This window comes from Thunnus maccoyii, chromosome 1, assembly GCF_910596095.1.
Source record: "Thunnus maccoyii chromosome 1, fThuMac1.1, whole genome shotgun sequence".
NCBI lineage: Eukaryota > Metazoa > Chordata > Actinopteri > Scombriformes > Scombridae > Thunnus > Thunnus maccoyii.
In genome coordinates, this window is record NC_056533.1 from 30,390,328 (window position 1) to 30,451,275 (window position 60,948).

The 60,948-nt window shown below is 38.2% G+C and overlaps 2 protein-coding genes and 1 long non-coding RNA gene across 8 annotated transcripts; all 3 read right to left on the minus strand.

The window, feature by feature from the left end:
* Positions 1–11,567: 11,567 nt before the first annotated feature.
* Positions 11,568–27,465, minus strand: LOC121899447. Of its 2 annotated transcripts, none has more exons than XR_006096704.1 (3): positions 27,271–27,465; positions 26,662–26,761; positions 11,568–12,638 (listed from the first exon to the last, which is right to left on the minus strand). It is a non-coding gene; the product is annotated as an uncharacterized LOC121899447 (long non-coding RNA). The 2 variants fall into 2 exon arrangements; XR_006096702.1 differs by lacking the exon at positions 27,271–27,465 and adding an exon at positions 27,091–27,263.
* A 3,993-nt stretch (positions 27,466–31,458) lies between these two features.
* Positions 31,459–46,105, minus strand: LOC121896107 (kinesin-like protein KIF23). Of its 5 annotated transcripts, XM_042409772.1 has the most exons (24): positions 46,001–46,105; positions 44,238–44,304; positions 43,814–43,942; positions 43,409–43,514; positions 43,051–43,187; positions 42,841–42,953; positions 42,555–42,725; positions 42,165–42,206; positions 41,602–41,714; positions 41,121–41,242; positions 40,861–40,963; positions 40,633–40,712; positions 40,346–40,465; positions 39,928–40,087; positions 39,609–39,770; positions 38,707–38,873; positions 38,433–38,606; positions 37,009–37,212; positions 36,427–36,777; positions 33,523–33,756; positions 33,222–33,310; positions 32,443–32,503; positions 32,249–32,289; positions 31,459–32,118 (listed from the first exon to the last, which is right to left on the minus strand). In XM_042409772.1, exons 1-24 carry the CDS (start codon positions 46,012–46,014, stop codon positions 32,103–32,105), a joined length of 2,976 nt encoding a protein of 991 aa, XP_042265706.1. In that variant the 5' UTR covers positions 46,015–46,105; the 3' UTR covers positions 31,459–32,102. The 5 variants fall into 5 exon arrangements, with proteins under 5 accessions (XP_042265706.1, XP_042265715.1, XP_042265724.1 ...); XM_042409781.1 differs by lacking the exon at positions 42,165–42,206; XM_042409790.1 differs by lacking the exon at positions 33,523–33,756.
* A 1,248-nt stretch (positions 46,106–47,353) lies between these two features.
* paqr5b (progestin and adipoQ receptor family member Vb) lies at positions 47,354–60,278 on the minus strand. The gene is made up of 8 exons (XM_042409818.1): positions 59,994–60,278; positions 58,929–59,056; positions 54,235–54,440; positions 53,587–53,713; positions 51,918–51,962; positions 51,235–51,331; positions 49,698–49,842; positions 47,354–48,373 (listed from the first exon to the last, which is right to left on the minus strand). The coding sequence occupies exons 1-8, from the start codon at positions 60,045–60,047 to the stop codon at positions 48,093–48,095; spliced, it is 1,083 nt and encodes a 360-aa protein (XP_042265752.1). The 5' UTR covers positions 60,048–60,278; the 3' UTR covers positions 47,354–48,092.
* Between the last annotated feature and the right edge of the window lie 670 nt (positions 60,279–60,948).

The window sequence follows — 60,948 nt, forward strand, 5'->3', positions numbered from 1 at the left end:
ACAAAGATTGTAACTTTGGAAGATACCCACTTGATTTGTCAATGCTACTGAAGTCTCAGATTTGCTTCAGATAAACTTTGGAATGGATTTTTGCTCAGAATGAGGACTGTGGGTTTCGTACCCAATTACTTACATTGGAAGCACAATAGGTGGGAATCTCTCAATGGCCAGTATGATCACATCAAGCAAAAACTGTTTCAATGTGCATATGGGAAACCTGACATTAGTTTTAAGACAGGAAGATATTGAACCTATCATTTAAAACTTTTGATCGATGCCAAGTCAAGTTTACATACTGTATATAGTGAACTTTACTTGGACTAGCTATGCTGTTAAATTGGCAGTCCTTCCCATTTTCCATGTAGTCATTTCCACCAACATTTGTGAGCTGGCTACAATAATTCATCTTTTGGATGTTTTACACTGTGGGTAGTGACATTAAGTAAGGCCACAGGTGTTTTTGTGTCTCTTGTCCATTGCCACTCTGATACTGTAAAGTTATACGAGGTAAATAAGCACTGGAATCTTACTCAGGTCGGTGAAGTTGAAGACAGCAGATTATATAGATTTATCAATAGAAGTATTTGCACAGCTGCAGTTTGGTTGGGTGATCAATCACTGACATAATTGCCGAGGAAATGCAATGTTCGCATGCAGACACATACTGTGTTTCTTTCTCCTCATACTACAGTAAGTGACACTGACAGTTAATAAGGGCAAAGGTGCAGAGGGCCTTTGTTTGCAGCTGCTTCCAAGAGGTGAGTTAAACATTAAAGATGTACTGCACACAAAAAAGTCTTTGAGCTGTAATCTAAATTGTATGACTGTAGTGTAATGAAACACATCAATGCAGGTGTTAATATTGACATTGGAACCAATTTTTTTTTTTAAAAATTGGCATTTCACTGTTTGAAAATGGCTCAACTTGTCACCTGCTGTTAAAAATCAGCCCTGAAAAAGCAAGGCCAATGCTGACGTAGAGTTGACCATTTGGGAATTCTCTATGTCATGAAATTTATATAAATGGTAGAATGATAACGCCCACCTCCCTGAACACCATGCTCATTTTCAAATATACGCTGATCAAGAGAGACAGTTTTAACTTCAGGAGCTAATGGCAGCTACAGCGGTGCTGGCCTGTTGGAGGGGGTCTCTCCGTCTGCGACTGTCCACGTGAGGAAGAGCTGCTGGCAGCCACAAAAACAACAGAAATCCTCCTCCCATCTCACCCTGCAACTCTTTAACTGTCCAGCTGTCTGTTCCTGTGGTTATCAGCTGGTAAAATCTTGTTTTAAAACGTTAAATCATGGTGTAACTGGATCTATGCCGAAACTGTCTGTCCTGTCTGTCAGCTGAACCTGTCTGCTGTGGAGCAGCTCCGCCGAAACTGAACCTGTCCTCTGCAGAGCAGAGCTGCGGTCGGACAGATTCAGTAAGCTCCGGTTACACCGCAATTTAACATTTTAAAACAACATTTTACCAGCTGATAACTGCAGGAACAGACAGCTGGAGAGTTAAAGAGCAGCAGGGCGAGATGTGAGGAAGATTTCTGTTGTTTTTGTGGCTGCCAGCTCTGACTTCTGGCTCGTTTAAATGTCGTTGCACTGTTTGTCTTCTCATTATTATTACTAGTGCAGTGCCTGTTAAAGACGTGTCTGTTCGGAACGGGCCAATTGCTAGGCCTCCAGTGTTGCTGCTTCAACACGTAGAAATATTAATACTGTTGATGTGAGGTGAATGAGTATATACACCAACAACAGGAAAGAAATTAACATTCTATTATACACAGACTTTCAGTACTGTAATAGTGAATCTTTTCCCATTTCAAGTATCGTATTGAGCTCTTCGATTGTTTATTTTCTGTGGCTTCAGTGCAGATCATTTGTGTGGGTATACTTGCTCAAAAGATTTGTGCTTATATGAGACATATTGGTTTTGAGCTGCCTGTGGGAAGTAGCCTAAGAGTCTATCCATTCTTGATTAAGAGCAGTGTTTTTGCTGTCTACTTTTGTTTTTTTAGAGCACATGTGAAAAAACTTTTCTCAAGCTGAGCTGATGCTAAAAGGTGACGTGAAAACACTGAAGACCGCTGATTGGTCAGTCAATTATCTTATTCACGGGCTTTTGTTTCAGAGAAAGGTTTCCACTTCTCCCTCTCCTCGCTCCACCATCGCTCTCTCTCTCTTTATATCTTTTCAATTCAATGGGCTTTTATTGGCATGAAAGTTTCAAGAACTATGTTAATATTTATATTAATCATATATATACAGTATATCATATGCATGTATGTGTGTGTGTGTGTTTGTAGGTCATTCATTGTCCCTCAAGTTGTAGCATGTTGATGCATATTGGGCAGCAAGATATGCCCTGTCTCCTTCTCCTATTATTAGTATTTGTAATTTTGAGGGGTCATTAAGCTCTTTGAAATCTGAAATAACAATGTTCAAATTGTTAAAGTAAATGTTCCTTATTTCATTGAATGTTTTACATTGTAGGAGGAAGCAGTAGTCTAGTAGTCTCTCTCTCGCTCTTTCCTTAACTGCCACGCTTGAAACACAGCATTCACACATGAGGAAAAAATGACAGATTTGTCCTGTTGTTCTTTGTATTTACTGCTACATTTGTTGGATGCAATAAATGAATGAAAAGGAGAAATGCAGAGGAGGAAAATGAAACAGAAACTAAGCATCTGTCTCCACAGTAGATCACCTGTTGAGTGTTTGATGATTGTTTATTTGTGCTTTAGAACATAACCACCATGAAACAATCAGAATATAATGTATTCCTGTCATTCACTGGCTTTCTCTCTCTCAGAGAAAGCTTTCCACCACTGTCTCTCTGTTGCTCGCTCGTGTTCTTGGCTCACTCGCCCCCTCTCTCTCTTTTTCTTGTCTTTTTTAAAATGAGTCGGGAAGCCAACAACAAAGCCTAACTTTTAACTTTTAAGTATCAAACAAAGAGAAGTGTCCTCCCCTGTCTCTCTCATGGGAGGGTTGTACAGCTCCGCCTGTGCTCGTGACATGCACTCGCAGAGCCCAGAAGCCACTCCCTGCTGCTACAGAGCGGAGCAGCTTGCTTGTTTATTCAAAGTTTATTAATATTGAACATGTCCAAATCGCATCAAATTCAACACTGCACTTCCTTGGGTCCCCCGCAATGCACCCGCCAAGTGTGAAATAGATTGGAGATACGCAAAGGACAAATATACATACAGACAGACTTTTTCCAATTCATTCTCTATGGTAGTTCTCATCACTACAGGTGTAATCCCATCTCTGACCACATTGTGGCACTGTCCGTATTTCCGCTCATTAACTCCACAGGCAGAAGAAGAAGCAAATCAACGTTGTAGAAGCAACGTTGTTTATTAGGTATTTTTATATATTTCTGAATGTCCCTGAGACATCAAGCACTAAGTCTTGCACGTACATGCCGAGTTTCATTCACAGTAATGTTACACAGTTCAATAGTAGAGCTTAAGTCTCTTAAATGTTTTCAATTCATTAATACTATGGATGTAATCCCACCTCTGACCACATTGTGGGTTGCAGTGGTAGAGTGGCGGTGTCTGTATTTATGTTCGTTGACTCCATAGAGTCAAAGTTATTTATGAGGTATTTTTTATCTATTTCTCGAGAACCGCTCATCCCAACAACTTCACACATTGACACTGCACTTCCTCATTTCCCCAGCAATCCACCTGCCGGGTATGAAGTAGATCAGATGAATGGTTCTCAAGATATGCAAGGAACTAAATTGCATACATACATACGTACATACATACATACATACATACATACATACATACATACATACATACATACAGACAGACAGACAGACAGACAGATATTCCTTGCTTTATATAGAGAGATTATATGTCACTAAGCAACCCCTGCCCTCCTGCCTCACACAGCCATGCTCCCCCTCCCCTCTCCTCTCCACAGCCCCTCCTACCCCTCTCAGCCCCTTGCCCACATTTTGGCATTTTTCAAAATTATGCAGTGGGTAGAATTAGGCTCAGACCTAGGGGTGCAGTTACACTTTAATATGTCAGCCATATACACCTATATGCCATTTATTTGTTCTGGATATGTTCTGGCAGTGTTACCTTGGCTAAATAACTTTCCTGTTGTGAGACATAGCTGCCTCAAAGACAGGTAGTGGGGTTTAAGCAACACAAAGGTATCCAAAAGAATATACTGGAGAGGAAAGCAAACTACTGGAGTCTAATCTCTGAAGATTTCTGTCATTAAATACAAAGAAACTATGAGATGATAAACTAAATTAGACGTTTCTGTGAAAATCCACCATACATTTCTAATCTCTGAGAACTCCTGACCACATAAGAGGTTGTGTCATCATGACATCCAGTTAACTAGCTAGCTGGCTTCAGTTTATCTTAGAAACTGCTAGGTTTATGCAACAACAATAGGACTATATAGCTATAAGATATACAGCTATAAATATAGCTGTAAAAATATCTACAGCTATATTTGGGTTCCACCACCATAGCTAAATGGCTATTTTAGACCTTGCCATGCCTTTTGATAGTGTCTTTATAAGCTTGTAGCTATGTGTTAATAAACAAATGAATTATAATGGTAGCTTTTTTCAGCAAAAAAGGTTTGCAATGTAATAGGGGTAATTATCTATTTTCAAAACCAATTTGGTAATAAATCCTACCAAAGTTCAAGCAACAGCAAAAGCAAACAAAAACTTGACACTGTCACCAGTTTGTCACCAGTACTTGACTAATTTCTTCTGAATGTTAGATAGTCAAAGCCCTCTGAGTATTCTGACCTTGTACACATCAGCTTTGCTTTTATTAGGTATATAAAACCAAGGATCATGATTTTCCTTAGTAAAATGATAAATAAGTGACTTATTCTGTGATTACACAGATGCTGGCACATTTATAAGCCTTTTCACAAACATGAGCCATATCAAGGGCTCTGAAATGCAAACACAGAGTACATTAGGCTAAGTTATTTTTAGCGGCTACAACTATGCTTATTGCAGATAAGAAAACGGTTGAAATATCAGTATGGTCTAATGAAGGTAATCTAATTCAGTGTGTTGAAGTGGTGTCAAAATTCATTACATCACTCCAGTAAAAGTAATTTGTATGAGTATGACAATACGGCTAAAATTTTCATTTACAATTTCATTGAACTTTTCAAAGTAAAATAACCCAGAAAAGATTTAACTTTGAGCAGGACTTAGCCAGATTAAATCCAAATTTTGGCGATGGGTTGAATTTCATAGTCCACAAAAAGACAGATTAATTTGAAAACAACCTTCTATCCACACTAAACCAAAGGTTTTTCACATTCCACATGACAACATTATGTCACCTCTAACTTTTTAATGTCCATATAGCCAATACAGGTGTCATTATCCAGCGTTTTTGCAAGTACATTGTTTGTGGACCTTTGTGAGTGTGTCTGCCTGTGTCTTGTATGTTTAAACATTCTTACTATAATTTATTAGATCAAATATGTGGTATAATTACACCACGGAATTATCACTGCTATTAAAAATGATTAAAATACAACAGCCATTCTGTCAACTTTGGCAAACAAAAACTAGTGGCTGGCTGCCAGCCTGGCATCCATTCCTACAGGCTACTTTTAGGCCCTGGAACATTTAGCACAAAGTCTTTTTCTCAATTTCAAGAAAAAACAGAAACACATTAAGTAATCTCACTGCATTGCTTCCTTCCACTGGACACCTTTTGCCTGGATTTGTGTCTCAGTCCTTTTCTAATATAAGAAGACTGCATAAGAGTGGCAGAATTCATGATAAGTCTTGGTCATAAGTTGAACCATGGTTGAGAGTGCTGGGTAATACAATAGTAGAAATGTTACAATCAGGCACTGTGAAAGCAGTGATGCAGATGACTAATTTGCATTAATAATGTCAGTAGGTGTAAAAATAAGGAAAGCAATTATAAATAATTTTCAGGGGGTGAATGGACTCCACAGCAGTGTAGTTAAGACCTTACAACCTAAAAGTAAAAGGACGCTGGGAGTTTAAAACACAAATGAAGTGAGAAAGTGATAGAGAACCATTCATACTAGACCTTAATCAGTGTAGGTGGACAGAGATCAGTCTCAACACTGTCATCACAAAGACAACCACAGCCTGTAAAAAGTCAGCCTGGGATTCACAGCACCTTAGCAAAACCACACCACTGACAGCTGCAGAAACTGAAGGCTGTGCCAGGAACACAAGGAAAATATCCAACCCACTTTGGCTGTGAGTGTTTATCCCTCAACAATGCCTTCCAATATTTTCTGTGGATGCAAAAACCCAGAGCTTTCATTGTTCTTGGCAGGGACCTTCATGTCCTGGTTGGTGTTGACGAGGAACCGGCTTAACGGCAATCACTTGCAAATGTATTTATCTTTTATAGCTCATGATTGCAACTGTTTTCTGCCAAGGCTGAAGCCAGAGTGTGAGTTAAAGCCTTTACTTGAAATTCCTGTAAGACAATTAATTTTACTCCAATCTCTTATCTTTTTATGTTTTAATATGGCTGGAAAAGGGCAACAAGCCAAGTAACCCAGTGCCTTACTATTTTAACTAGCTATTTTAACAGTTGGTGTAAGTTTGAGCCAGGGAGTCATTACCCAAAGACAGAGCAATAGGATAACAAATGAGGCCTCCAAGTGAAACAAAGCCAGATTAGCACATTTCTTTTCTCTGAATGTAAATACAGAAAGCATCTTTTTGTGAGGATAAAGGATAAGGCATCCTGTAATCTATTTATAGTATTTGTTTGTATTATATTTGCGCTGTGCCAGATAGTGTAACCCTGCTTGGCGGTAGCATTCTTGAATGGGATTTTGTGTAATCAAATTCAAAGTTATGGATGTGACTGTGCCACAAGCAGCTGCCTTTTAGAACAGCCTCTATTTCATATTACCAATATGGTTGTGTATAAACCAAGGCACATTCAGTAGTTTGGGGATTATGGCTACAGCAAGGTTATACATAAATCTGATGAAGGAAAATAGTCTCAGCTCTCAGCTTCAGCTGCAAGTTGAAAAAGGTGAAGGAGGAAATACTTAAGATTTTGAAAAACATTTATTGGCATTTAAACACCTTTAAGTCAAGACTAATAGACAAGGATCTTATACCGTATCCAGGCCAACAAGAATCTTTCTCTCTATGCTAAAGGACAATGTTGTAGTTGCTGGAGCTCATCTGCATCTCAGTGTCTCACCATTCCAACACATTAGCTCCAATGTATCCCTGACATATTGAGATGTAGTGCAAGAACTGTACTCTCGGCACCAGGCGATGTGCAGCTAATGCACTTTGCTAATGTATTATTTAGAAAGTGGCCCCGCTAATTGAGTTTTAATGTCAGTGGCCGCTCTCCCACATGTGTTTGACCGCGCACAGAGGAAAGTTTAGATGTTGATAGATTACAGTTGGCCACTGGTGGCAGCTCCAAAGGTCATGGGCAATGTTGGGGCAACCACCACAACCTCAGCTGTTTTAAAGGAAATCTGCCTGCCTTCTTCACACATATGAATATTTTACTCACGTTTTAGACTGCAGACATGATCAAACAAGCTCTCTATTTGATAAAACATGTGGTATATGAAAAGAGCCTTACCCTATGTATGTTTAACTTATTAAACACTAGGTTGCTTTAGAGATAATGAAGGCATATATTCAACCATTCAAGGCATATATGAGGAAATCATTAAGAGCATTTCTGATGTAATGTTCAACAAATACTAATGAAAATGACAAAAATATTCATGACTTCTCTGTAGGGGTAAAAGGAAACTGAACTGAATCTAAGTTGAGAAATAGTACAAGGTTTGCAAGTTGGAATATGCTCCCTGAATAAACAAGGATAAATTTGCATTTTAAACAGCAACACATTATGTGCTGCAGCTTTGTGGAAATCATTAGTTACACACTTCCTTGCAATTATTTTGCTAGTTCACCCCACACGTTGTCTATGATAGGAAGGCACAGAGAAAGGCTCTAGTCTTTATGAGAATCACTCACCCAGAGCACAAGATAAAGCAGAGCAATAACTTATTTCAAAAAATCCCAACCGGCTAATTAACATTGTGAATTCAACCAGAAAGTCAGTATTCCTCTGACGAGTTTAATTGCATTGATGTGTGAGCCACAATTTAATGGCTCAAATAGAGAGCTGCTTTGGCTCCCATAAATGACAGTATTTCCTCACTGTAACAGGATTTTTTTTTTGTACCATAATCAAGTTTAGCTTTACCTGAGCTCATTTGATGATTTAATAGACTTAAATGAGTTTTCCTCCCAAGGTTAATTATGAAGCACACAATTAAATTTGCTACTGTGCTGATTGCTTATTTATAAAATGTCTTCAGTTCTGCTTGGAGATAAAGTGATTATTGGATTGGACTGAATACCAGCCAAATCATGTTGTGTGCTTAAGCTCGCTGATGAGTTCCAAGGGTCACTGAAAATGAAGATCCTCCTAGGCTGTAACAACCGATGCATGCAGAACACAGAACTTCTGGCCCAGCCTCTACAACATAACGAGTTGTAATGTCACTGTTTAAATTGTGTATATATACGTATGAATTTGGATTTCTTCATATGCAGAAGTAGTAGCACAGGGCTCTAATAAGAGGGGTCTTTCGAAAACCGAAAACACAAGAGCAAAATTGTGAAGAAAAGATTACCCAGTGAGTTTGGCTGCTCTAATATAAGCCGCAGTTATTAGCATGAGCAGCACATCCACTGTGTAGTGTTTACCTACTGTGTTGTCCTGGATGCTACCAGAGTTGCTGTTAGAAGTTCTATCCTGGTCTTTATTGGATCTAAGTTTACATTCCAGAAACCTCAGCCAATGTTATGCAAGATAGCACATTTGCCACACGCATTATTTTGTCCTCATCCCAACAGCCTTTTCTCTTCTAACTTTATATGTGAAAACCCTGTATAAAAAAATCAAGTATGTAAGCTAAGCAGCCAAACGGGGTTATGTTAGAGGGAAAATAAGTCTGCTCATATATTTTTCTTTATCATATTCATACTAGGGCTAACTAGCTCTGCACTGCAACAATGCCATTTCTGTATCTCCAGAATTTTTGCCTGGTGCTTCTCCACGCATCTTCATCTTCTTTTGGTTTACTATGTATATAGCCATCAAGTGCATATTTAAGACCACTTTTACAAGAATCTGCCTCCTGAATAGAGGGCATGTCTGTCGAGTTTAGTTGATCCTCAAGGTGTTCCTTCCACCTCCTGACAATGTCCACAGTCAAGGTCAGCAATTCTCCACCCCTGCTGAAAACAGCCTGGGCTTAGCCCTGCTTCCCCTTCCTGAGTTGCCTGACGGTTTGCGAGAACTTCTTTGAGGCCAACCGAAAGTCAATCTTCTCCATGGCCTCCCAGAACTCCTACCACACCCAGGTATTTGCTTCAGCAACTACCTGAGCTGCTGCCCTTTTGGCCCTTCGGTACCCATCTGTTGCTTCAGGAGACCCCTGGGCCAGCCAGACCCTAAAAGGCCTCCTTCTAGCTTGATGGCCTCATTCTCTACTGGTGTCCACCAGCGGGTTCTCGGGTTGCTGCCCTGAAAGGCACCAATAACCTTCCAGCCACAACTCTAAGCAACCGCCTCTGCAACTGAGGTCTTGAACATAGCCCTCTCGGATTCCATGTCCCCTGCTTCCCCCTGGGACGCAGCCAACTACAAAGTCGACCATCAATCTTTGGCCTAAGGTGTTCTGGTAACAGGCACACTTATGAATAACTTTATGCTTGAACATGGTGTTTGTTATGGCCGATCCATGGCTAGCATAGAAGTCCAGTAACAATATACCACTCGGGTTCAGATCAGGCAGGCCGTTCCTCCCAATCACCCCCCCCCCCCCCGGTTTCGCTGTCATTGCCCACGTGTCTTCCTCCCAGCAACAGATAGTCGCAAGGAGGTGACCCTCTCGTTTCACAGGGAGAACTGCAACACTGCTACACTCAGCTGGGGACTCATGAGTATCCCCACACCTGCCCGGCACCTCTCCCCCTGGGCAACTCCATAAATGAGGAGAGTCCAGCCCCTCTCCAGGAGTTTGGTTCAAGAGCCGGTGCTATATGTAGAGGCGAGCCCAACTATATCTAGTGGGTACCACTCCACCTTTCGCACTAGCTCTGGCTCCTTCCCCACCAGGTAGGTGATGTTCAACTTCCCTAGAACCAGTTTACAATGCCTGGGATTAGCACATCCAGGTCCCCGCCCCTTCCTGCTGCCCATTTGGCAATGCACACGATCCCAGTCTTTATTCCTGCAAGTGGTGGGCCCACAGGGTGGCGACTCCATGTTATTTCTTCAGGCTGTGCCCAACTGGGCCCCATGCTTAAAGGCTCAGCCACCAGGTGCTCACCGGCGACCTCCCCTTCCAGGCCTGGCTCCAAGAGGGTGCCCTGTCTCCCTCTTCTAGGCGACATTCCCACATGCCTGAACTGCCAATTCATTGAGGTCTATGAATAGTTCTCGGTCTGGTCCCTCACCATAGAAGCTCCTCGGTGGCAAGGAGCCGGGTGTGGACAAGATTCACCCTGAGATGCTGATGGCTCTGGATATTGTTGGGCTGTCATGCCTCTTCAGTGTTGCATGGAGATCGGGGATGGTGCCTGTGGACTGGCAGACTGGGGGGGTGGTTCTCATTTTCAAAAAAGGTGTTTCAAGAATAAAACATGAGACGCTACTTTTGCTAAGAAAGAAAGTTAGAAAAGAAGCTATGATGAGCCCTGTTAACCCAACGCCTCCTTCATAAAAAAGCAGAATATTTACAATCGACCAGTCTGATGTGTGTAGAAGTGTGTGTGGTTATACTTTAGCAGCCTAGTGGCATCAGGTGATTTCATGAAGGCAAACACAGTGAACATCCATGCGTAAACGGCACTGCACTCTGGTGTGGCACTTCTCAGAGGCTGTGGATTTATCAACATTTCAGTCCTGCTGCCTTTAGATACTGCACAGATTTAATGAACTGAAGGAGAAGCTTTTCATACAGTATAAAGCAGCTGTGTACAGCAGATACTGTAAGAGTCACCCACATTCATTTATAGATCAGTGAAGACTGAGTTACTGACTTTCCTGCTTTAACCACATTAAATGATATTTTCTGTGCCAATTTTGGTTGGAGAGTGTTTAAATAAACTATTTATATTTTAAACATTAATCCATTGTTGCAGCACACCTGCAGCAAGTATGAAGTTTGAAACACAGGCGCCTTATACTGGAGCCTATGTTGATGCTCACAAAAACAAAAAATTTTATGAGGATGATGTATGACTGCAGCTAGGGCTGGGCAATATGACAAATATCTCATATCCTGATATGGGACATTTAATATCCCGATAAATACCATGATATAGCACATTTTCTGTAAATTCAATGAATACATATTTTATATAAAATGACCACATGGAAAGGTCTATTTCCTATTACATTATATTACATTACTTTATTATCATTATTATTATTATTATTGTTATTATATACTCAACAAATAAAAGGTACTTACTCATATTTGATTACTTTCTCCTTTTATTTAAAACCTTTCTGCAAATTTTGCAAACTTTCTGCAAACTTTCAATTAAGCAAGTAACAAAATACAAAATGTTAATGTATAAAATAAAAAAAGGTAAATGGGAAACACTTTTCAACTGTAGTTGCATACAAAATAAATATAGGCCTAAAATGGGAACATGGTCAAAAATATCAAAACCAAACATAATATTCTATACAAATAGAACTGTTTGAATTGCAGAAGCAAACAAAAATAAATACAGGCTTAATATTGGTATATAAAATACCAAATATAAACATTTCAAGTTTAAACTATAGCAGCAAAATAAGGCTCACAAGATGTAAAATACAACAAGTGAACAAAACATTCCCTCAAGTTTGAATTATAGCATTATATGAAAACAACCAAAGTGGTAGAAGAACAGATATTTGGCAGCAATGCTTCAAAATGTTTGCCTTGTGTTGCTCAATCTCAGGGGGTTAGTTCTACAGGTTGAGAGCCAGGAATACAAGCTGGTCAACTCCTTCTGGTTTAAGTAATGACCTCTTAAATATCACAGTGTTCCCACTTGTACTGAACACCCGCTCTGATGGTGCGCTTGTGGCAGGGATGCACAAGTATTGCTTTGCTAGCTTGGCCACTAGTGGGAAATGTGCCTCATGCTGCCCCCACCATTCCAGTGGGTTTGTCTCTGGAGCAGCCTCCATGGTTTGGAGACAGAGGTTGAGCTCCTTTTCATTGGACTCTCTGCTTGACTGAGGGGCCATTTGGCCTTGCTTTGCTGCTTTTTTAAAGTAGCTGCTCAAACTCTTCTTTTGCCTCTTAGCAGGAACCTCTGACTCATCTGTAGTGGCTGAAGCTAATGGAAGGGGGGCCTGCTGCCACTGCCTGCTCAGACACCAGGCTCTTCAGTTCTGCAGTAGCTCTTGCCTTCATGTAGTCCACCCTCTAATCGTTAATATACCTAGGGTCAACAAGAGCAGCCATGTCAAGCACCTCCTCGGTGGTCTGGTCATTTAAGTAGTTCAGAATGCCCTCTTTGATAGTCGTGGTGAGGTGAGTGTCGTCATGCTGAAGCTTGAGTACCTGGTTATTAAAAAGACGGAGGACCGGTTTCAAGCAGGAAACACTTGTGTACTGCTCCCCAGACAAGGCACATGATATATATCGTCATTTCACACAGCCCTAATTGCAACGTTCTACTATAGTCATACATAATCGTTCCATTTTAACAACAGATTAAATTTTTGAACTTTGAGCTTAAAATTAAGTTGTTTGTCAAAAAATATTTGGTGAACAGTGTGGTTAATCAACATTGTCAGGAAATGACTGAAAATATGAAATATCTTAACAATGGCAAAATACACTGGACGGGGGATTTAATGGTAGGATCAATCCTCTGTGATAATTTTATGTCAGTGTCACCAAAGGGTAAAGCTGTGGTTGATTACATTGTAGCCCCATTTGAATGTCTACAAAATTGCTTAGAATTGAAGGTATTGCTTGTTTCGCAGGTGGTAGAGGATAAAGCTTTATAAAAGTTGATCGGAGATCATTTACAAGCATAACCAAAATACTAAAAAAAACTGAATGGGAAGGAACTTTTTCTGGTCTCTTCTCAAGACATTATGAAAACTTTGACGATGAATTTTATGAACATATATGTCGTTTGAAGAGAGAACATGTAAAGCACTACCCTCATAGTGATAATTTTTTAAATAGAGACCTAGGTAGAGAAGAAGTCCAAAAAGCAATTGAGACCACTAAGGTTAAAAAAGCTCTTGGTATAGATGAGTTGCCTAATGAAGAGTTGAAATCTCCCAAAATGCTTGATTCATTCTATTGTTTGCTGAAAACAGTATTGTGCCCTCTATTTGGTTTAGATCAATTATAACTACTATTCCAAAATCCCCAAACAATGACCCGGAGGTGCCATTAAATTATCAGGGCATTATTCTAGTGAGCACTGTATACAAATTCTACTCTTCCATATTAAATAATAGATTAGTACAGTTTTTAGAGCAAAACAGTCTACTAGAGGATAGACTAGAGTGGTTTTCGAAAGGGAAGAGCCTGTATAGATCTACATCTACAGTGGTTAGAAACAGATTAAAATACAATAAGCCCACATTTACTTGTTTTATTGATTTTCAAAAGGTGTTTGGTTTTGTCAATCATCACCAAATAGGGGTTCAGTGAAAATTCTATCAAGCTGTTAACTCTTTATATAGGGCACCCGTTGCCTGTGTAAGGCTGGAGATATACCTGCTTTTTAACCACACATTCACGTAGGAACCAGTCTAAAAGTGAATGAATATCATAAAGAATTTACTTGCCATCTTGCCATCTGGTGTTAAATAAAGTGATGTTCTATCAGCAACATTTGTGTAATGTGTGTATGTCCTGCTTTAGATTATGTGTCGGGAATATGGGGTTATAAAAGGTTTCAGAAAAAAGTACATGTCCATAATCCAATCGATTCTTTTTGGGACTTAAGGCACATAAATATGCGTCTGTTTTGGCAGTTAATGGAGAAATGGTGTGGGACTCCTGTGAAGTAAGATGAAAGGCCAGCATGGTGAGCCTGTGTCTGGGCTGCTGGGTTTACCACCCAACAGGGTTGCTAGTGAAATATTTTATTGGGATTTGTCAGTGTGAGGTGAATGGGCATCTGAAATATTTGATTTACTAGAAGAGTGTGGACTTGAAGAAAATTATTTCCAAAAAGTAAATGTGGAGGTGGAGGAGTTTAAATACCAAGTCTGGACTAAATGCACACAATCATGAGCAGAAGAGATCTGACAAAAGCCAAAATTGAGAACTTATTGTTTATTTAAGAAAGATTACAAATGTAAAAAATATGTTAAGTATAATTTGTCTAAAAGGCATTTACACACCGGGAACGTGACGAATAAAGACACAAAAATGTGAAATACTCGCCTGCAAATATTTCGCATCAAAACTACTCATCTAGGCAGCGATACAAATTTGCGACAGAAACACAAATTTGCAAAAGAATTTGGAACAGCTCCTCCTTCAGAAAAAATGATGGATTCAACATCATCCTGTGATGATGATCTCCAACTTGCATTCAGCGTCTCTGTCCACAGAACTACCCGTTTGTCAGCAGCATCTCCTGTGGAGCAGAGGGAACAGTGGCCAAACTGCCTTCACCAAGCTGACTGACAATAGAAACTTTACTGAACCAAAATAGTTTTCATGTGGGCTCCACGGGAAGAAATCGACAGTGTGTGTATTTATTGACTCATTGATTTTATTTCCCAACCCAACATAGCAAGTGAGGGGAATCTGCCTGTAGTGAAACAGGCAAGCTCACAGACAGACTGGGAGCCTTGATCAATCAATGTAGATACTGTTAATAAGTTCAAAACACATAATGTTACACAGTGGGATAATTTTGCAATATAAACAGCTGTCTATGCAGATTATGCTTCATTCATTCAACGCGACAGAAATAGACTTGGAGCATTAAAAAACGCAGGGGGTCTCCATGTTCTTTGTCATACAATACAGGGTGATGAGAAACACAAACAATCTACAGGTCCACCATTGTCATTAGGAGTTGTGACATGATGTCCTTCCGCATAATGTGATTGGTTGATGCCTTTATTCACTGTGTGAAAGTCGTGTTTTTGCTGTATAATATTCACATTCCTTGTGAAAGTACTCATGACAAAAGCAGCCGTTCGAAAAATATATTTACGTGCCAATTAATTCCATGAAAAAAATGCCCCCTGTGTGTAAAGGCCTTAAAAATCAGATCACTCTGTGCACAGTTAAGATGCGGTATTTTAACACTACATATTGAAACTGGAAGATAGAGGTGTGATGGAAGATGAAAGAATTTGTGAATATTGTGAGCTGAATGAGGTGGAGAACGAAATTCTTGTCATTCTATATTGTCCTTTATATCATGATTTACTACAAATATTGTTTAAAAAGGTTCATGTCCCTGATTTAGATTTGATAGGTTTGAGAATTAATAATATTTTTGCATTTTCTGAATAGCTTTCTAAAGTATGGGATAGGAGTACGAAAGTAACATATAATAAATTCCTTAGTATTCTATATGGATTTCAGACTATTGGTTTATGAATTGGATCGAACATACAGTGTTCGGCACTAATGGATGTAGATGTAGATTTTATCTTCTTTGGATTTGTGTAGTGTGTCTTGTGCTTAGGGGGCTGTGTTTGTGTGTTTGTTGTTTTTCCATTGTGGGATATCTCCTGGAGTGTTATTTGTAGGAGGTTTATGTTTATGTTTGGATGATACTTATGTATTGTGCTGTTAGATGATCATGGGTTAACATGCTGGAATGTTTGATTTGTTGTTAGTTTATGTGTCTTAATAATTCCATGAGGGATAAATAAAACTATTCATTCTATTCATTCATGCAGCTCACTTTAGTTTAATGAGCTGGTTTGCTAAAGCTGTTAAAAAGTGCTAGACAGTTGTCATTTCAGCTGACAAAGTCAACAGTCGCTGGCTAGAAATGAGAAGTCTGACTGTCTATCTCTGGCTGAAATCATCAGACCCATTGTTTCAAAAATCACTGAGAATTCTGAGTATTAAATCTGCCGCTGTTGTCATTTTAAAGTAACTGCATTTGTGCCGTGCAAGAACAGAAAGCTTGACAGATGTAGAAACAGTAAATAAGGGGGCAGGGCTTAGTGAACTGTCAATTAGATGATTTTAAAGAATAAACCAAAATTTAAAAAAAGAAACAAGCCAAATTAGCCAAATATGAACCAACAAGACCTATGATGCAAAAGCGCCAATGATTTCACATTTGTGTGACAGATTGTATAAATTAGATTTGATCTTCCCACTCATCCTCTCTATCCCTTTTTACCAAGAAAGACCTTCTCTTTCAAAGAGCTCCATCTATTGCTCTGTGACAGCCTTTTTTAAATCTTGGAGTTTTATAACACTTCTAACATTGTTAAGCACTGCTCAGAAAGGCCACCATGGTGCAGAGAACAAGTGATTATATTACGGCGTAGCTCATCAAACACTACATGGTCAAAAAGCAGAGCACTTGATATCTCAGACAAGTGAGTTTAATGGCTGCCAGTGCTTGACCTTCTCCACAGGGCCTCCATGTTAGTCACTCTCCAGCAATTTCAAATTGAAACAGAGCCACAGCACCTACCAAATATGTGCAGAGCAACGGAGGCAAGAGGGGAGAAAGCAAGTAATAGAAAGGAAACAACGTGGCATGAGATATCATCCTCTCCCTTAGGGTCCATTTCTTTAGTCTATCGCTAGTATAGTTGACTGACTCGGATCTGGGAGTCCCAACAGGGTGATGGTGTGACAGTGTCTCTGAGCATTTCACAGTGCAGTGTGTTTTTAGGTACAAGGAGCAACTGCAGACCACCCCACTCAGGGATTGTCTGAGGGCTCCATCAACCGTAGCGAGCCCCTGCACTGAGGCTTTTCACTATCAGGAGAATGGGTGTTGCTAGAAATTGGGCTTTGATGTTCACAGTGACAGCGCATCAGAGCAAAGCAGCAGGTGAAAATAATCTATCTTCCACTATGTGATTTATGGATGTAATTCCTCTGATTCGACACCAGTTACAGTAGCATCCTTGAAGCAATCTGTGAAGGATAATAGACTTTAGAGGAGGACCAGACAAATGAAAATGTTCAAGTGTGCACGTCATGGGCTTTTTTTTTTTTTTTTACAGTTAAGCATGAACCTTTAGCACAGCATTGCAAAGCAAATGATCCATAATGTTTGAGCCCTAATGAGATTGGAAAAAATCTAAACCAAATGCTGTTTAACCATACAGATTATCAATCAAGTCATCTCATCATAGGTTCAGATCCATTAAAACTGAACTACCATTCCCTTGTCATCATCACAGTAGTCCCCCCACCCTGAACGACCTACGATTACCCTCATCCTCCTTATGGCCACCCTGACGTTCATAAGTGAATCTATTGACAATTACAATTATGGAGAGTGATTGAGCTCATCCCTGAAGTTCCAGCGCCTGCTCCTGAAACATGCAGCAGGTTCTGTAAATGGAACAATTAAGATAATTGACTGTACAAGCCCCATTAACAAAGCCTGCTTGCAGCTCGGAGCAGCGATTAGATTAATTCTCATAATGGAGAAGCCCTTGTTCCTCCATTGTTCTCCATTTGCCATTTTCATTGCCTCCTCATTCCAGGTGCCAGTCATGTCCTGTGAGTAGGGTTCCATGTTGGACTAGGATCACAATGATTTATTAGACATTGAAAGCGAAGGACGGTAGAGTCAATGCAAAGGTGACCGGGAGAGACACACAGAAGATACTTATTGTCACATTTGAGAGTCTTGACTAAACAAATGAATTTTTCATTACTAGACAAGCAACTGCATGATTCCGGGTTGGCTTTTTTACCCCCACAGTTTAAATAGTACCATTAAAGATTTGGCGAAGATTTTAAAGTCCAAACAAGTTATCAAAATAAGTATTTCTACACGTAATCACATGTTCCAAGGTCAGCAACCATGCCAAACAGGCATAATAAGACTTACTGGACACAAAAAAATCTCTTCCGACAAATGCCTGTTTACTCACTTCTTCTCACTTCTGAGAAGGGAAACAAGCACTTTTCACACACCCTGCTGACATGGAGGTGGTGGGAATGTCAAGTTCCTGTTTGGCAAGGACACAGACATTCGTAAATAGGTTTCTGTTCCTCCTGTTGCCATATTGAGAAATACATTTCAGTTGAGTTGGGAACATGCATCCATTATCTAAAGTTCTATTAAGTTTAATGCAGTTATCCTGCCTAAAAAGAATAAAAATATTTATGTGCATTTCTGCATTAGCTGCTGACTTCAAGGCCTCAGTAGTTCAATGACCTGATGTAATAAGAGCCCTATGATATAATAATGATTATAATAAGATAATTAACTACCTATGAGGTTGGTTTACCAGCTATGGAAAAAAAATATTTCCAAGGTGTCACTTAACTATTTGCTACACTTCTGTTGACTCAAACAACACCAATTCTCCTAACCTTACATTAAAATTAAAACTAATGCTGTGTCTAGGCAGATTTTATGACTGGTGACTGTTTTTTAGCTGAACTAATTCATACAAATTCATAAAAGGATTCAGTATCAGTTAAAAGAGTGAATCAACAGTAATGTAATAATATAAAATGGCAAGACTGTATTGATAAGGTCCAACACATTTAAAGCGCTGTCCTTCACAAGCATAAGATAAATAATGTATCAATGAACCGATGTGGTGAATGTGGTAAGTCTGACTCATTTCATGTCTTTTATGTCCATCCTATTATTATTAACTAAGTAATATGAACTGTATGTGTGTGTTTCACTGGGAGGGGAACTAATTCTATCATGCTAGTTCCAAGATCTTTCTTTTTGTTCAGAGTGAGACCGAGGGAAAGTGTTAAGTTACAAACACTACACACACTCTCTCTCTATGGGTCTATGTGTGTTAGGCCACCCAGAATATCTGCATGGTAGTCAGTCAGTTCAGTCCTACACCTCTCTATACCCCTGCTTCTCAGGGTCTGGCATGAGTCCCTCTTATGTGGATGGAGCATGGAGGTTAGGACCAAAGTTTCTGCTATTAAATTTTCCTTTTCTTCAGATGTTATTCTACAGAACACCAGGCTCTCTTTTCTGTGGTCAGTGCCTGTCCAATTCATTCAAGAATGATATGCAGCCCTCAGCTGCTTACTCCTAGCCGCACTCCAACAGCTCAGGGCCAAGCTGAACAGGTTGCACTGCCAAAGGCAAGAATGCTAGCAAAGTGGCTGCACTTATTGGACACCGGTTCAGTGAAAATAATGATAAAAAAGCCATATAAGACACAATACCACAGTAGCAAATTATAAAACATATTACTTGGCAGAGAGACAAGTACAGATTTTTTTTTTCTTTCTAAGGAAACAAGAGTACACAGCTGCTTCAGGTTTGTCCTATTTCTGCCCATCTGCAGTAAGAGCCCCTTCATGATGTCTGTAACAGAAGACAAACCAAATACCTTCTGAGTCAACACAACCCTGATCCCTCCTGCAGTTGGAAAACAAATAAACATGGGCTCACGCTAGGCAGCCCTGGCGAATCCACTCAGGAATTTCAAATACTCCTGAATTTATTTTCCATGAGGTCTTTGGAGCAATCTTTGCAATCAAAGAGGTCAATTTTGCTTGGAAAGAGAAAAATATTAGGTAAATATTTTCAGGGAAGCTGGTCATATTTGAAATGGGATGGCTTTCCTCTTCACCCCCTGCCCTCCGTTTTCCAAACACATGCGGTATACACATGCACACCTCCGTTCTGAACACACACACACAAAAACACACACAAAGTTGTGCTGGAGACATAGATACACAAATGTCTTTTCTTCAGTCTGTTTTTTTTTTTTTAACTGATCAGTGCTGCTCCCCTGCCGCCAGACCGACTAACATGCTTGTTTATTTTTCCCATGCCCACTTTAAATTCCAACATTTCACCCTTGCTGAAAAGCCCTGTGTGTGCTTGGCCAGCAGGACAAAAAAGGTAGGAAAATATCAATAAGTCGCCATTTACATCAGAACAAAAACAAACAAGCACAGGAGAAAGGAGCTGCTAAGGAGGTCCAAGGCTTTTTTTTGCACCAGAAATCCTTCTCATGTGGCTTCAGGCAGCCTGCCAGCCAAATCTAATATGGATTTATATACAAAGAAAGTGCTTAGTTTAACATAATGAATATTTAATCATGCATGGACCCTGTAAAGCAATTTTGCAGAAATAATTGAAAGCAGACTTTGTCTCGAGGCTTGAAAAAAAAAAAAAAAAAAGCAACAGCTAAACTGTTGACCCAAAGGAGCCCAAAAATCTCACGCTGGATTAAATGTTTACACTGCTGGCATACACTCTGATAAATGAGGTTAGGAATCTAGGGTGGAATCAACGGGTGTTAAATCTGCTGATTCTGTCAGGGTGAGAGAACACACAGATGCCTAGCTGTACACATAACACCTGCACCTTGTTGGGCAGCTTCATCCCACATCCTCGGCTGTATTTTTAACACTTTGACTATTTTACACTGGAACGGTTTGCATATCCACTCATTCAGTGCACCACGGTTTAGAATGGGGGAAAAGACTGTGAATGCAAAACCACCTGCATGAAATTCAAATGAACTGATTTATGTAAGGTTCATTAAACATGACGAAACACATTCTGATTTTTGTGCTTTTTATATATATTGCTACAACTAGTTTTTACTTTCTATCCAGCTATTGAAAACATCTAGCTGATACTTCTGATGTGAGCAACAAGACGTTGACAAGAGAATTTACTGTGACCAAAGAAAAAGAGCTTCAGATGATGTACTACTTTTTTTTTCCAACACTGCCTTAACGGCCTTATTTCAATACAGTACACAATCAGTCGTAGCCTGCCGCTCAACCCTTGGTCCACCAAACAAGAGAAATTAACAATTTTCTGTGGGAAGGAGCAGAGCCAAAGTACAGATGCACACAAGATAAATTATATGAGCAATACTACATCATATGAAATACTTTCCACAAGCCTGACTTGAGCTATTCACTACTTTGTAAATTATTAGCTCTCATAATAGCATTACCAAAGAGACTGTGACGATAACGCTGCACGGCCTCAGGTCACAGAAAAATACAAGAAATAGCTAAACTTGTATAAAAAAAAAAAAAGAAGGGGGAGGGGGGGCAACATAAGCGGATTTGAGGGAAAGTGTTCACTTATGCAAAATAAAACAGGTTATCAGGTCTATTTGGTGATTCCCTGGCACCCTTAATAAATCAGCTTAGGGTGCGGCCTAATGGCTTCATTCGCCCCACAAATCTCTGCACTGCAATAACATGCGCCAGCGAGCACAGATTAATTTAATAACTCTTTAATATTCTCCATGAAAAAGAACAGGAGACCAGCGAGTCCAGAGCATATGGGGTGGGTGGTGAAGGGGGCTATCTGTGGAATAGGATATTGCTGCAGCAACAGATTGAATATTACGTAATGATGTAATTTATATTCCATTCGAAGTGCTAGCTTCCCAGACTGGGGACTCAAACAGAGCTGGGGATTTGTCTGTGATAGAGAGTAATGGGGAGAGAAAAAGTTGAGGGTACAGACAGAATGAATAAGGACAAAGGTGAGTGAAGAGTTACTGGGCAAAGATTGTCTGTCTCACTAGATCTGAACGTGTCTGACTTGAGATGTGTCTTGGGCATACACACGTTGTATGACCAGCAACCTAGCTTTATAAAATTACACCTCAATATAAAAGACACACATACAAATTTCACTAGTAGTGCAAATGGTTCACTACTTTATATACTGAATTTCTGGTAATCCTTTCTGGAAAACATCATTTTAGTTATCTCTAGAAGTTATCCTTATTGGCTCCCATGTATCTCCAAATTCGGTGATTTAAAAAATGTCACATCAACTAAACAACTAAGTGTTCCTATACAGTAGTGGTTCCCCACATTTTTTGCTTGTGACCCCTTTATATGAAGCAACATCTGCTTGCAAACCCCTTGTTATAGGATGTCTATAAGCTGTGAGCAGTTAAAGCAGAGAGAGATTTCCCCTCTCAAATTGTTTCATTTTAATTATGTTTTATGGGTCTAAAAGGGCAAAATGCATCATCACAAAGCTGAAAATATGGCTGTTTTCTCTGCTCATGACAAGCTGGTCTTAATACATCATTTTTTTACAGTAAAGCAACAATTACACTGATATGTTTCCAGGGAAAGATAATAGACCACTGTAGCCAGCCCGAGAGAAAAATTATGTCTGTTTCCTATTTTGTGCTAAGGATGACAAATATCTTGTAATCAGGAAAACAAGGCATATCAAAATGACACATCTGCATTGGAAACAAGTGTTGAACAAATCAGATGGCAAAGTGGTGCAAGGGGTGGAGGAGAAGCTTGGAGAGAATAAACAGAGCTTGCAGACGTTGTAATGAGAATTTGCTCCATTTGGCAGTAGCCTGCAGCAAAGGTCTCCCATCTGTTTCCTATTGGAAAGGGAGTCATCAGTTTGGTGGGGTAAGGATGAAAAGAGAAATGAAAGAATCAATGGATCACAGTGACATCTTATGGCAGCAGGTGATATCACAGGGGAGAGTGTGGATGGATGGATGCATGGAGAGCTTTTAACGCATGTTTAAAAGAATCAACCAATCGGTGATAAAGGAAAACATTAAATCATGAATCCAACTAATTTGCATTATTGTTTGTTTGGTTTTTTTGGTGTTGTGTTAATTTGAAATGCCAATTAAAATATCCTGCAGTTCAATTTAAGGATTTTCTCCCTCACTTTACTTAAAGTTGATAAAAGAAAAGAAAACAAGCGTATGGTAACAGAGATCTTGGCACTGAAGTACAATCTGTTTGAGAATGAGATATCCAACCGTCCTTGTTTCTCTGGAAAACATACCAGCATGAGATTAAAGGTGCTGACAACATATTTCAACAGGGGAACTTTGCCCTTCTCACAACCTCTTCCTGCCCTATCTTATTTACTCATATCTCTCATGGTCACTCCTTGTCTTCAGGCAGAATGTGAGAGACAGCGCTCTCATAGAAAAGCTGCCTCAGCTGTCTTTAACATCTCCCGACACAACCTTCAGGCTGACCTCAACCTAAAAACTCATTTAAAATTAAAAAGGGAACACAAAAACAAACAAAAAACAAAGACAAACAATTCTGAATGACAAAGGTAAAACATTGTGAAATGTTTATAATTTTGAAAGATCCATACTTGGATGAAAAACTTGGATGTAAATTAATTTGAAAAAAAAAACACAGGTCTCATTAAAATGAGAAAATTAAAATTCCCCCTGGTTTTAGTTGACACACAACTCCATTGGAGTACTCGACGATATCTTATTTTGGCTTTAGTTTGTAATATTTCAATGAGTCCTCCATTTTATGACAAAGAATAGTCTCAGCTTTGCCCTTGTGTTCGCCTTCTCAAAAGAACATGGGAGTTGGCTGACAGTGACAAAAGATTTGTTTGCGTATCAAGTGACGGTCGTTTGTGCAGGAAGATTAAACACTAAGGTCAATGTTGAACCTGTAAAAGCACTCGACAAAGAATGGCGTTACAGTTGTTATTAATGTGTGTGTTTAAACTAGGTACATACACACTCATGTTGTGTGTGTGTGTGTATGTGAGAGTGTGTGTATTAAGGGGGTGTGAGAGGCTTTTAGCAAGATCAACAGGCAAAGCGGGTAAACAAGCTCAACAGTGGCTATCACCTGTGGAGGATGTTATAGCTTTACCTAGCACACAAGCTCTGCCTTTAACTTTCAAACTGTGAAAGCAAGATATTAGGGGATTTTCACAGGCCACATAAAGCCTTATCTCAGTCACAACCACACACACACACACACACACACAGATATTCTCGGCCACAAGCTTGAGTGTACACATTTTTACGTACAAATTGAATCTGCTATAAAACCTGTATGTTGGTCAGGTATAACACTAAAAAACCTCTGCCTACGTAGAAAAATAAAGGCATTTTTTAATGTCCCAATGGAAACCGGCTGCACTCAGTTTTTGTGTGCAACAGTGACAAATACAGAAACAGTATACACATTTGTAGACATATATTCTTGTGTACTGATGCTTCCAATTTAACAGTTTTACAACAGATCCCGTCTCAAGCCTACTGGACACTAAGCTGGATTTGATGCTCCTGTAGCTCCTGTAACCTACGTCAGTAAATACTTGACAAAAAAAAAAAAAAAAAAAAAATCAACTAGATCTCCCCTGAACCCTATGTTGACACATCCAGGCTCATGTTTTTTTTTTTCAACAAAACACCGTAGAAACACCTACTTAATAACTATTACTGATTGTTACTTGTCATTTTGCAACCCTGTCACCTAACAAATACATTTACATTATTCTACCAATTTGCAAAAGCAAATACATTTTGAAAGAAAAGCCCAGATTACATTTTTTATCAACAGACAACATTCATTTTCTTTTCCTACAATATTTACTTATGGCAACTAAAGCATGATTTAAGTTTTTGTCATGCGCATGTGCATTTTGCTGTCATTCCTCAAAACTTTTCCTTTCTTTCTGCAATGAATTCGTTTAACCCCATCTCTGCTGAGTGCAACAGTATTTGCATTTGCTTCACATTTGTGTTACAATCACAAATGTGATAAAACTGCGTTGACGTTAACTCAATGCGATAAAGTCTAAGGCAATATAGGTATGGACACTGAGGTGCAACCTGAAAATTAAATAGGAAACAAGGGAGCCCTGTACAACGTCAAACCACCATTGTTTACTCTAAACCCACATACACTCACACACACAAATGGCTGAATAAACACTGTTTGTTGACTCAGGAGGAGAAACAAGAGGTAGGTGGAAAGAAGGGGGCCTGATGTGGAAGAGGGCTGTCATATATTCTCTAAGACAATGGTAGCACAGAGTGTAATTTAGAAAAACTAGGGGGGTTAAATCAATACATTTAGCTGCAAACCAAATTATAACTCTGGTTCAAAAATGGTCTTTGTTAATAATACATACACACACACACACATAACAGCAACTGATACCATTGTCTAAATACAGTGGCCACTGTATAAAGCCAAAGATAAAAGAAAAATGTCCTGGTCTGAATAACCCTTATCAGTACAAAACAATAGAGTACCTATCAGCCACAGCTACCTACTTGAACCTCACCTTCATGTTCATGTGAGATGAAGCTAAAGCACAATACAGAATGATTGACAAGTCAGGTTTCAAAGGAAAAAAATTTTCACTCCCTAAGTGAGCATTCAGATCAAAAACTCTGCATTAGACGACACAACAGGCTCCATTGTCGTGTTGGCACATAGCTACAGGTACTAGTGGATCCAGAAAGTTCAGTTCTGCTATGACATCTGTGAGTTTGCAGTTTTCCTGGAAACAAAAATACTCAACAGTGGTTTGTAATATTATGAGGAAGAATTTTACCACGGAAAACTGATCACATTGACAATCATTTTGCAATCATCTCTGTTGCAATGATTGCAAGGTAAACAGCCAAAAACGTTAATCTCCCAGGAATGTGCTTTTGTATGAATTTTGATTGGCCATTGCAGTAACACTGTGTTGCAGCAGAAGGTGAGCCAGGTTCAAGTTTGAACTTTTGAATCATACTTCCAACGTGCTTACCAAGCATGACCACCAAAGCATGTCAATTCAAACCCGCAGCTCCATCAGGAAAACAAAGAATGTATGTTCCTTGTCTGGGAGCTGCTTAATATTCAGTGTATAAACTACTGACAGAAAATACATTCATAGCTCTAACATATAAAGAAAAGTCACATATTACAGGAAAATTAAGTTGTTTAGAGAGATCCCATAGTAGTCAAGAGTTTCCTGATTCATGACCCAAACCCAAACAATGATCTGCCACTGAGCAGGGCCAGCAGTTTAATGTACATGAACGTTTAGCCACCTGGTTCAAGGACAGTCTCTAAAAATGTAGTAAAAATGTCTAAGCAATAATATGCCACTATTGTTGAGTCTTAAAAAAAAAAGTACATATTCTTTACACATTTTGTAAATAAATTACAATATGAACAGATATTTTGTTGACCACTGTTGACTGATTCATTTTTGTATTTTTTTTCTACATTTTTCCCATCTTTTTGGTTTATGGCTTTGGTTTCTTTTATCTTCAAAGTATGTCATAACTGTGGTGAGTTTCCTGATGATAGAGCGATAAATATTTTTGAGTCCCATGATACTTTTTTGAGGTGGAGAGCTAATTTCTCTTTTCAAATGCAGTCTTGGAAGGCCTCCACCCATCACTTAAAAATCTGTTGTTGTTTTTTTAACATGAGTAGGATTTAGACTTACTACATTCCTACAACTAAAAACAACTAGTTGAACAAGTCATAACTAGGCTTTACATTATACCATGGAAACGTAAAATTGGTGTATCCGATTAGCTGTGTCCCATTAAACCGGTGTAACAAAAGTAAACTACTGTTTCTTATTCAGAAAATAAAATCTATGTTACAAATAGCCCAGTTTTCCAGAATAACATTTTGTTCTCACCTTGACTGCTGACTTCAGTAGGCTAACATCTTCAGATAGCGAGTGGGGGCAGCAGCTTCAGGTCGTTTCTAAGGGCCACTGGTTTCAAAACATACTCGGTCTGAAAATGACAAGATTATCGCTTATGAATTTATGAAATATTATATTCCCCCTGCCATAGCTGCATAGCTGTGTGACCTCAGCAGTCTGTGATTCACAAAGTGACTCATGTACAAACTGCTGAGGTCAAAATAACCTCAGCCTGCAGAGTTCAGGTCCTACTAACTAGCCAGTTATGACCCAATATATGTAAGACACAGCAAGCAACTAGTCAGACAGCACATGAATGAGCTGACGTTAACCAAAAACCTACCAAAGTACACCAGTTTTAACTTTAATGCTTAGCTAACGTTACATTGAAGTAGCCAACCGTTACTTTAGCAAACTCACTTTTTCTCTGACAGATGGACATTTGTCCTTTTCGTTTTTTGTTTTTGTCCCGCACTTTTTACTTTTCTTTCTCTATTCCAAACTTTTTTTTCCCTTTCAGTTACCTAACATGACATAGTTTTGGTCAGTCGAAAATACATCCAATATCCAGCAGTTAACAGAAATTAGCCGTTATCTTACCTGTAATCAAAGTAGTGCAGGTGCGGACCGTGTGGACTAAACCATTTGCGTCATAACAGTGGGGGAGCGGGAACCCTGGTTACCATAGTTACAGAACCTCCTCAGTAAATGTATAATTTGTAAATTAAAGAAACGTTTACATACTATACAAAGTGATTTTTCTCCCTTTTTAGGGCTTTGTCAGGGAAAAATTATAGGTGCAAAGTCATTTATGCTTCTGACTGGCTTCTCCACAGCCATAGTGGCCAAGGCCCGTGGCCATCCGCCATACACCCTGCCAAACCGATGGCGTGGACAAAAGATTAATACCGACCAAAGTTGAAATGTGCAAGTTTATTCTTGACTTTGGAAAGTAACAAAAAACAAAACAAAACTTAAAGTCCCCCTCCACTCAAAAATTTGTTTTTCTTCTTGTCCCTACAGTCGAGTCTTTGAGCTTCACTGTGCAGAATGGTGTACGTGTTTGACACTAGAAGCTGTTTTCACATTCATCTTCTGAAAGTGGAAAGTTTCTCTGTGATCACTGAAAATCTAATTTTAAGGATGTGCCTACAAGCATGATTTGTGACTTCACAAATAGTTTGGAAGCCAATTCTGGTCCAATATTCAACTTACATAACTGTAATTTTGGAAACTTGAAGCCTCCAGTGCACATACACTGAAAATGGACTTTTCAGTGAAGTAGGAGACATCTTGCATCCAGCAGTTAAACTTCTGAAATGAAATATATTTACATATTTATAGGTTTTTAAATTTTGAATGAGGAGTTGATGTAATTTTAAGGATTTTAACAAGATAATTGAACTTTGTTTGTGGAAAAAAGCCATATCACACACAAATTATTATTCAAAGTAGAGCATTTTATATGCATCTTAAAACATGTCTGGGGGGGCTCTTTAAAAAAGTCCACTTACTGAATTACACCAGAGCTTTCTAGACAACTAGACCTGGTGAAGAAGACTGCAAAAAGAGCTGTTTTTTTGTCAAAGTTAAAATATTTTATATATATAAACTGATGATGACCATCCATGAGACGTCAGCGTTTCTGTGTGGAGAAACATTGAGGATATAAAAATAAAACTTTGAAACTGGAATTTACAGTGGGGAAAAATTGCAGTTATGTCCACTGGTGTGACAGAAAGTCTAGTTGAATTAAGCCTCCCATACCATAACCATTACTGAACAGTATGTTTGCTTTTCCCCGTTTTCTTTACTTGTACATCAACCATCCATATCTCTGTGTGAGTAAAAGCCTCAAACCTCAAATACAGTGTTTTGTAATCTCTCACTTTCACACTCAGCGGTACACAAAAAGGTGACCGATCTAATATAATGTTCCAAAGCAAACACAGGGCCCACAACAGATAAAAGGAACCATGTTTAAGCAGCCATTAGTGAGTGTTTGTGTTAAAGAAGCCATTTAGTAAAGCAGTGCTGTCATGTGGTATTTGCCCCTACACTGCCTAAAGGCTGGCTAGTTAAACAGGCAAGAAAGGAAGGGTCAATATTTTCACAGACAGGGTTGGAGACAAGGGTTAAGATCCGCTGATAGCCATTTCCCACATTCTTACCACTTTTAGCTGGTGCTCAAACTGGTAGGGCCAAATCACAGGATGGATATCCTGTGGACGCCACAAATTAGCACAGGAAAGGCAGTGCATTAGCCTCGTCACCATTTTTTTTTTTTTTTTTTTTTTATAAATTGCAGCACATTAACATATTGTGAGCCAAGGACTAACAGAGCAATTTATTAAACACTTGTCTATAGCTTTATTTGTCTAAATTTAACATATTGTCAACCATCGATTGAAGATATTAGTATATAGTATTTAATTTTTAGGTATTATTTAGTTTTACTTAGTTATGTAAACTTATTTTTGATTAAAAAGTGGGCCATATTGAAGGCACTTCAATATCATGATATAAAGTAAAATACAAAGAATAGATGCATTTATTTTTAGCCATGTTGGCAGCAAGGCGACACAGAGGGCACTGTCAGTTTGTCAGTCCACCACTTTAGTCCAGATGGAAACAGCTCAACAACTATTTGATGGATTGCTGTAAAATTTGGTACAGACACTCTTGGTTCCCAGAGGATGAATTCCAATGACTTTGGAGATCCCCTGATTTTTCCTTTAGCACAATCAGCAGATTGACATTTGGGGCTTTTAGTGAATTAGTGAATGTCTTGACAACTATTGGATGGATTCCCATCGTGTTCATGTTTCCCACAACTTTGATTATCCTTTTCATCCAACGTTATCATAGGTCATTTAAATTTGTCCAGTTGTTTGATTTGTGACTTAATACCTCCAAAGCTAATCGCATTCCCATCAGCCTTTTGTTTAGTGCTTATTAGCAAATGTTAGCATGGCAACGCTAAACATGTTTGCTAAACATCACCAAGTTAGCATAGTCATTGTGAACATGTTTGCATGCAGATATAAGCACCACTGTACAGTTTTACAGACCCACTAGCATGGCTGTAGAATCTTTGTCTTATTTGATTATATGTTTGTTTTGAACACATTTGGTTATTTAACCTAGATGAAAATATACAACATCAATAATATGTCACCAAACAGAAAATCATAGTCTTGTTACAACACCTTGCGAAATTTTCCTCATATAGAAAGTGGCCCTTGGTTAGCGTGAAGACCTATCAAAGTCTTATGACAGGTGTGTATGGGCAAAAAATCAACTAAAACTTATTCAACAAGAAAACACCAGGTGTTAATAATGTGAAATCTGAGATTTTAGGCCATAACCCTCGAAACAAAAAAGTTGTCCAAGTGAGTGGGCAGCATGTATGACTTCATGTTCGGAAGTCTCTAAATAGAGAAAAATTAACAACTCATATTTGATCAATCAGTTCCAGTAACCAAATTGCCTTCCATAGAAAGTTTGTCAAGTGCACATTGCCCATTACCACGGATAATATTCAGCTTCATTTGCTGTGAAGTGAAAATGCTGCAATTTCCGTCTTAAAGAGACATTAATGACAGCTCATCATCCAGGCAGAGAAGTAGTTCAGTAAATCAGTGACCTCAACATCTTGGCTGTCAGGTATTCACTGTGAAATGATACCAATGATGCAGCACGATATTCTGGGAAGTACAAGCTGTCTACAGTCCGTGGCAGTGACTAAATAGAGTGCAATTCACTTTCTTGAACGAGTCACTTTCCTTGTAATTGGTTGCAATATTAGGTCATTTCAGGTATGGAAAGTAACTTGTAGAGAGTAAAGTGAGTTATAGGGTTAGCAGTGTTTCTTTAATTAATAATAATAATAAATATCAAAGCAGATTGAGCTTCAGGAAGTTGTAAACCCAAGTCTTAGATATTTCAAGCAGATCAGAGGCACTTCAATGATGAACGGCCAGAAATATGTGCTTTCTGAAGGCATTTAGTTCCACCTGCTGTTCACATAGCAAACTACAGGTTTTCTCTCCCATCTGCTGAATGTGTGCATGGCAATCACTGTTGTTTGATCAGACTGTTTCAGCAGAGTGGATTTCAAATAATATTCCTGTTAATACACTTATCCTTCCTGTAGCACAATAACATACATAAAAGCTTCAGAAAGCTTGACCTATTGGCTACATAAAGCGAGGCTTCTGCTTAGCAACCAGTCAGTGGCAAGAAGTATTTAATTTATCTGTCATGTCTAACAGAAAGGTCAGATAGAAGTTTGTAAAACATGTATTGCTCTCATGTGTAATCAGGGTTAACAGGCATAGATTTAGTTTTCAAACTAAAGCATGAACAAAGTATGAATTACATGTTATTGAATGGTCTTTGTACAGCTTAACAGTGGGTCATCAAAGTCAATTAAAGGCATTAATGTACTATGACTGCAATTTTTTAAAATCTATCCAGTATTTTTAGAATTGGGATTCAATAATGCCAGCCATTTTACTGTCCACTTGTTTTTCATTTAGTCAAAGTAAAACTCATAATATCAAAACAAAATTAAAAATTAAGACATTTGTTTATTTAGCCTGTCGTGTGAAAAAACATTCTTATGCAAATACTGAATTTACAGCTTTTCAAAAGGTAAAAAAATCAACAATCATTACTTGGTAAAAGGCTTGTTTTTGCATATTTTAATATTTTTTAAAGTTCCCAAAGTTTCATCATGGCAGCCCTTCTGTCTTGATTTGTGGATTAAGAAAACATCATGACAAGTTTTTGTGTTCAAATAAATTTAATGCCATCGAGTGTGGTACCAAGAGTACCAGGAGTAGTGTGTTACACATCTGAGTTGTTCATCTGAGCTTCATAATACTTATTTGCAGTTAGTCAGAAAAGTGATTTAAGCAAAACCTACTTAGCAGCTCTATATTTACAGTCGATTCTTGACACATTGTATTTCTAAAAAAAAAACAAAAGAAAAGGCAGGAAATAGCACTATTCATTTAAAAAAATATAACATTTTCTAAAGCTCTAATATTCTAATCTTTGGGTGGTGGTAAAAAGTTTAAGTAATAAAACATTGTCTTTTATCATGACATTTTTACATTTGGGTATTTATTATGTCCATGCCTTTAAGAGGTTATCATTGTATTCAAAAAAAGGAATAAAGCGGACTAATTCAGCACATTGTAAGTGAAATATTCTACATTTCTTAAATCGATGTAATTCTGGCGATGATTAAATTATTAAAGCACTCTAAAAATTTGTAATAAGATCAAACATAATACAAAAAAAAGCTTTGTTTCTCAAAAAGATGCATAGTGTACTTGGTGTTCCCTTCACTGCTCCGATAGACAGCAGACAAAATCCTGCATGTTTTCAATCAGGAAAAAAAGTTCCTTCATATGTACAGCAACTCAAGGCTTTCTGCGTCTGGAAGAAAGAAAAAAGTACAAAACATTAAAAGGCCTAATTTTAAATCCAAGTTAACAGCATATAACATGGCAACAGTGCATACACACACAAAACAACCACACACACACTCATGTTTTTATTTACTTACTTCTGATACCCAACAGCCAAACTTGTGCTTGCCATCGGAGCCTATTGGGAGGAAAAGTGTTATCAGTTTTCTTAAAAAATAAAATAAAAATCAGTGGCTAAAGGCAATAATTAGCAATGCCTAGACATGTAAGCACAGGCATAATTTAAACAGTAATTTAATTTTTTTTTTTAGTTAAGTGATTGAGAGCTCACCCTGTTTTCTGTGTCGTCCATTTGAGCGGGTCCCTCTGCGGATCCTGATCTCCTCTTGCGACTGAAACAAAAAGAGTCTGTCAGTTCTGTGGACGAAATGTAACAAAACGCCTACAAATAGTAATCGCCACCACTTGATCTTGAATTTTATTTCACAAATTGGACTCACAATAGATATAATTAGGATTTGTTAGTATTGATTATATAAAAAATAATGGCTAGATGAATTACATGAATCTCTGTGCATTAACATGTACTTTTAACCTATTCAATATCACAAACTTTTAACTTCAAGTTATGAGCATAGGACCGAGTTGTTAACTAGGTTGATTTAATCAACAAAATAACCAGCTACAATTAATTCTATTACAGGTTTGTTGTAAATCCACCCGTTTTTGAGGAGAGAGACAGACACTCTTTCAGTCAGTATATTTCAGTGAGGAGATATTCTGTGGGTTGTTAATGGCTTTAACCTGCAAATTGTTCGTGCTGCAAGAGCAAAACGTATGTGGCCCCTAAACGAATTTTACATTTTTCTTTACATGTTTGGACCTGAAGTCATGGAATTGTTTCAGCCAGAATACACATATCAATCATGATGCTGTCAATTTTTTAAAAAAGGCAGCTGAACATTGTGTACATTAAATGAAACATTTAAGTAACAGTAATAAACTTAAGTTTTATTATTCTGTAAGAAGTTTGCATATAAACACACACTGACAGCAGTACTAGCAATATATTCCTGCGGGTATGTATTATAGTAAACATACACACAGTACCTTGGTGCAGTTGGGCACTCTTGTTTTAGTGTCTCGATGTCTGTAAACTGCACAGCTTGTCCTCCACCTCTGGTTTTAAAGACATTGCCCTGAGGAAGTAAAACAAAAACAACAAACTCACATGGATTCAAAGGAGAATCCACAAAGAAACATGTAGCAAAAACAAGTAGGAGTGTCCCATTGATTGTCTGAAACACGACCCCAATGTGAAATCAAATAAAATGTGATTAAGTCCTAGTCAAATTCATGCAACAAATAAAACAATCAGGAGGTGTCAAATTAAGTACTTGAGTCATTTTACCTTGATCAACTTGGTCTCGATCTCCCCATCAGAGGCAAGCTCTTGATGTCTAAGCACATACTTGTGGCATTTAGACAGAGCTTTCTCGTTCGGGGTCGACACCTTGATTGCATTGGGTATGATTGGCTGCATGACAGTGTCTAGGTCCAAATTAGAAGATGGTTTGTGGTCTACCCATTTCTCCCCACCCGCAGATTGTGAGCGCCTGTGCGTTGGACGAACTGGCGGAGCCGTCTGATGATCCCAGTGTGAGAAAGACAAACCAGGAAGTTAATTACAAGTGACACCAACAGAGACCATTTAAAGATTGTCGCGGTTTGTAGTGAAGGTTTTCGCTTGCGTTGAAAATTAATGTACAACTGGAAGTCATAGAGGGGCAGGGGCATGTCCACTGGATAGACATTTTATAACACATTAATTTTTACATTTCAGGGAGAGAACTACTTCAAGGTATTGTGGCACCTCCACATTTAAAGATTATCAGAACTGGTGACAATTATATTTCGGCTGATTGTCTAACCGATTAGTCAACTAATCGTTGCAACTCTACTTCCAGTCATACATTTTTTTTTCAAAACAGCGCCTATAAAAACACCCACGGCAAGGAAAGCAGCCCAGCAGAATTGATGAAAATTAACATGCAAAGCAGCAGAAATGTGGAAATGTGTCTAGGAATATGAGACTACATGCAAAAAGAAAGCACAGGTGTTTAGTGATGCAGCAATTAACCGATTTCACGATTGACCGCACTTTAAAACATCTTGGTTTTGTAACTATAAAAGGCTACAGCGAGTGCTTCTCTCTAAACAGGGACATTATGGTAAATTATTTACGATGAACAAAAGTTGTACTGTGAGGAAAATTAAACAAAACTAGACAACTGTGTTAAAAAAACATCCATAGGTGTAAGCAGCAGACTGCAGGTGGAACCTGGTTTACCAGCTTAAAATGCAACAAGTTCAGGTACTCAAGTTACACGTTGTCACGAGAGCGACTCCCCTTATTTATGCTAAATTAGCTGAAGGAGGTAACACATGTTGACAATGGCTGAGGGACCCAACATTGAAACGTATCCACCAAAAAAATGCCTTAAATCATCTGTGGGAGTATTTGGGATAAATAAGGAATGGCCAGGGGGTTATTCAAGACAGATCTCCAGTTTGTAAACTTGCCAAAGAAAAGTTGCTGCCAAAGGATCCAGCATGTTGAACTTAATGAAACATCTTCAAGATCACCACCCAGCTATACATGCTCCAGTGAAGGTAATACACCAAGTAATAACTAAGCTAAAAAATCATGACTTTAGTGGCAAGTTACTTAATGAAACATTGATTTGGTAAGGAATTAAATATAAAAGTGTCACTTACAATCAACAAAGTAGCCATGAGTTGGGCTTTCAGTACGATTTAAATAAAGCAGGAAAAGGAGCATTACACCATTTATAATTTAACGCTAAACAAAACGGCATGTAATGCCCTTGAGGGCTTCAGTGCGACCATTTACATCCTGTTGTTTCCTCCCATCTGTGTTGAGTAAATGCTAGGTATGGTAGGTGGATAAGAATAACTTAACATTAGGAACTTGAAGACTTTTATCACTATAGGGGATCTAATTCATTTAATTTCAGTGATTAATAACACCTGCATAAGAGATGTTCTCAATTTCTTTTTTTCCCCATTTTAACTAAAAAAAACACCAAAAAACAACAACAAAGACAATAGACAGGATTTTCTCAGGCCACATGTAAAATTAGATTACTTATTAAATTAGATTAAATTATATTAAGATTATTAAAAATGAACTAAAAACTCAGCATGGATCACAACTGATGATAATAACGATTCAGTTTATTACCTACATTAGTAATATTTTCCCTTAAGGATCAATAAATTTAATCTTAATCTTATATTAATAATAAGCAACTATTAAAAATAAATGCCAACAAAGAAATGTTGTGGGGAAAATATACAATAAAACCTCTAATTAAAAATGTTCATGTGATTTCATCCATCAGTAGTGTTGTGAAATAAACTAATACATAATAATTGTAAAAGTGTGATTTTTCCTCAGACTATAATCGTACCATCAAAGTCGATAATTGTTGCATCCCTAGTTTAGATTAGATGAAAGATGTTTTCTAAAGCACAAGGTGACTGATACTGGTTTTAACATTGGTTTTAAAACGACAACAGTGAAGTGTTAGACATAACAAAATCATCTGTGTTCACAAGTACCAAATCAATCTATGTAATGTCTGGGAAACTTTACACAGACTAACCAAGCCTTTCACTTCGACTAATATGTTACAGTACAAGTACATTTGTGGTTTTTGCTCATCCATTTCCATCCATTTTGTTGCCCAATTTTTATGGTCACCCAGATTTAAGAAACAAAAAATGCCTTTTTTGCCTTTAGTCTACATCAGTCAACACTGTAGCAAAACAAAAACAGATATTTAAGTGCATTTTGATTTCTAATGAAGGATCCTTGATGAAAAAAATTAGGTCAGTTTGTGCATTTTTTAAGTGGTGCAGCTATAAGTCTGTAGAATCTGTAACACTACTGTGCAGAGGAGAAAAATCTATTCTAAAGGTTCAGAAAGCAGGCAACAGAAAGGACTACAAGCATGATACAACTTCTTCTAATGACACTACTTGAAAGGCTCACAATGCAAGTCTAGAGGATTTAAGCACAACAGATCAGTCTGCCTTAAAGTCTGGATAAGAAAAACAGCAGTTTACACTAATGCTGGGCCTCTTCTTAATGCATTTCTACTCAAGCAGATACTTACTCAGAACATTATGGGTGCAGTTCTACCAAGGCAAAGCTTAAACTACAGGAGGTCAGAACAAAACTAGACAGACTCTTAAGGACATCTAGGTTCTAACACACACACACACTAACCCTTGTGCCTGCCTCTAGGTCTAGCCCATAGACAAGAGTTGTAGCAGGGGCCTCAGTGTCTGGGGCCCAGCGCTGGCCTCTCCTACGACCCACGCTGCTGGTGCTGTGGCATGGGGCGGGAGTCCGGCTCCTGTACTGAGGGGTCCCAAACTGCCTACCCTGGCTGCTGGAGTCTACGGGGAACCTTTGCTCCCAGTCTGAGATGCAGGAAGCTACTGAAGGATAAGCTGAAGAGGAGGTGGTGGTGGAAAAGGAGGAGGACGAAGAGGGGGGGGAGGAGGAGGTGGGGTATGGGTCCTGAACTGCCCTAACATTGGCTCGATTTTGGCTGGAAGGAGTTTGGCTGAAGTCCTGAAAAGTGATGAGGGGATGAGGCCAAAGCATTGTGGATGTTAAGGGAGTCTCCAGATTGACACAAATACACAAAAAAGAAGCTGGTGTACACAGTAAGCACAGTAATCTTCGAATTTCTGTTGAAGATTATCACAAAATTAGTAGCATGCAAAGTTTTTCAAGGTAAATTCAGTTTCAAAAGAGAGTGATAACTGATGGAAAAGGTAGTAAACCAAGTAAATGACTCACAGGAAGTGGCGATGGTGAGGCAGACCTCTTCTTGCCAATGTTGTGGTCTCTCTCCCTTGAGGGTCTCTCAGGCTTCTCTGGACGCTCAGCGGGACGGCTGCCGCTGCTGCTCTCTGTCACTATGGCTTTGAGCTGCTTCAACTTTTCATCCTTCACCCACAACTTGTTCTGCATCTCGAGCTGCTTGGCATTAACTCGCCTCTCCTAATTAGAAAACACCAGTGAGATAAGTTGAATTTTACTAAAACTTTGTGACATCATGGCAACTTTAAATTTTAGTCTCTGTTTTATTAACACAAAAACACATTTTGTTCTGTAATACAGTGAAGAATACTGAACAATTGACTGAGATAGATATAACTAAAAACAAACAGTTTGCTCTTATTTAACAAACACGTAATTACCACCCGTTGTTTTGAGTACCCTGTGCTTCATAATACAACAACACCATCCATTGAAAGTACCCTGATGTTTTTCTTACCTTTAGTAGCACTACGGAGCAGGGGTTTTTTTTAGTGTTTTTTTTTAAGAGTGGGTCCCCGTTTTGTTTGTCTATACAGTCCTGCCACTGGTTTTTATATTTTAAAAATTTTCAAACAATCTTCAGGTGGCTATAATGTATCAAAAAATGCAGCAATGCACCACTAAAGGCAGGGAAGAAGAAGACAACTGCAAGCAACATGGATGTAAAGAATGAAGAATTCAAATTTCTAATAAAAAAATAAAAAATAAAAAAAGATCAGTCTCCAAGTACAACACCTCTGTAAGTTTTGATGAGTAACACTTAATGTAAATATAACTTTTGGAAGAAAACAAACAAACAAAAAAAAACAAACACACACACAGACCATTAGCTACTTTTTACAAGCCACACGGGCTGTGTGGCTGCTCTATCCTGTTAAAATGGGCATAAATGAAAAGCAAGAGGTTCGGTGACGACACTTGTGTACTAGAATATGAAGTGAACTAGGGTTGGGCGCTATGGACAAAATCAAGTATCACAATATTTTTGACCAAATACCTCAATATCGATATCGCAGCAATGTGGTAGGGATGACTATGGTTGCTTTCATAAAATATTTACACAATGAGATTTTTGATAAATAATCATCAGTAATGTGGATGTGATGACTAAGTGGGTAAAGGCAAAAAAAATAGAACAGCTAGAACAGTCTGGTAAGTTCAGAAAATTACATCACTTTCCTGTAATGCAGCCTTTAAAACCAGGAAAAGACACTTATGCCATATCACGATATAACGATATCCAAGACAAATCTAGTCTCATATCATAGTAGATATAATATCGATATATTGCCCAGCCCTAGCACGAACATTCATACACACCTCCAAAGATAAAAAAACTATTGACATATACAGACTACACATTCCCAAACAACACGGCTATTATTAATAATTCCACTTACACACTCCTTCTCCCACTTGAGCTTGGTGTCCGTGACCATGCCCTGCATTCGCTGCTCCATTCGCCTCCTCTCTGACAGCTCCATTTGTAGCCTTTGCGCCCGGGTGTCCAGCTCCTGCTGAAGCGAGCGTTTGTCCTGCTCATACATGTCAGTTGTTTTTTGCAGGATATCAACCTGAAGAGGTGGAAGAATTTTGTAAAGTTTCCATGTAAACTGATATAACATGATGAGATCATTAGTTGAAAATGGTTTATATACAAGCTTCTCTACAAACCTTGTATTCCAGCGTTTTGTGTTTTTTCTCTAATCGATCGATCTCCGCCCGCTGGCTGATGATAACTTTGTCCTTCTCGCTCAGTTTGCTTTGCTGATCATGGATGAAAGTCTCCTTTGCACCGAGCTGACCGTCAAACTGCTGGAGCATGGACTTCATTGTACTGGCTGCAGAAGAATATACATATATGCACAGTGATTAACCATTTGGCTTGAAAACGTTTCTCAAATGCAAGTTCAAAGTTACGATTTGACTGAACCTTTAGTACTCACCTAACTGCTTTTACCTCTTTACCTTTTAAGGTTTCTACTCTTAAACATTTGCATTTGGATGCTTCATGTCGTTTTTCTTTTTTAATGTTTAATGTACTATATAAAGCACCATGAATTGCCCTTTAGTATGAAATGTACTATACAAATAAATATGCCATGCCCCTAATTTTTGGCATTAAATTGTGTTACCATGAACACTTAAATCATCTTATATTCCTCCCTGAATCATGAACTTTTAAAAATTGGACCTACAATCTTTTAAAAGAATTAAAGTATTATTAACATCTCTTTGATAACCAAGCATGCACCTGTCCAGAGAAATTCTGTAAATCGATGTAATAATTACATCATTTAATTTCAGATAAAGACTGAATATCCAAACCTACTTTTAGGAATAGGTGAAATATCCCAACTGAGTGTCTGACCTATAACGATTCTCTAGGAAGTCATCAACCACTTTGAATGACTGCAGCAGTCACAACCACGACAAACTAGAGGTTAATAAATATGTAGCCTTCTAGAAAACTTACTCATGCATCACTGCTGCACTGAAAACTGTATAAAATCAGCAATGAAGTAGGCTCTCTATATACAAGACCGTCATTTGTTGCATAGAAAATGGGTCTGTACCAGATTTGTTGAACTGCTCAGACATCATCTGACGGATACGATGCCTCCTTTCCAGAACCTCAATCAGGCGGGGCAGCGTCTGATCATCAGCTGGATCCATCAACTCACATGGAGGCAGAGCTGGAAGGCTTTCAATGAGCGGATCCAGCAGAATTGGATCATCTATTGTAGGAATCAGAGTAAGTCGTGGAACAGTTTGTGTAAAATCAAAAACAAAGTAAATAAAACAGTTGCACTTACAAAATGCTTATCTGACATGTAAAAATACAGGATGACAGGAGCACAATTAGCTAGTAGTACAGATTTGAAGGTGACTTACCAGCATTGCTGGGGCCTCCTCGCTCCTCCAGGCGACGTGATAACTCATCTCTGAATGCCTGGTTTCTGTGTCTGCGTCCTGGAGCAAGGCCACAGATTGGCCGGTCGACTGGCCGCGCCACCTCCACCTCCTGTGTCATCTCTGCGAACCGCATCACCAGCTGCAACACAAAACAACAAAACACTATTTAATACTTAAAGTTACATTCTGTAATTTTTCATAGCTCCCAACAGCACTGAAACTTATTGTGCACTACAACACAATAATTTAGTGTGTCTTCAACAAATAATGACAAATACTGTGATATCTTATCAAATATTTATTGTGGTTTAACGTTGGCAGTTGCAAGGCCGGTTCATTTTCTTCCGGGAAAGCAAATGAGATTAAAGAGACAAGATAATAAAATTCAATGTCTTACCATCGTTTCTTCATAATCATCAGCCTTTGGGTTGACACACACAATCATCCTGACTTTTCCTTCTCCATCAAAGTAGTTTTTAAATAGATGTGTCACTTTAGAGTCCCTATATGGCACCATCTGGAAGAGGACAAAGGCTCAGTGAAACTGCACATACTGGAAAATAACCACTGATAAATATTATGGACTCAAAGAGTAATAATATTACTCTGCATAGACATAAAACAGATAAACAGTTAAAAAAAAAGACTGATGATACAGTGACATACAGACAACAAAATACCAACCTTATTGGTTCCACACATCTGGTTCTCACGCAGGACTTCCATACATGTTCGCAGTGTCATCAAGGACTGATTTATATTACCTGTCAAGAAGATGCAAATGAGACATTACTAGACACATTTGGTGTATGAACAAACATTATATAGTACAATGAACTAAAATAATCTATAGACACAGAAAAGACCTCTGGTTGACTATAGAAAGAGACCAACAGTAAGAAAAAAACTGACCCGCTTCACGGAGACGGCTGCCTTCTGCTCTGGTTCTGCTGGTGCGCTCGCTGCCTGCCAGGTCAACCAAACACAGCTGGCTCACATTCACCTGGTTTTTGTCCTTAAGGACAAAACAGACTGTTAGCATCACTAAGCACTGGCTGGACAATTAAGTTGACTGACTTGTCTCTTTGAAAGCAAACCGATTACAAGTACTTACGTATATAAATTAGAAAAATGTAATATATGCAATATGTAACTTTGGAGCTGCATGTCACCTGTAGAATGTGGTCCCCATCAGCATCAAGAGGTGCCTGGACCAGCTTCACAGTGAACACACTGTGTGAGCGACTGGATTCACGGTTGAGTTGAGTGTTGGCGATCCTTCTTTTCTTTTGTCCTGGAAACAGTATTAATACAATGTGTGACAATAATAACAGTAGTAAGAATACGGGTCAAATAATTTCTTTATTAAGTCAAAAGATGTATTGCTTTGTCCGGTTATCCCTGGTGATTTGTCTGCTGATAAAAGCCAAACCGGAAGCTATATCTCAAAAGTGCCCTACTGCATATTAGCAGTGTCCACTCTCAATGGATGTTTTTAACTAAGAAAAGTCATGGCTGCCTCCTAATACATAAGTTTAATAAAACTCACATGGTTCTGCATGTTAGAGGAACACACACAATAACATAAAATATGATAAAATAAAAATATAACAAAATGTAACTATAAGACAGAAAGTTATTATTACCACTCACCCTTCCAAAAGACTTCAAAAGCCTCCTCTGTAGATTTTACCTCAACTTCTGTGCAGCCAGCCACATACATGTTATGATTCTGATCTTCACGCAGAATCTTGGACTGAGGTGGTCTGAAAGATGTTTGTGTAATTAATAATCAACATATTCAAACAATCTTACATAATTATGCGTCTCTTTAGTGAAACAAGCAGAAAAGCTAAACTTATAACTACTTAATGTTAGTTAGAATCAACATTACAATCATACACAATGTAGGGAGACATATGAACACTTCATTCAGGTTACAGACACATGCACACTGCGTTTACACACAAGCTCGAGCCATTCAGGGACATATTGCACATCTCAACGCTTACAGTAAAAGCAGGGAGCAAATCCTAAAAGACAGCAGCCACCAGAATAACACAAAGCTAATAAGCTACAGTATGTCACAGATTCTATTCACGGGGCTTTGGATTAATGGGATGGAAGTCGACTGATGACGTATGCGACATTTCAGCTACAGCCAAGTTACAACTATAAATAAAACAGTACTGTATGTATGTTTATGGGCCACATACGTGAACTCAGTGTTCCGTACAGGCGTGCCTCCACCAAGCCACCTAGCAAAGACAGGATTTTTAAAAGTGCATCTTGTCAACACAAAACTACAAAAAAAAATCTGTCTGAAAGTACTTATTCATACACAGAACACAGTCACTACTGTGGTTGCAGACTATGTGAAAACAACAGAATTGAGTGGTTGCACAACCACAAGATAATGATCTGTAGTGAACATTAGTAGGGTGTAACTTTGTGGGTGCAGTCGAGTAGCGATCCAGCTCAATTTGTGTAGAGTCTCTGTGTCATACAAGAAGCAAAACCAAAAATATGGATACAATTAGGCTTTGTACAGCCAATCCTTCAATATGATATGTGTCAAAACACTCATGTGAAATCTTGTCTCTTACTTTGGTCTGATGGGGTCAAACGGAGCATCTTCGAGGAGATCGTAGATGTAGTTGTTATAGACCTCGATGTAGGACACAAAAACGCTGTAACAACAGTCATCATCCACATTCTCAGATTTGCATGCCTCTTCTGGGCTGATCATGTCCACAAACTCCGGGTCAGCCTTCTGCCTAAAAAACAAGATCAAAGAAAAGCAACAACTTCACATTCAGCCCCTTCAAATTTTAACAATACGTGTTAACAACAAAAGCAGTGCAGAAAGTAATATGGGAAATAAATAACTACCTGGAGGAGGGTGTTTTGGGCACTAACGGTTGACTGTCTCGCTTCTGTCTCTCCAGGAGAGCATCAACTTGACTCTGGATCTCCATCCCATTTTTGTCATCTGGTTTAAACACCTGAGGGAGATTTAAAACGTTTAAAGTCAGAGTCACACCCCTCCCCAAACACTCAACCCTTTTACTAGGATCTAACATTAATAAATAAAAGTCTTACAAATCTTTTGGCCTGGAAAGGGCCGACACTGTTGAAGAGCATGTCTAGGGAACGAGGGAGGAGTCCTCCATCTCCAGGCGAGCCGGTCATGGTGTAAGTCTTACCACTTCCAGTAACGCCATATGTAAACAGCAGACCTATGAACACAGAATATTACATTTACATTAACACAAAGGACGAAAGATTAATCTGATGATTATGTTTCCATTTAATTTGTCAAGTTTATTAAATTTCCGATAATAGAGAAACCAGATCCCACCAGATTGCTGTTTTGTCTAACCGACAATCCAAACTATTCAAATGTGTAGTCATTTCAGCACTAGAGGATAAAGAGGATAAAAATCTTTAGCTCACTTACCATTTTTACAATGAATGAGGTCCTCTACTAGAGGCTTGGCAACATCCTCAAACAGCTCCATTTGAGTGGTATTAATACCAAATACTTTTTTAAAAGAGTACTGCATCTAATGGGATAAAGAAAAAAAGATTATACAAAAAATGAATTAATATGTGTTTCTATTAAAATTGATATATCCATTTTCATGTTTCATTTTCAAACCTCTTAGTGTCACAAAGATACTCAGGTCTCTCCTGTATAAAACTATAACCTGACCACTTGTGTGGATTTTATCATTCTGAATTTCTGTGTGATTTACAGTCATTTAACTAGATAAACTAAGTACAGAGCAGATGTTTGTTGAACTGAACTACATCACAGATGGTCAGCTTGCCTTTCATGCTCAGATAACCTGCACACACTCACCTCTTTGTATTCTCCATTGCGGTTGGCTTTAAGGCCATCAGGAGCATGCAGCTGAATAGTCGAGCTGCTGATCATCTCAATACAACATTCCTCATCTTCTGTGCCAAGTGGACGTATACGGCAGTATACCTGCATGAAGAGAATTAAACACAGTTTGAACGCAGGCCACTTCTGATTTCTTGATGATTTCTACATTCAATGACATCTCCTTGAACTTCATATCTTAAAGACTCATATAAACATTTGAAGTCTTCTTATCCATATTGTGTGTTTGAACTAATCAGCAGCTTAGTATAATGTAAATTTTGTTTTAGGGTGAATTTTCCCTTGAATGGCTCAGTCAGGAGAACAAGCTGCACTTTTGCTGTGACGTCTTTTTATTTCAGCGTGATGATTAACTTAGTGAAGAGTTGTGTTCACTTACTCCAACTGGATCTTTCTCTATGTTGGATGCCTTCTTTGGGCCAGGCTTCCGAGGAGTCTTGCCTTTCCTGAGAGTGACAAGGAAATACAAAAACATATTGTACATTTTATTGTTAGACACGTCACTAGTAAATCCTTCCAATAAGTCACCTAGGTTACTGTGACTTACACTATGGGGCCAAAAGTATGTTGACACCCACACATTATATTTGTGTGACTGCTGACCATTTCATTCCAAAACCATAGGCAACAACATGCTGTTACAGCACCACTCTTCTGGGAGCGCTTTGCACAAGATTTTAAAACATATCTGCCAAAAATTGAGCCACCACGCGTTTGTTTAGGGGGTCAGGGCTCTGTGCAGGCTGGTCAACTTCTCCCACAGTAAATTTATAGAAACGTTTCTTTATGGATCTGGCTTTGTGCACTAAGGCATTGTCATGCTGAAACAGGAAAGGGTCTTCCTCAAACTCTTGGAAGCACACTATTGTCTTAAATATAATTGAATGCTTAAATAACTAAGGGGCCAAGCCCAAATTATGATAAAACATTGTCACAAAAGTGCATAGGTTCACAATTTTTCAAGTCTGTCTTAAAACAACAGTCATATGAACAGAGGTTTTCCTCGCTGTAGTCATTCATCCTCTTCATACATTAAAAGATCCCCTTCAAATGTGCTTTCAATGTAAGTGATGGAGGCCAAAAATCCAGTGTGTCCACACAGTCATTCTATGCAAAAATGCATTTAAAACTTTATCTGAAGCTTATATGAAGCTTCATCAGTCTGAGTTAGTCATATCAAATGGATATCTGCCACATTTACAGTCTTTTTAGCATCATATTCCCTCTTTATGTTTCCCTGTTGAGCTGTGGTGGAAGTATAGTAAGAAAAAGAGGGACTTTGGCACTAAAAAGACTGTAATGTCGAAAGATATCTTCTTGATTTGACTAATTTGGACAAATGAAGTTTTATATTAGCTTCAGATAAACATTTCTGCCCAGAAGGAGGACTGTGACTTTGGCCCCCCATCACTTAGGCTTACACTGTAAGTGTATTATGAAGGGATCTTCTAATGGCCAGTATGAACAGGAGGAATGATTACATCAGGAAAAACGTATTTCAATGTTCATTTGGGCGCCTGACTGTTGTTTTAAGACAGACTTGAAAAATTGTGAACCCGTCCTTTACACATCATTGTATGCTTTAAGTTGGTATTAAGCTTTTTTCTTAAATAACAATGATAAACAGCCAATTCACAAAAGTATAGAAAAGTATGTAGACGGGGTTGACCACATACTTTTGTACGTTTGGTGTAACATTTTGTGAGTTTAGACCAATATATGCCCACTCGTCCCCGTCGCTTAACGTTAGCTACCACTCTAATTACTTTCTAACGTAAGCAGGTAACTGTTAGCCTATTCACAGGTGACTGTCAACAGAAAGCTGCGATTGACGTTAAATACGCGTTAAGATAACCTAAATTACATTATGTTTTAACAGAGAATCAGTGTTAGCGTAGCTGTAACGTTAATATAAAAGCCAATGATACCTGCAGACACCAGTGTTGCCCACTTGGCATCCAGACAACTCAATTAGCCTTAGCTAAACTGTGTAGCTTCCTGGTTATCTCGACTATTTAAGTTATCTTTATCTGAAGAACAAACGCCGGTGGAAAGATACTTAAAATGAAACATTTTAACACACTGCCTAGTCGCAAGTTGTTAGCTGTTTATCGAGTTTAATGTAAATACGGAAATACATACCCTGGTCTGTACATTGTTTGTGTTGTTAGACTCCTCTCCCCCTCACACAAGAGCGCCTCTTCTCGATTTGAAAAATTCCCTCTTGTGAAACGTTGTTTCGACGGTCTGATATTTCGACCAATCACAGTCCAGACACAGCCTGCAGTAGCGGAAGTCCCGCCTCCACCGCTTTTAACCCTTTGTGTGCTGGTTCCGGGTCAGATCAAATACTGAACAGCAGAGGTCAGCAATTCATTTCAACCGTGAGCCATTTCTTTTTTAATTTCGTTAGAAATACAAGAAGATAACTCTAAATTGGATTAACAGCTATATATTTTAAATCTTTTAATTTTATTGGCTGAATTTAATATTCTTAAAAGCAAATTTACAGGTAAAAAGCCTGACTTCTTGGTTTTCACAAAGGAGATCAACAGTCAAACAGTACATTGACTCAATTCGATTTTCCTCTAATCCAAAGGCTGTAAAAATTATAAATGTCTGTTTTTAGTTTAAACTCTTTATATGAACTGTAACTCCCTGTAGCTCAGAGTTTGTTTGTTCTTGTCTATTTTTTACTTTTCTTCTGCAAACCCTAGGATGAATATTTTGATATTCTGTAAGATCATTTTGTGGAAGACAAAATTGTGATTTATGTCAGTGAAGAAAAAGAAAAAAAGAGCGAGTTTTTAAAGGTTTTTTTTTCTTTGTTTTGTTTTTTTACGGGGAGGCCGTTAACCAATGCAATGTGAACTCATGCCTATATGTTTGTATGTTGTATTTGTAACACTGTTGAGGACTGCATCTAACTGTAAATTAATTTTCTTAGTGATATTTCAGCTGATTTAATTGTCAAATTAGGAAAACAGTGAAGAGTCTAATTATCTTTTTTTTTAAATAATGAATTACTTGACTCACTTGATTTTTACCTCCCCTTTCTCTTCTCCCACATATTGATTTATTTCCTCTGAATGTAAATAATTCCCTGCATTTGTGCTCTTCTATTGTATTCAATAGAAGAAAAAAAGAATTGATAGTATCTCTAACAAGATGAAACTGAAATAACTTTGCTTGACTGTTTTAATCTACACACAGTGAGCTACAATTTTACCCAGTTTGGGTCAATATAGCACCAACACAGTACTGGGTTAATGTTACCAGTAGCAATCTATTATTTTGACCCAGTGTTACACACAACAAGCTTGAGCTAAAAACTGGTACAAACGTAAGATGGTGCTATTGACCCAAACTGGGTCATTTTACTGGATAATTTACCTACATCACTCCTCTTTAGAATCAAAATTATACACAGGCAGGTTTGGTTAATAGTTTATTTGAAAAATTCATAATAAATAAAAATTGTGCATAAATATCAAAGACACATGTGACAGTGTCATACAGGCCGACTGGGACAAAAACAGCGATCATCTGAGGGAAATAAATTACTCAGAAAATGTTTACTCTTATAATATATTACATTATCAAAATAACATTTTTATTAAGCTGCTACTCAAACTCAAGAGCAAAACATTTTTCCTCCCTTATCATAACTGTCTCTTGTGTTTTGACATGTTATACGTGCGTATAATCACGCTGGTTTTAATTCTTCATCAACACGACAGTACAATCCAACAGGCTGTTCACAAGCACTCGCACTATAAATATAAATACATTGTTTTACTTCCCCGCAGCTCTACAAACTCTTCATACCCCACATGTGTGGAAATCAGAGAAATTAGAACAAAAAAAAAAATCTCTATAAATATTTTTGCAATGTAGCTAACCTGCTACATTTGTAGCTTTTGTAGGAACAAGTTTCCTAAGAAACATTTAGATTCATTACATATTATGGTAATAAATATTTTGTTAAATTTCCATTGTATGTTTGTACAACCTATGCCCTGATTATCAGTTTACCGTCACATCTAACAGTAGTCATCACAGTGATGTCTGAAGGCCAAATATCACTATGAGTTTAGTGCAGACTGCAAGTTAGGATCCACTTAAACATTATATCAGCTCTTCTTAGCTCACAAAATAATTTATATCACCCATAATGCATTTTTTACACTCGTCTGTGCTCCTTTTGACCAGCTTGGATCCCTAAGCTGTGATTTTAGCAGCGGGCGCAGGCCTTGGATGATGCTGTCCTTGGATGTTTACAATGTTTCTTCTCTTGGCAGACTGGAGCAGAGAGGAGAGGTAGACTGAAGACGATGATGATAATCAAATTCAGCACCACGCAAAGCAGCGCTGCACCCACTGAATTGGCGAAGGTGATGGGTATGGAGTGTTTGAGGAGCCAGGGGCGTCGCGTCACCATGTCCTGCTCAATGGCCTTCATCTGGAAGTGGGTGCCGAGGACGCCGCACACATGGAAGAGTTGATGACTGTGACCTGCAGAGGGAGTAGTCGAGTCATGTCTGAGCTCAGGCAGTACAGTGATATGTCTCAGTAGAGAGAATAGTAAATTCACTGCTGAGGAAATGATTCACATTGCCAACTGTTTTTAACAAAATGCAAAACTCTTGGTGGTTAAGCTTTAGCATCATTTCACAATTTTTAACGCAAATGAGAATAGATTTGTTTTTTATGTGTTAACCTGAACTCAGTGTTTCCTGCTGGTTGAGAATGAAATTTATTTGTGGACGACTAAGATCTAAACAAAAACAGTTCCTTTCAATTGTTAAAAAATGTAGTCACACATTTTTATGTGAGTATCTTTCAGCTGTTTGACTTGTTCTGTTCAAAACCTAAAAGGTTTTCATTCCTTGCATGTCATAAGATTAGTGCTGCTCTATAATAGCTTAGTCTCTCTCTAACATACTATTCTCTGTCCGATGCTTTTCTTTGCTCTTCATTCTGTTCTTACATTTGTCATTGATTAGTTAAAGTCTGGGTAGTTTGTTGTCTCTGTAGAGTCCTTTGAGACATGCTCAAAGTGCTGTATAAAGAAATAAGAGCTGCCACTACGGCTTATTTTCACACTCAATTAGTCTGTTGATTATTTTTCGGCTAAATCATTTAGTCTATAAAATGTTCAAAAAAAAAAAAGAAAAGAAAGAAAGAGAAAAAGTCCATAACAAATTCCAGACCCCAGTTGATGTTGTTAAATTGTTTTTTTTTACTCCAGCCAACAGTCCAAAACTTAAAGGTGATCACTTTACAATAATATAAAACAGAAAAAAACAGGAACTTATCTCATTTGAGAAACTGAAATCTACAAATCTTTGGAATTTTTACTTGATAAATAACTTAAAATGATAAATTGACTATCAAAATTGTTGACAATTAATTTTCTTTCAGTTGATTAACTGACTAATGTGAATTTGAAATCATTATCACATAATAATTTACTTAATGTACAGGCTAGAACCCATTTAAAGAGATTAAGTGCTTTACACAATTAGAAAAGAGAACAACTACTTAAAAATGCAAACGTTGAGAAAATGGTCCAATGAATAGTAATTAAAAACACTGGAAACAACACAAGATTAAAATTGGATCAAAAACAAAAGCATAATACAGAAATACATACGTATCAATGAACATGGTGAAATGTGCCAAATTAAAACTGAAATATCTTTCACAGTCGAAGCACTACTCACCTTTAGTCCAGAGTCTAAGGTGTGGGACAGTCAGTGTCTGGTTCAGCAGACCAAGCATTGCTTTACAAGCTAATGACAACAGTCAACAAAAGTACTTCTCAGATCAGTCTTACCTATGTAGTCAAAGCTGCCAGGTGCCAGTCGCTCAGGTAAATGTGTGGCAAACAGAAAGCCTGTGAGGAAAGCCAATGCGATGTGGTAGTAGTGGAGGATGTTGGTATCATTGTCTGTACAGCCCTCCCCTACACATAGGAACACCTGGAGAAACATCACACACAGAGCAGATTTACCAGATTACAGCACTGTCACAATTACTCACAAAACAGGAAACCACTTTTATCAAATTTATTAATGAAGCTTTTAATAAGCATCTGTCAGTGAGGCTGCTGGGTGGTTCGCCACATAAGACTGTGTCTGTAGTCCCAAAGATGAATGTGTAAAATTTACCAAAAGCACAACATACATTGCTTGGCAAAGCTTCTCTGCATAAATTAAGGTGAAAAAAAAAACAAATTTCTCAAGAGAAATGTTTAAATTAGAGAGATGCATCAAAGATAAGTGGCCAGATTTGATCCAAGGAAGTTGTGGTTTATGGTCGGTGCCTTAACCCATGAGCAACTGGGCATGTTGAGACTTTTGAAAAGGCCCAAATCATCACCAAATACATCCAAAAGAGAAGTCCAAACATATAGGTATCAGTTATTCACATAGCAATTGGCTATTGTTTTTGTAAACCTTTTAAAAGAAAAATTTTCATTCATCCAACACTCTTATGTGAGTCAGATCACCATCTTGGATAAAATTATTTATTTTTTTATGGTATAATAAAATGTTTTGAAGGTAGCTTTCATCTGCAGTTCTTGACTTTCAGGCACTTGTGATCTTATTCATGTTTAATGTTTGATATCTTTCTCTCCAGTTAGAAAGACTTTTTGCATGACAAGAAGAAACACTCAGTTTTTAGCTTGTTGTCACCTTAATGTGTCAAGTGCGTCAAAGTCAAAAGCACAAGCTGTTCCCCCAGCAGATGTTTTGCTAAAGAGTTTAACAGTTCTGCATCCAAAACAATATTGCCTATTGTTTTAGACTGACTTCATAGCAATAAACTGTTAGTGTTTTAAATCTAGCATATATATTCAGAAATTTAATTATCATTTAGCTACCATTTTGCAACTATTTCAGGATAAAGAGTCCTTTATACATCAACTGTTTAGTTTTTTTTTAGTTTTTGTCTAATTGCCCACCACATCTATCTCCTATAGAGACAGAACAGTAAAAAATGTCATTTTAATGGGACCAGATTCATATCACATATCATACCATAACTTGTATAACATTTACAAAGTGCATTTGACAAACTGAGCACCAGAGCCAATGATCGACCCGATTTTCATGTCTTCTGTTTAGCAAAAGGAGTTTGTGTTTTAAAATCATGTTGATGATACAATAAATGTCAGGAAAACATTATTTTTATCACAACTAAGGTCATCTTAAACTATATACTCTATGCTCCAAACCCAGCACTTAATAAAACAATCCTTTACTAGTTGCTATCACACACACACACAAACAAACACACAAACACACGCACACACACTTCTATGTCCTTTTAGATGTGTCTTGCGTGAAAACACAGATGTGTGGCCCTACCCTGTAGAACAAAGGAATGTTGTCGAACAGGTAGGGGTAGGCAAATGCAACGACACGGAGAACTTTGCTGAACTTTGGACTCTGGCACTCAGGGAATCTGAAATAAAAGAGGAAGATATTTTAAGAAATGGCAAAAAATAATTATATTAATTGAATCTTTCTCATGGTTACACCTGTGGAGGAAGCTACATATTGTATGTGTACACTTCTTTCACCCCTTGTAATGTCATAAGAATATAGGAATGTGTTACTGTAATTTGATTAAATTGATTAAATCGATTAATTAATTTGATTGATTGATTAAATTTGTGACATATTGTGACATTTTCCAGATCAATTTTATGACTTATGTAACCTGGCATCTGTTTTGAGTATCACATAAATGGTTTCCTTCACAGAAGCAACATTACATACAGAACAATTAACCATATTTGATTTTCACAGACTAAAGTCAACTTGTCAGGATGCTGTGAAACACGTTTTGCCACTGTTTTTGTCAGCCCCTTTAACCCGCCCTGCTGAAACTATGGTTAGAGTTAATCGCTGTTTAGGGTTGGTATCTGTAGTCACAGTCAGGTAACACCCAATTTTATTGAGCATTTGCTCTATGTTGAAATGTTACTGAACAATGAACAACTTTAGACAAAAGGAAAGAGCATATTTTAGCAAAGCATTGTCTTTACCTCTTTACGATGTCATGATTATATTGCAGAAATGGTAAGCCAAGCCTTAGCAATGGAGAGAGATGAGTTAAAGAACAATAATTAGATTGCTATATCAAGCCAACATTATATCAGTACATGAAGAGATAACAGCACTAACAATGTGTTTAATGTTGTAAATACAGTAGGTGGATCAGTGTTTTATTGATGTGTTGTTTTTTTCATATCACATGACAAAGGTGCTCCAAACGTTACACCTTCTGAGATTTCTAGTTTTATTCCAAGAGAAACGTCTGGAGCACAGTGATTGATTTGAAGTCTTTAATAGTGCAAACAGACTAATGTTTCCACAATACTATGTCTTCATCACAGTGTTTGCATATTAATCACTGTGCTCCAGTCTTTTCTGTCTGAAGTTTGCTGTCTTTGACCTGAGAAGCACCTGATTCAGCTGCATATTGTTGGAAGATAAACAAACAAAACCTTCCTACTTAGAAAACCAGTCCTTTGATTGTGCTTTGTTTGCTAACCACTGTGATAAGGCTGTTTGGCAGGATTTATGTAACACATTACAATGCAATACAGAAGTGACCATCCCAAATTTATCACATTGTGACTGACCACTTTTAAATGCATAACACATTTTCCTTATTCACAAGTTAAACTGTCATGTGAATGACACTGGCAATTGGGGAAAGTTGTGGATAAAACCAAAACTGGAGATTAAAGTAAAGAAAAGAATTTTAGGAAAGCTTACTCTAAAAAGGGTTTAACCTTTGATCTTTAATCTGCTAAAGTTTATCAGGTAAGATGTAGAATATGCACATGCCAACATTTAGGATGCAGCATTTAGCATATTAGCTTATTATGCTAACATGCTAACATTAAGCCTCTGTTTGTACCTTATCATTTCAGTCAGGTGACAAAGATAAACATTTAAACATTTGTTTTTCTGAAAGATAAATTCCCAGCATTCTTTAAAAAAAACGCTCAGACGGTTGTTTTAGAAAACTATTCCCAGAATCCTCAAAGACGTTTTCTAACCATCTGGATGAAAAAATATTCTGTCTGCTTAGTACAGTAAAAAGATTTTTAACTTGTTTCCCAAGTTGCAACAGTATTTCCTAATTTACACTAAGATGGAAGTAAGAAATGACATATGTCCTTTCAATTTGTGCAACACAATTCAAAATTTAAAAACTTTATTATCAGTTGCATTTGATGTTACTTTAAATTATTTTACAGTCTACTTTTTACACAGTGATATGTTGCATGTATGTTTTACATACACTGTGTACAGTGATATGTTGTATGTATGTATGTTTTTCTTGTGTTGGAAAAAATGAGTATGGAGATATGTCATTTCATGTTAAAATCCTTGTTAACAGGCATTGAATGCATTTTCCATCCAGATGTTTTTTGAGGATTGTGTGGTACTGTGGTAAGTAAAACAACTTTCTGGGTTTTTTAAAGATCTCCAGGGATTTATCCCTGAAAAGAAAGAATACCTGGCTCTGTGTCTCCAAACTGGAGCTAGCTAATGCTATCATGTTATCATGCATGCAGTAGCATAGCACATAATATTTAGCATGGCAGCATGTTGTCATGCTAAATATGTTGCTCTTCTCTTTCAAAAAGACAACATTAAGACTTAGTGGGAGTTGTCTAAAAGTAAACTCTCTGACAATACCTGGAGTAGCAGGCCAGGGCGGTGCAGATGACCGTGTTGAACACAGCGATGGGGACGTAGAACTGGTGGAAGAGGCTGTTCCCCCACTTGTCCGGGAAAACATAAGCTGAATAGGTGATTGCTGACCCTGAAGGAGGACACATCAACAGTGTGTTATGTATATACTGTATATATATACACAAGTATCTGTGCACTCAAGTCTGAGAGATATGATATTTTATCCACCACTATTTACATACATCAAGAAGTCAGAATATATAACACAGACAACAGAGATCAATCAGGGCTGTCTTATTGGATAGAATTACATTGTGCACATGTTTGAGATGTATGACTCATTCATGCAGTATGTTGGAGTATCTCAGTCGCTGTGTCACGTTATTATCTAATTATAACCATGACATGCTGAACTGTTATCTCTAAAAAATGTTTACGTACAGACCCACCATATTTGAAGACATTCTGACTCTTTTAATGTGAAGGGAATTTCATACGTCATGTAAGTCTTTCTCATACATCCCTTTCAAACCATATCTGTTTGAGTTACTTAAACAGTTGTTAAGTTACAGAAAATTCAGTAACAACATTGTGCACAAGGAGGGCTGAGTGCACAAAACATAAAACAACCAGTAAACCACACAGACCTACCTAGGCTGTAGAAACTGAGGGCGGCGTAGTCAAAAAAGAAGCAGATGTGGCGTGCCCTTGCTGACATGGTGCTAAAGGTGTGAGCACAGCTGGACGCCAGCGGATAAATGCAGCAGGAGAGAAGGAAAATCACTAGAGGCCAGGTGAAGGAGTCCTGCCATGCTGTCTGCATCAGCACCACCGTCACTAGTTTCCATAGGAAGTACCTGACAGGAGAAACGGGTTACATTACGTTGATTAGATCAGAGTGGATGCAGCAGTACTGACCTTTTTTTCACAGTAATGTTTTCAGCCTTGTAACAAGAACAGAGTGAAGTTGAGTCAACAAATAAAAAGGCTAACACAAGTGGATTCAGTTATAAGGAGAGTCTTTAGTCACACTTCTGTCATTTAAATCACTAAGTTTTGAAGCCTGACCATCATATCAACAGTCAAGCTACCAACACCAAAAATGATACAAAGAAGAGGCCGTAAATGAGTATCTACATATACAGAGAAATGAAATATTAGGAAAAACTTGAATAAATGAGTAAACAAAGCAAATGCAGATGCTTCCATACAGGGCTCGAGGGGTCACTCAATGATTTTGTGAGTATAAAACATGTAAACCAGGGTCGCCTCTAACCTTCTGGGGGCCCTGAGCAGAGATTTTTCTCTCTGCAGCGCTCAACCTAGCTAATGTGAAGTTTAGAGTGGGTTTATCTCATCGTGTGTTGGAGCGAAAGTAACTGTGCGTGTAACTTATTTATCTATTTAAAAAGTTAATGTAACCGCAACCACACAACCTCAGCAGCATCCCAAATACTCACACACGAAAACACTCTATCCTCTCTGATAGTGACAGTAGTGAACACACAGCAACATAACCAAAACAAAGCAGGTATTTCTTTTAACAAAATGTTATCATCCATACCCGGGGTGGATAGAGAAGCCAGACACTGTACAGTAGACCTGTTGTTACTTTATAAGCAAGAAACAAGTACTTATTTGGCAGTAAAAGTAGTCAAAAATAACACAAGGTTAAAGGTATGTAATAACTGAAAACACTTCAGTACTGAGTCATTTCTGGCATGACGTTAAAAAACAAGCACATAGCTGTAGAGTCTCAACCGACCAGTTTCTCTCTCTACAATGCTCATCAGTACTCAGTACTGTCCGTCGCACACTGTAGCAGTACTCTGGGATATTTACATGTGAAATAATTAAGGAGAATCTGAACATTAACTTTACATTTGTACATCATAAATGTGGGCGCAAGTACAGTGTAAACAAACTTTTCCTACAGAAATACTAAGATATGACAGTGGTATCAATATAATAAAAAGCAAGAAAGCATATTCCCCAAAATATCAGACTATTACTTGATGAGTAACACTACAAAATTGCATAAACCTCCTTTCTAATGTCTCTGGCAGACCTCAACAGAATAGCAACACTGTGATAGATATTTTATATCTCTTTTCCCACTTTATGATAACTGACACAAAGACATCGAATGAGCTATTTAAAAAGGTATCATAGAGAACTTTTTGCCTTACTTTGGATGTTTAAGATCATGGTATTTAAAGGGCACAAACAGGGCTTGCTTTTCCTGTCAGAATCCAGAGCAGGCTGAGATGTTCATGATAAAGTAACATGTACATTATTGAATCAAGCATTTGTCAGCAACTGTCTGTTGCGTAATAGCTAACAGTTCTTTTCAAAAAGCTTTATCTTATCAGGAGGTTCGCCTTGTGTATCGTGGCCACGTCTCGGTGCACCTCATTAACAAATCAACATTATTTGTGCTTTTCCCCGTCACTGAGCAGTTAACTAATTGTGGCAACTCATATCAAAGCCTTAAGCACAGATCTGCTCATTAGTGACTGGCCTGTAGCTGTATGCCAAGCCCCATGACACCTAACACCCATGTGACCTTAGTATATTCTCCCCTCCCACACACACATACAAACACACACTGTCTTTCTCCCTGGACCCTGCAGTCAAAGCAACTGCCATCTCAGCAGGGAGGAAGTGCAACATGACTAGTGGGAGCAGAAACCTCCGTAGTAACTCTGAAATCCAAAATATGCTCACATGAACACACTCATCATGCCCACTGACAATATAATTGCATCAGGAGTCAGTTACAGAGCCGCCACAAGTCTCGGATAGATTTAATCTTTATATGCTGTAATGAGGTGATTTCAAACAAACAGAGAAAAGACGCTACACTGCTGAGGAGTTGAAATGTTGCTGCTATGCTGCTTCGGTTAGAATCATAGACTGTATATGAAGATCTAAATATAATATAAAGATATCTTTGTATAAAGTCTATAGTTAGAATGAACATACTGTGTTAAAATGTGCGGTCGACAGATATGCAAATCATCCTTATTCTCTCTTTATGTCTCTCACTTCTTATCTGTCTTTGCCTTTCGTTTCCTCTCTTTCACCTTCTCAGTCTCTCTGTATGCATCTAGAGGTGTTGCATGAGTCCCTTGATACACTGTAAAAATGTGTAAAAAATAAATAAAAGCAACAAGGTGCAAAGTCTTTTTGAGTTTATTCAGTTTCTGGGCCATCTAGTTGTGTCAACTCATTTAAAGGAGTCTTACTGTTTAATTGAACTTTGTTTGTTTGTTAGGTTTATCAGACTAAAAGTTACTATTTACATGAATTATTTTGTTTAGATGAATTCAAAGTTTTACAGTAAACAAAGTGTTATGTAAGTGATATTGTCAATATTTGTTAGACTGGATTTCCAGTTTGCAAAACATTTTCATATTTGATCCCCCCCATGCACGACACTACCTAATCACTACACTGAATTTTAAGCAGCCACATCCATTGTATTGTACAGAATAAGCTCTAAATTTCTCTGCATGTCATGAGACAGTGGTAGGCAAATAGTGGCCCGTGGTCCAAATCGGGCCCTCCAGCAAAAGTATTTGGCCCCCTGATGAAAGCTGAAGATTTTGACTTTCATAGTTTATATCAAAACTTTTACATTTTTAAAATCTACTGTAGATAACAAAATGAATACAACGCTCCTATGAATTACAATAACTGTAATATAACCTTGCTACATGTAATACTGCCCCAACACAAGGCGAGGCATTAAAACCATGGTTGTGCTATATTATTTGAACTGTGCATGTGGCTGAAATGAAGTCTAATAAACCTATCAGAAATTAAAGTTAAATGTTTTAATTCCAACACTGTTTTAATTCCACAACTTTAGCAACCATCACAGATTTGTTCTTCACAAACACAAAAGGTTGGTAGTCGAACAGAAATGGTATGTCGATGCCATTTTTGCCTCCTCAGATACAGTCCTTAACAGTGTTATAAATCGACTCTGTTCTTAAATGAATTAAAAGAAATAAACAAAACATACAGACCTGAGTTTACACTGAACTGGTTAATGGACCCCAAATGAAAAGTTCTACAAAAACTGTTCCATAGTTAAACCTAATTCCTGCCATAAGGTCTTACAGGTACGTAGGATTAACAACTCTTGACGTGAAGAGAAAACCAAACAATCCCGCAAACTCACTTTAATAACATTATAAAGGTCTATATTGTTAAAGTCTGAAATGGTTCACAGAACTTTCTGACTTTGTAATAAATCACAGCTATAGATTATAAATTAAGCTTTTGTTGAAGTACGAGACTAGTTTGGTTTGTCACCTGCAATTTTTACTTTGCTGATCGCTTTTCTAATTCTGAACATCCTCGTAACACCAAAGAATATAAATTTACTTCTTTTTTTTTATAATGTGTGCAACAAAGTTAAGTAAATGTATTAAAAAACTGCATGAAGCATAAATAAACTGTACAAATGCGACTGAACCACAGGGGTCCTATTAAGCTTCAGGCTTGTCAAACATGAAAGGCCACTGACAGAGCAGCACTGTGAGACTGCAGGAGGTCTAGTTGACCCGCATGGTTGCTGGGATGTACGACTTCCAAACAAACCTGTCTGTACTGTATGTGCAATCCTTCTCATGTTACTCAAGTCAATCCGAGCTGATACTGATAAATCACAGTATCCACAACGGCTATATTATAATGTAAAAGCCACTGCTCTGCTGATATTTATTTAGTAATTGGAAAGTGCATCCATGGTAATAAATATAGACAGAGTTTAGTCAATTAGTCAATAATGTGCCATAACTGATATTATAAATCATCTCTCTTAATGTGATACTAGAGAAAGACTTCAGAAAATGTCAGTTTCCAAAACCACACAATGAAATTATATAAGAAAATTCTGGATTACTCTCTAAGCTGCAAGCTTTACAAGCTGTACAATATTCCTTTTAACATGGACAAGGAATGCTTCCTGGTTATCTTGAACACAACACCTCTGTTACAATTCAGAAAATTCTTCATTTGGGATGCAGAATTCAAAAATAACAAGATATTTTGCTAGTTTCAAACTGCAGGGAGTGAATTATGGTGGGTGAGATTAGAGCTGTTTTCCTCATAAGAGGAAATAAACTCATGAGCTCATGATCAGCAGTGTTTACCAAACCACGCTAACATAAATCATCGTTCCTGTCAAAACTGTGCTCAGATGCCCTCGGTTGTGATTCCTTACATTTTTTCAATCTAGAAAACAATCTACCAGCAGACACACATTTAGGAATCTTAAAATTGTGATGCATTGCAGGTGTGCTGTAAAAAACATGTTTGTTCGTCAGCTGTACCAGGTTGGCAGAAAGTGAGTCCAGATATTTAGCGTCTCATTGGTCAGCTGGAAGAGGCTCAGGATGCAGTCAGTGGCTGAGCTGCGGGGGTGGCGGTAGCCCGAGATGATGCTATCCTCATGAAAAACCTTGAGGGAGAAAACTTCTGGTTAGTCCAGTTGTCAGGTTGAATACTCAGTGAAATCCATTATTTCCCCTACACTAGAGGCAGAAGGAGTGTCTCAAAAGTGTTTTGAGCAATGTGTAACAAGTAAAAAAAAGACTTAATATCTCTGTATAAAATGTCATCTAGCAGGTACATTGTTGTTTAGGATCCTTTTAACTTGTTGTGTAAAGTGTCTTTAAATAAGTGTCTGTAAATAAAATGTATTATTATTAAAGTGTTCATTTAAGACAGGGATTCCCAAGCTGGAAGGTTGGGACACCCTGAGTCATCACAGGAAATATCTGACAGGGTCACAAGATAATTACAGGTATCAGAAAGAAGAACAGATATTTCAGTTCAACTTTTTTTTATGAAATAGTTGATACTTTCAACTATGCAGGCCTCTAAAACACCTTAAAATGAAACAATCTGAGATAGAAAGTCACTCTCTGGTCAAACTACTTATACAATAAGCTACACTGAGACAATAACAAGCCTACTTGTGATTTGTGGACCACTATTTCTGAATGTGTCATTACATTACATTAATAAATCCTTCTTCAACCAAAGCGACTTTAAATAAACACATTCAAACTCAACTGAAGCAAAGGCTAGATGTCCAAACATTTGCATCATGTGCAAACAAACAAGTTTAATTCAGGGTTTTTCAGTCTGAGCAATGCACTCAGAAGTATAACTTAGAAATCAATCATGTTTAATGTTATGTAGTGAGATAAGAAAGGTGTAAATAAGGATGGGTGTGACTCTGGAGGTATGACTTTTGGCTTTCTTCCAAATAATCAGGGACACTTCGAATTTCCTACCAAACTTCACCCTCTAAATTGACTCCAGTTCAGTCTGACTGTGTGAAACTGAAATGTCCTAAAAGTCCATTAAAGATACAGTGAAGCTGAACTTACTTTGGGCACTTGATTGATGGTGAAGACTCGTGGTAATTTGATGAGGCTGAGCATGACTACTGCAAGGTGCTGCTGCTGCTGCTGCGGTCTTCAGTGAGCTGAACTGAGGCCGCCGGCTGGGTGTGCCTCTGTCTTTATAAGGTTTGTGTTGCCATGCCGTTTCGAAAGTTCCTCCCCTTCATTCCCTCCCTCTTCAAACCCAGCGAGAATATCCAGTATACCTGTGCCACTCCTCCTCCTCCTCCTCCTCCTTCCATTCACAGGTGTATACTCAAAGGTACACACACACACAAACACACAACTGCTGCTTCACCACAAGAAATCAGTTAAATACTGCGCTGTAATGGAAGACAAGTTTTTCCAGATTAGACCAAAATCATGGCTCCTCAATCAAGACATCTTGATATTGCTGTTCACAAAACACTGCTCTCCTTTTTGTAATTGCATCACACTGTCACAAACAGATGACAATCAAGCCAGTAAGGCAGGTTTCAGTGAAAAAATCTGCCTTCAAACACAAAAGAACAGTTGTGAATAACATCAATGGTCTGCAACTTTAACTGATATATTTTTTTGCCATTTTCCTGCAAGAAACTGAGAGTGAGTTCAGTAGTTCAGCTCAGCCCAGCACTGAACATACAAGTGCAATCTAAGTTTCAGATAGTCTAGATAAGGCCGATATCATGAATGAAGGGTGTGAGTCGCACCGACAGGAAAGTCAACAGAGTTCCTTTCATGCCACTTTCTTGCTCGTCTCCTGGTGAACTGACATGTCACCATCTGCCCTCAGACCGACAGCAGCCGTCACACCCAGCAAAGGCGGCCAAGCCGAGCCCAGCCCAGCCAGAGCTCCCCGGGCCTGTTATCTTGTTCAAACTGTGAAGCAATGAAAGCAAACACGTCTCACTGCCACCACAGAATTAAGAAGTGGAAAGTAGGAGATTTTATTTGTGGT

Bases quoted from the DNA above. Each gene is read 5' to 3' on its own strand.
- LOC121896107 (XM_042409772.1), bottom strand. The intron at 40,088-40,345 runs GTAAGACATTGA...TTTGTGTTGCAG, and splicing joins ATGATTATGAAGAAACGATG to CTGGTGATGCGGTTCGCAGA. The intron at 37,213-38,432 runs GTAAGTGGAATT...TTTTCTAATTAG, and splicing joins TCAAGTGGGAGAAGGAGTGT to GAGAGGCGAGTTAATGCCAA.
- paqr5b (XM_042409818.1), bottom strand. From the start codon at position 60,047: ATGCTCAGCCTCATCAAATTACCACGAGTCTTCACCATCAATCAAGTG. The intron at 54,441-58,928 runs GTACAGCTGACG...TTCTCCTGTCAG, and splicing joins ACTCACTTTCTGCCAACCTG to GTACTTCCTATGGAAACTAG. The intron at 48,374-49,697 runs GTAAGACTGATC...CTCCCTCTGCAG, and splicing joins TGGCAGCTTTGACTACATAG to GTCACAGTCATCAACTCTTC.